Source organism: Arvicanthis niloticus, chromosome 2, assembly GCF_011762505.2.
Source record: "Arvicanthis niloticus isolate mArvNil1 chromosome 2, mArvNil1.pat.X, whole genome shotgun sequence".
Classification (NCBI taxonomy): Eukaryota; Metazoa; Chordata; class Mammalia; order Rodentia; family Muridae; genus Arvicanthis; species Arvicanthis niloticus.
The window spans coordinates 103,333,395-103,405,119 of record NC_047659.1 but is presented as its reverse complement, the minus strand read 5'-3'; the positions used below and the strand labels follow the sequence as shown (position 1 = coordinate 103,405,119).

Sequence of the window (71,725 nt, the reverse complement as noted above, 5' to 3'; positions counted from 1 at the left end):
TTTCCTCTAATTGGTGGCCTAAGGCAAAGGCATGGCCTGTAAAGAGATCGTCCCACTCCCTACAAGGATTGGGATATGAGGCCAGTCCCGAAGTCAGTTCTCGCTCATTGACTTGGCAGGCACCAGAGGGTCAAACAGGAAGTTTTATACCTTATGTACTTCCTCTCCCTGTCAATCTCTGGGGAAGGGACATTTTACAGGGCCTAGGGCTAGTTCTGACTAGTGAATACTCCCCACAAGCTGTAAACATTATGAAGAGCATGGGATTTAAAGAAGGGAAGGGTCTCGGCAGGAGCGAACAAAGAAGGTTAGATCCTGTCTCACAAGAATCAAACGCAGGAAGACAAGGCCTGGGTTTTTCCTAGTTGCCACTGAGGGTTCTATGCCCATACCCTGGCTCACAGAGGAGGCTGTGTGGGTTCCTCAGTGACCCCTATCCTCTGAAAAATTGGAAGCTGCTACAAAACTAATTAAAGAACAAGTGCAGCTCGGTCATTTAGAACCTTCTACCTCTTCCTGGAATACACCCATATTTGTTATTAAAAAGAAATCCGGAAAGTGGAGACTTTTACATGATTTAAGAGCCGTCAATGCACAGATGCGACTATTTGGCTCTGTGAAACGAGGCTTGCCTTTACTCTCTGCCTTGCCTAAGCAGTGGAGAATTATAATTATAGATATTAAAGATTGTTTTTTCTCTATTCCCTTATGTCCACAAGATAGACCAAGATTTACGTTTACACTACCTACTATTAATCGTTTTGAACCCGATAAGAGATATCAGTGGAAAGTTCTGCCTCAGGGCATGGCCAACAGCCCTACTATATGTCAGCTGTATGTACAAATGGCCCTCGAGCCAATTAAGAAACAATTTCCTTCACTGTTGCTGGCCCATTACACAGATGACATTATTATGTGTCATAAGGATTTAAGTATTTTACAGACCTCATACCCTTTATTATTAAAAACCTTGGAACAGTGGGGTCTACATGTTGCTACTGAGAAAGTTCAATTTTCAGAAATTGGTTCTTTTTTAGGGACAGTTATCTATCCAGAAAAGATAATTCCTCAGAAATTGGAGATTCGTAGAGACCATTTACATACTTTGAATGATTTTCAGAAATTATTAGGTGATATAAATTGGTTAAGACCATTTTTAAAAATTCCCTCGGCCGAGCTGAAACCTTTATTTGATATTTTAGAAGGGGATGCTCATATTTCCTCACCGAGGGCCTTAACACCAGCTGCGAGCTGTGCTCTGCAAGTAGTAGAAAACGCTTTACAAAATGCACAGTTGAAACGCATAGATGAAACCAAAACCTTTGACTTATGTGTTTTTAAAACTAGACACTTACCAATTGCTATATTATGGCAGGAGGGGCCCTTGTTATGGGTTCATCCCAATGCTTCTCCCTCAAAGATCATTGAAAGGTATCCAGATGCAGTTGCTCAACTTGCCCTTCATGAACTAAAAGCAGCCGTTACTCATTTTGGAAGAGAGCCTAAGGTTTTGATAGTGCCTTATACTGCCCATCAAGTCCAAATATTAACGGCGACCTCTGATGTTTGGGCAGTGCTGGTTACTTCCTTCAATGGTCAAATAGATAATCATTATCCTAAGCATCCCATCTTACAATTTGCCTTAACTCAAGCTATCATATTTCCACATATTGTGTCTCAGGAGCCGCTCCCAGATGGAATGGTAGTTTATACGGATGGGTCAAAAACAGGAGTGGGTGCCTATGTGGTTAATGATAAGGTTACATCCAAACAATATCATGAAACCTCACCTCAAATTGTGGAATGCTTAGTGGTGTCAGAGGTTCTGGAAATCTTTCCAGGTCCCTTAAATATTGTTTCAGATTCCTTCTATGTGGTTAATACAGTAAAAGCATTAGAAGTCTCGGGGTTAATTAAGACATCTAGCAAACTTGTAGAAGTTTTTCAAAAGATTCAGCTTACCCTGGCTAAGCGTAGATTCCCTGTCTTTATAACTCATATTAGGGCTCACTCAGGCTTACCGGGACCTATGTCCCGTGGAAATGACCTGGCAGATCGAGCCACAAGGTTGATTGCAATTGCCCTTTCACCAAAATTAGATTTGGCTAAAGCCTTTCACAAAAGGTTTCATGTGACAGCTGAGACACTAAGATGTCGATTTAACATCTCTAGAAGGGAGGCCAGAGATATCGTGACTCAATGCCAAAACTGCTGTCAATTCCTACCTGTTCCCCATACAGGAATTAACCCTTGGGGAATTAGGCCATTACAAATCTGGCAAATGGATGTTACTCACATCCCATCCTTTGGTAAATTACAATATTTGCATGTCTCTATTGATACCTGTTCTGGAGTTATATTTGCCTCTCCATTGACCGGAGAAGAGGCGGCCCATGTTATTCAACATTGCCTCGAGGCCTGGAGTGCCTGGGGAAAACCTAAAATCCTTAAAACTGACAATGGGCCAGCCTACACTTCTCAAAAATTTCAACAATTTTGTCGCCATATGGAGGTGACACACCTCACGGGTCTTCCTTATAACCCTCAGGGACAGGGCATCATTGAGCGTGCTCATCGTACCCTTAAAACTTATTTGATAAAACAAAAAGGAGGAGTTGAGGAAGCTCTGCCCATGGTGCCACGAGCTACTGTTTCTCTGGCACTTTTTACCCTCAACTTTCTGAATTTGGACAGTCAGGGCAATACAGCAGCTGATCGCCATTGCCTGGAACCAACTAGGCCAAAAGAAATGATAAAATGGAAAGATGTTTTGACTGGTCAATGGAAAGGCCCGGATCCTATTTTAATAAGATCCCGGGGAACGGTTTGTGTGTTTCCACAGGAAGAAGACAATCCATTTTGGCTGCCAGAGCGACTGACGTGGTGACTCGTGGTTCCTGAAAAAGACCCCCCGAAGGATTCATCTGCAGACGCTCTCAGCTCCCATTTGGACTCTCCTAAATCGGGTTCCTAGTATATATAGTGAATTTAGATGGCTATCCTATCTGCTTCTCCAAAACCTATGCCCTTGCCTTCTTAAAAGGTGTTGCTTCTGCTAACTTGTACCAATGTAACTTGCTTTATGTCCCAGTGCTGGTCTGCTTTTTCTATAAACAGGCCTAATAGCCAGTTTACCACTCTGATCCCCATCCCCGTTCAGACTTCTGGGACCTTGATTTTATTCCGACAGAAGAGAGATTTTGATGTAACTGCAGCCTTTTTGCTGCTATTACCATCTCTACAACTACAGCTGTGACAGCTGACTCAGACATGGTCAATAAAGTTACAGCAGCTACTGTTGTTAATCAAATTTCAGAAAAGACCTCTGAGGCTTTGACCCTCCCACAGAAAGTGGATGCGTTGCAGGCATCCTGTTGGTCAATCAGAGAGTTGATTCGCTCCAAGCCCATGTAAAACAGCTCACAGAGGTGGTTCAAATGAGCTGTGTGTCAGCGACCCCACATCCAGGTATTACACCTCTGAAATTTGTGAATGATACATTTACTCAAAGCCATAATCTTTCTGCTTATTTAAAAGGAAAGTGGAATGGGAAGTTGGACCAGGTACAACACCAATTACAGATCCGGATTTCGAGCCTTGTTGGAACACAAGTGGAACCTGTTACCCCTGGAGATTTTACTTCTTGAATTTCTTCTGCCTTTTCTTTCTTTCTTTCTAAAAGGGAAGGTAGGCCTGTTTTGATACAGCCCTATGATGTGGATTCGTGTTCATGGAGGGTTGGTCTGTAAGCTCAGAGCCCAACAAAAACGTGACAAGGTCGCTTTAAGCCCAAGCACTCACAGCCTTGGAGCAAGCTTCTCTCCCTGAAATTTGACTATCTAGGCTGAGAAAGTAGCTGATTGACTGAGACCCTCAGTCGATGCACCCCAAGGGTTCAGCCCATTGCATTGGGATGATGAGAGGTCTAAGTCCAGCCAGCCCTTGCCTAAATAACCGGTACCTGAACAGTTAGAGGTGTTTGCGAGTGGGTACTCGACAGGGAATGTTCCACAAGTGTGGATAGATTTCCTGAAAATATGCCTGATTGCACAAAGGTTTGATGCCAAGAAACCTCCCCTGGTGGCGCCCCAGGGTAGAGGCTCCCTTTCCCCGTCAAAAGGCATCGAGATTGGATATGGGAATTAAACCCATTACAATATCTCATTTTGCACAGGGGATCAGGCCTCTGCTTTCCCTCACTGAGTTGGTACTGCGCTTAATGGGCAAAAGGCTGTTTCATATTAATAATTTAAACAGGGAGAGATGTAGGAAGCTGCTGTTAACGGTGGTATAATCTGCCATCCCAGGATGGCGCTGGCCTCGTGTCTTCTCCAGAAGTAAACAATTATCTGCGCAGCTGCTAAGGCAGAAAGACCGCCAAGTCACTGGCCAATCCCGAGACGTAATATTGGGTGGTGAACGAACAGCCAATCAGAAGTGAATATGTCACTCTAGGGTGTATTTAAGCTAGGCCGCTTCCGGTTTCTTCCGTCTTTCCGCTTTACCGTGACAAGAAGTAAATCCTTGTTTGCAGTATACCCGATTATTGCCTCCTGTCCTTATTCGCGGGCGAAAAGGGATTTGGGGGGTGCGCGGAACAGTTATTCTATTAAAAAGAGGGGGAGGAATGGAGTGGTTGTGCACACTTCTTTAATCTTTGCACATGGGAGGCAGAGGCAGGTGAGTCTCTGAGTTAGAGGCCAACCTGGTCTACAGACTGAGTTCCCAGACAGCCAGAGTTACACAGAGAAACCCAGACATGAAAAACAAAAACAAAAAAGACATGGGTCAGTGGTTAAAAGCATTCACTGCTCTTGTAGTGGACCCAAGTTCAGTTCCCAGAAACCACATGGTGACTCATAACCATTTGAGCTTCAGTTCCAGGAGATTCAGATCCTCTTCTAACCTCTGTGCGCACTAGGCATGCACATGATACACATACACACATGCAAACAAACCACTCATATATGTACAATAAAATAATCTGAAAAATGGGTGTGGTGGCACATACCTATAATCTAACACAGGAGGTAGAGTCAGGTGGATCGAAGCTCAAGGTCATCCTCAGTTACATAGTGAGTTCAAAGTCAGCTTGAGACACACAAGTTGCTGATTCTATCCATAAGAAAGGGAAAAGAAGGGTATTTTTATTTTACAGATAAAGAAACAAAAAAAAGTAGATAAATAATTTTTTCCCACAAAGAGAACATGGCACAAATAGGAGTAGATTCTGATCGCTGGGACCTACTTACTGTGTCAGGAATATAGATGTTATGTGTGGATTTATGTTCAAATCAGACTGTTTCTACTAAAAGCAAAGCATATAAGTAATTAAAAAGTTAACCTTTATTTTTCTTTTATGTGTATCAGTGTTCTGCCTGCTTATTTGTCTGTGTACTTTGTACCTGCAGTAACAACAGATGCCTGATGGGGGCCTTGGGTCCTTTGGAACTGGACTTAGAAATGGTTGTGAGCCACCCTTTGAGAGCCAGGAATTGATCTGGGTCCTCTCCAAGAACAACTAATGTTCTTAACTTCTGAGCCATCCCTCCAGTCCCAAAAGTATGTAATCTACATCTCAATTTCCCCCTGATTTATTTCTTCAGGTGGAAATTTATACTATCCAAATTATTTATATATATATATATATATATATATATATATATATATATATATATATATATATATTTTTTTTTAAAGATTTATTTATTTTATTTATGTGAGTACACTGCAGCTGTCTTCAGACACACCAGAAGAGGGCATCAGATCCCATTACAGACGGTTATGAGCCACCATGTGGTTGCTGGGAATTGAACTCAGGGTCCTCTGAAGAACAGTCAGTGCTCTTAACCACTGAGCCATCTCTCCAGCCCTATCCAAATTTATATTATCCATATATGTTCTTCTGGAATTTGCAACTCTGACTTCAAGAGAGAGATTCTGGGGCTACAGAAATGGTTTAGCAGTTAAGAGTGTGTTCAGTTCTTTGAAAGGACCTGAGTTTGGTTCCTATCACCCACACTAGGCATTCACGGTCACCCATAACTCCAGCTGATATCTTCTGATGCCTCTGGCCTCTGAAGACATCTGTACTCACATGTGCGTGCATGCCCACCCCCCATATAAAAAACATTTTTTAAAAATAAAGATAAGTTCTGTGTTCCCTCTCCATGAAATAGTGGGCTTCTTATCACAGCTACGAAAAGAATACAGGGAAAGGATGCTCTGGGGTTTCCAAAGTTAGCTCATAAAAACCCACTACCTGGCATTCAGTCAGCTGGCTGGAGTCCTCTTGCTCTGCCCAGATAAGAATGAGGGGTAAGTGAAAGGAAACATTGCCAATGCTGATGGTCCTGGGCCCTTGAGAAGTTCAGGCAGACCGAGACATATAGCTCCAATCTAAAAGTTAGGGGACTAATGCTCCAGGCTTTAGAAACTTGGCCTCCCAGCACTCAGGTTGGAGGATTATTGTTGTTGGTTTTAACTACCAGTAGACCTGGCACCTGGCAACTCTTATAATCCTCAGCTTTCAAGAGCAGTGGGGTATGGCATCAGATAGCAGGAAGTAGAAACAGACACTATTATCTGTCTGTCAGTCTGTCTATTTTTCTTTCTTTCCTTCTCTTCTTCCTCTTTTTAAATACAGAGTCTCACTGTGTAACCTTGGCTGGCCTGGAACTTGTTATATAGACCAGGATGGCCCCAAACTCACAGAGATCTACATCCCTCTGTTTCCTGAGTGCTTGGATCAAAGGTGTGTGCCCCGACACCCAGGAAGGTAGCGGCTTCTAGTGTAGCTTTAGGTACTTGCTTCAGGTCTTGGGACTCTCAGCTTTCCAGTGACACATGTTTTAGGTCTAAAATGAGATTCTCATCCCTTAACAACAACAAGCCTTAGAGCTCTTGGGGCTGGCATATTTGAAAATTTGGACTTTAAGGCCTGGAAGTTCCCTGGAAGGCCCAAGGCAAACAGTTCTTTGTCTTTAAAGCATTTTACTCTGCTCCTCCTCCTTTCTGGGATGGCCTGTCAATCTCTCGTCACTATGACTACCGTTGCCACTGTTTGCTACTATATTGCTATTCTATGCGTGGGCTCTGGGCTGGCTACTCTCTCATCACTTTAAAAGGGGTGTATATAATAAAGGTTTACTGTTAACATTAACAGTTTCAGCCCTAAACTCCTGCCCCAGTCCCTGGCAAAAGGTGAGTCTCACTAATCAATTTCACATACTTTGGGGAACTGTACTGTGAAGGAGCCCAAGTTAACCTATTCAGAGAGAACACACTAAGAATCCCATGTGGAAGAAACCCAGTTCTGAAAGCTATGACACCCCAAATCAAGGCACTGGAAGATTTGGAGTCTAATGGGGGCCCTTTGGCTTATAGAGACCCATTATCGGGATCTTCTCCTGAGAGAAGACTTACACTAGCTCTCTGAGGCCTCTTTGATAAGGAGACTAATTGTACCCGTGAGGTCCTCCATCACCTCCCCAAAGCCTCCTTTAACAATGTCATCACATCAGTCAGGTTTCTACAGAGGAATTGGAGGGGAGGGGGCACAAATATATGCATAAGCCTAACTTTAGGTTCAAATTACTTAAAGCATTGTTACAGTCTAAGTTCTCTCAAAAGCAGACCCTGAAAGTTTTAGGTGTAGGTGCTCTGTGCAGGTGGTGATTTCTGGGTGCTTGGTCAGGGATAAGGCGAGTATGTCTGCAACTGTTTCTCTACACTCTTGGGAGACAGTTGAAAAGAGGAAAGATTTATTTTGGTTTTTGAGGTTTCCATCAGTAGTTGGGTGTTCCATTGTGGGCAGATAGTGAGGCACATCTGGGAGGAGGAACCTGTGGCAGAGGAGACTAATTGCCTATGTCAACCAGGAGATAGAAAGACCCAGGGGAGGACAGAGGACAAAGCATCCCTTTCCTGAGCAGCCTCCAGTTACTTACTTCCTTCAATAGGTCCTGCCCCCCACTCTCCCACTTCCTCCAATAAGTCCCGCCCCCTCCCTCTGAATAACGATACCTCATCACAAATCCATCAAGGGATTCATCCATTGGTGTGGTCAGAGCCTTCAGGATCCAATTGCTGCCCTGAGATCATCAGCTGTCAACAAAGCCTTTATCACTGGGCATTCAGGGGACACTGCAGATTCAAAACCGTAAGTCACAGCTAAAGGTAGCCTGGGTTCATTTCCTCTAGGGACCCTCTGAACAACTGGGTGGGACATGACTCAGAACCATCATACTGGAGAGAGGGGAAGATGGGATGTTCATACACTGTATGGATTGAATTCAATGCCTACAAAGTTTTAATCCTCAATGTAGCTATATTTGGAGTGGCTCTTAAAGGAAGTAATTAGGTCAAGTTAGGTCATAGGGTGGAGGGTAAGATTAGTGTTCTTTTGTTGAGCTCCTGGTGCTGCCTTCTAGGAATTTGGCAGGAATTTGACCTTGGACTAAGATAAGAAAGTAGGCGCAAGATGAATGCAGCTAAGGAATGCGTTCTTTCTATCGTGGTGGGTACAGTACTCATGGGATCTTTGTTTATGCTTTGTTTGTTCCTTGACTACTTTGTTTACACCTTAGGACTGACCATATTCTTTGTAGGTACTTAGAAGGACATAAAGGCAGACTGGAAAAAAATAAACCCGCTCAGAACTGGCTGGGGTCATGTTATAGTGTTGTCTAATTGTCTTTTCTTTTCAATCTTCCCCCCACCCTCCCTTGAGACCCTGTTGACTGACTGAGCTGGCTTGGTCATGTTCTTATAAGAGACAAGAGAGTTTATTCTCTTTCCCTGTTGGTCTCCTTCCACCTCCTTCCTTTTCCTCTTCTCTCTATCCCTCTCCTTCTTCTCTCCATGCACTGAAGAAAGGCCGTGTGTGGACATAGTCAGAAACAATCATCAAGCCAAGAGACAAAGTTCCATCACCAGACACCACGTTAGTCAAGATGCTGACCTTGGACTTCTACATTTCAGAAGTGTGAGAAAGTAAGTTTATTATCAAACACAGTCTATGTGGTGCTTTGTCAAAGCAGTCCAAGGATCCTAGCACAGGCATCCCTCTGGAACTCAGGGAAAAATTCTAAAATATTAGCAAAATACTAACATATCTTTAAGTCAGTGAGTTACCAGCAGACTAAAAACTTACTTCCCAAAATTACAGACTGAGACAGCAGTTAGTATTCTGTCTAAACTCTACCTCCACAGTTACCTGGCAACAGCCAGGTATGCTCCACCCCACAGTTACCTGGCAACAGCCAGGTAGGCCTGGCCTACTATAGAAGGGGCTGCTTGCTGCCTTCTCTCTCTCTTAATCTCTTACTCTCTTATCTCTTGCCTCTAGCTCCTCTCTTTTCCCCTCTCCCCCTTCTCTTCCCTTTCTCTCCACGTGGTCATGGCCGGCCTCTACTTCTCCCTCTTATTCCTCTCTTCTTCCATCTTCTTCCCCCCACCTTTGCCCTGTCTCCTGAATACCACCCCCCCAACTGTTTGGTCTGGAGTGGTCTGTTCTAAGCTGCGAGTGGACAGCTAACACAGTTTAACTGCAGCCCCTCCAGGTGAACATGGGCTTAGGGCTGTTTCCCCCTTGGAGCTGTCCTTAGTTGGGAAGTGACAGATGTAGAACTGAGCTGTGTTTTTTTTTTGTTGTTGTTGTTGGTTTTTTTTTTTTTTTTTTTTTTTATTATAGTCTCAAAGAGTAAGGTTTTTAATGTTATTTAAAAAAAAAAGAAAAGAGAAAGGAAGAAAGGAAGAAAAGAAAGAAAGAAAAAGAAAGAAAGAAAGAAAGAAAGAAAGAAAGAAAGAAAGAAGAAGGAAGGAAGGAAGGAAGGAAGGAAGGAAGGAAGGAAGGAAGGAAGGAAGGAAGAGAATGTCACTTATCAAAGCCTGACCCAGTGATGATTCTGATCTTCCTCCGTTTGGCTGGGACCAAGCTACCTTTTCAGAGTGAACAGAGAGTGAAGCCAAGTTCCTGAAGGATAAAAGCGGGGGTCCATATCACTGGAGTAATCTAAGGAAATGCTTTTTTTTTTTTTAATGTAACATTTATATAAAGTCTCATTGTGTTCCCCTAGTTATTTCTTACAATTCTGTTTCAGCACCACAAGAACTGGAATTACAGACATGTGTAGCCCACAGGCTAAAAAAGCTAGATTTAATTTGGACTAGAATTAAAGTGGTTTGTGTTGCCTTCAGATGACGAATAGAAGGGGACAGAAACCTGTGAGGAAAGATGCCCTCAACCGGATCTCAAATGATTCCCACATATCAATTCCATGTCAGCACACAAAGATAATGTCACACAGAGGAACTAAAGTGTATGAACAGGAACCCCCCTCCAACAGAAGCAGACCTACAAATATTTGAGATATACATTATCAATCATAAGAAATAAAACTATTTGTTTTCTATGTTTAAAGACACACACACACAGACAGACACACACACACACACGCCTTGAAATATCACTACAAAAGCCTAGCAAGGTGTCATGTACCTTTAATCCCGGCATTTAGGAAGCAGAGGCAGGAGGCTCTGTAGAAGGCTGAAGCCAGCCTGATCCATGCACAGAGTTCCACACCAGCCAGGGATACATAGTGAAATCCTATCTTAGGGTATTTATGATGACAAGAAACAGCAAGCAAAATTCAAAACCCTGATAGCACATGTGGGAAAGGACTAAATGAAGTCGTAAGTGGAGAATTACTATTCTGCTTGATCTGTCATAATAAAATACCACAGGTCATATGCCCTAAAGAATGCAGATTCAGGGCTGAGGATGTAGCATAGTTTGTAGAGCCCTTTGCTACAGTGTACACAGCCCTGGCTTGGTGTCTAGTACCATGGAAAACTGGCCCATGCTTGTGATCTGAATACTAAGGAGTTGAAAGAGAGAAAGCCTGAAGTTCAAGGTTATCTATCCTAAGTTATGTAAGCAGCTTGAGGCCAGCCTGGTGCACTGGTCAAGGGTTCTGTAGTGGAGCAGAATGAATATCTATCAAAAAGAGGTTTAATTACATTGGCTTAGACCATACAACCAGAGTACTCCAGCAATGGCTGTCTTATACCAGAGAGACCAAGAGTTCAGCAGTTGCCCATTCTACAGGCTGGATCTCCCAGCAGCTGTCATGGCATGGAAGGCCTTGCCCCTGTGGAGCCACAGGAACAGGAGAGACTCGACAAGCAGTTTCTCTCTTAGTCAATTCTAATCCAGTCAGGTTGACAGTCAAGACAAACTGTGTGTGCAGAGGAAGTAATCTAGTGGGGGTGGCCTTTGAGGGTTGATAGCTTTGTCCCACTTCCTGGTTCTTTCTGTCTGTTTCTTGTGTTTAGATGAAAATATGATCAGTCAGCTTCCCAATTCTCCCACCATACCTTACCTTCCTGGCCATTTTGGACTTTCCCCCTGGAACGGTAAGCCAAAATCAGTCTTCTATAAATTGCTTTTAGTCAAGGTAGTTTATCACAGCAATAGAGAAGCAACTAATACCACATATATACACAACCACATACACACACACTCACAACACACACACACACACACACACACACACACACACACACACACACCATATGTTAGTTGTTTTAAGAAATCCGACCAGAACAGACCACTCCAGACCACGCGATTCCAAGGGGGAGAAGGTTTATTCAGGGGATAGGGCAAAGGTGGGGAGAGGAAGGTGGAAGAGATAAGAGAGAAGAGAAGTAGAGGCCGGCCATGACCACGTGGAGAGAGAGGAAGGTGGGGGAGGGGACAGAGAGGCAAGAGGGTAAGAGAGAGAGTAAGAGTGTAAGAGTGTAAGAGAGTAAGAGAGCAAGGAGGGGGCAAGCAGCCCCTTTTATAGTGGATCAGGCCTACCTGGCGGTTGCCAGGTAACTGTGGGGAGGAGGTAACTGGGGAGGTGGAGTTTAGACAGAATACTAACATTCCCCCATTTTGGTTTAATTAAAAAGAAAAATTAGAAAAAGGTGACAGTGAAGCAGGAATAGAGACGTTGTGATATCTGGCTACTTCCTGCTGGCATTGGGGGCGTTGAGTCTCTAGGGGGAACCCAGAAGAATAGGTATGGGGAATGTCTGTCCAGTCTTAGGAAAGTTGGCTGTTTCCTGCTGTCCAGGGTCTGTGGAGCCATCTGAGGACAGGTCAGAAGGAACAGGTCCAGAAGAAGCAGCTGTGTGTGTGACAGGAGATGGAGCATCTGGAGGTTGCTTCTCTGGAGCTGTTTTGGATGTGCCTGGACTTGACAAGATGTAGGGAATAAGATTAAGTACATTTGGGGGAAAGAAAAATTTTCTAAGATGTACATTTGAAACCCAGAGGGATCCCACCCTTTGAGTGTAGACTCTAGCCGCCAAAGGCACTGGGCAGTGACTTCCAGCTGCTAATAGGAAGTCCCACCCTACCGCCACAGCGGACCCGACCTGCAACAACTATGCCCTCAGCTGTGGGCCCATAGCCCCAACCTGCCAGCCATTTGATCATATGCCACTATTGCCAGCTTTCTTATTCTGTTCCTAGCCAAATGTTTTCTTGCTAATACTAAAATGTGCTTTTCTCTACCTACAGAACCTGCCAAAGCTACTTAAGACTCTTTCCTATCCTGTCTTAATAGATTTTTACTACTGCTATTAAATTCTATTCAGTTACAACCAAACCTTATGGCTCTCAATCTTGTCAAAAGTCTGTTAATACTATATTTAAGTTTATGGCTGACAGAACTCCCAAAGCCTGTCACAGTTGACCCAAGATGGTTTCAGAAGACTTGGACACCTAGAAGATACAGCCTGGATTGTATGCGATGATATTGTCACTAATGTAGTGGACAAAACTGGATGCCCTGAGTCAAATGACTTGGCTAAACGTTAGTTGTTTTAAGAAGTCCGACTGCAGTTCAGAACAGACCACTCCAGACCACACGGTTCCAAGGGGGAAGAGGTTTATTCAGGAGATAGGGCAAAGGTGGGGAGAAAAAGGTGGAAAGGTAAGAGAGAAGTAGAGGCTGGCCATGACCACGTGGAGAGAGAGGAAGGTGGGGGAGGGGACAGAGAGGCAAGAGGGTAAGAGAAAGAGTAAGAGAGTAAGAGAGTAAGAGAATAAGAGTAAGAGAGTGAGGAGGGGGCAAGCAGCCCCTTTTATAGTGGATCAGGCCTACCTGGCGGTTGCCAGGTAACTGTGGGGAGGAGCATACCTGGCAGTTGCCAGGTAACTGGGGAGGTGGAGTTTAGACAGAATACTAACACCATACAAATTAGGTTCCATGATGAGATAAAATGTGGTATTTGTCTTGTCTTTCTGGTTCTAGCTCAGTTACTATCATCTCCAGGACTACCCATTTTTCCTGGAAATGACATAACTCTTTATTTATTTATTTATTTATTTATTTATTTATTTATTTATTTTTTGTGGCCAAATAAAACTCCACTGTGCTCCCAGGTGTGGTATACGGAATATTAGCTTTTGTTGTTGTTTTGTTTTTTAACGTGTGAGGGTGTGACTCTTCTGACTGCATGTGTGTATGTCTCTGTGCCACTGGTGCCTGAGGGGGTCAGAAGGGGTCAGACCTTCTGGAACTGTAGTTATAGACAGCTGCGAGCTGCCATTTGGGTGCTGGGAATTGAATCCAGGTCTTAACTGCTTAGCCACTCTCCAGACCAGGAACTTTTTAGTATTCTGAGGAATTTCCACACTAGTTTTCATGATGGCTGTAGCTGTCTACATGCCTCTCAGGACTGTGAGATCCATCTCCCAACAGCACATCTTTTTCAGCATTTGCTATGAATCGTTTGTTTGTTTGGTTAGGTTTTTGTGAGACAAGGTCTCACTCTGTGGCCTAGGCTGGTCTTGAACTCTCAGACGTCTTTTGGACTCAGTATAATACACATTATATTGATAAATTTTCATGTGCTGTTTGAGCTTGAGAGCAGACTCTGGGAACAAGAGGTGTACCACCTCTCGGATTTAAACGAGTTCTTGAAAGTCCTCCAAATCTCTCTGTCCCTGGGGCAGGCTAGCCTCTTAGCTCTGGGGCAGGGAGAGAGGACAACAGTCAGAGGCTATGGATATTGAAACTATTGCAACCTTGCAAGTGGCTGGAAGGTAAACTGTTTCCTGTTTCCTGTGGAAGTTGCTGTTGTTACCACCTGCTTAAGAACTCCAGCAGGCAGAGACAGGCGGATTTCTGAGTTCGAGGCTAGCCTGGTCTACAGAGTGAGTTCCAGGACAGCCAGGGCTACACAGAGAAACCCTATCTCGAAAAACAAACAAACAAACAAACAAACAAACAAAAACAAAGACAAAAAAACCCTCCAGCAGTGGAAACAGGATAGTAGACGTTCATCCACAGAGAAACTTCTCTGCTTTGCCAGGACTTTTCTAGTCATTTCTGCTAGATGTTGTAAGGGCCAGGTGATCTTCCTTTTGCTTGATCTAGCCAGCTTACTGCAGTTGCTCCTGCTGGATGTTGTAAGTTTCCAATTTATTGTGCTATTATAGTCTGTCTGCTGCCACCACCTATCTCCGATGTATTCTTTTGCTTGCTACACTACCCTGACTCATCTGAAACCCCAAGCATAACTACTGTCAATCTCCATACGGAACCCAGGTGTGAGTCACTACACTCAGCTTGTTCTTGTGCGTGTGTGTAAAATGTATGAGTTACGTGTGAGCACTTGTGAGAATAAATTGTAAAAATGAAATTTTAGGTCTCAACATGAAAGATTCTTAGGTTCAGAGTTTCAATTTACACTCAAGTGTTAGCTGCCCCTGGGGTGCATTCCAAGGGCTTGAATAAACATTTCAAAAGCACAAAAGACCCAAGATAGAGACAATAAAACACCAGGGTAAAAGGAAGTCACCTAAAAGGAATTCTCCCAGGAGCAAGATACAGATGTAAATTAGGATAGAGCCTGGTTGTAAATTGGGGTGGAGGCTGGATGGAAACCAGGTTTTGGAACGGATGTTTGAAATCTCTTTTATTGTCTAAGAAGCAATTGACTGTCTTTGTGAACTTTGTATATATACCATCCTTTTTGGTCACTCGGGGTGCCTCTTTCTCACTTGAGAGAGGAGGACCCCTGTGCACCGGCTACTGTTATTCTACCTATTCATCTAATAAACCTCATGCGATTGCAGCGATTTTCTTCCGTGGATGTTTCTGAGAGAGCGCTTCCCATGGGTTTGGATCCTTAGATTCCAACACACTCACCTGCCACAGTACACATGTGAAGGGCAGAGCTCAACCATTGGGTGTCTGTTCTCTAAGTACTGGATTATAAGCAACTCTTGTTACAGACAAGCAAACAAAAACTGACAGCAATAATAACAACAGAGAAAGATTTTTTTTTAACAAAGTAGAAGTATTCCTGTAGCTGTAAGGTTTATTATGTCTGAAAATTAAGATGCAAATTCAATGTTTGATTACACACAAATACACACACCACAGAGACCAGGTCTCACTATGTAGCTCTGGCTGGTCTCAAACTCACAGAGATCCTCTTGCTTCTGCCCCCTGAGTTCTGGGATTAAAGTTGTGTGCCACTGTGCCTCTACCTTCTTTTGTTCTGCGTGGGAGTGTACACGTGAGTGTGGTGCCCAGGGAAGCCAGAAGAGGGTGTCAGATCCCCTGTTGCTGTAGTTACAGATGGCTGTAAGCTCTCTGACATGGGTGCTGGGAACTGAACCTGGATCCTCTGGAAGAGCAAACTTCCTTCACCAACAGCCACGGCTCTAGTCTCAGGTTTCTTCTTTTTCAGAAATGAGGATAGTGTCTTTATAACAGAGATTTATTAGCTGGACATGGTAATGCACACCTTTAATCCCAGTACTCAGGAGGCAGAGGCAGATGAATATCTGTGAGTTTGAGGTCCTCAGTGAGACCTTTTCTCAAAAAATGAAAACAAAATAGAAAAAGAAAAGAAATACACACACACACACACACTTTCCAATTTTAACACCCAGTGTTAATAAAATAGATAAAACATATGTAAGACATTTGAGAAAAAGCCAAGATCAGAGTAAGTTACACCTCTGAACACCAATGACAAACAAAACATCAAAACAACAACTTTAAGGGTTGGAGAGACGGTTCAGCAGTTAAGAAAGGTTGCTGCGCCACCTTTAATCCCAGCACTTGGGAGGCAGAGGCAGGTGGATTTCTGAGTTCGAGGCCAGCCTGGTCTACAGAGTGAGTTCCAGGACAGCCAGGATCACACAGAGAAACCCTGTCTCGAAAAACCAAAAAAAAAAAAAAAAAAAAGTTGCTGCTTGCTGCTCCTCCAGAGGACCTGGGTTCAATTCCCAGAACCCCACACATTGGTTCACAACCATCTGTAACTCCAGTTCCAGGGGATCTGATGCCTTCTTCTGACCTTCATGGGCACCAGGAGGTATATGATGCACATACATACATGTAGGCAAAACACTCATCCAGTACAATAAAATAAACAAATATTTAAAAAACAAACAAGTAAGTAAGCAGCCCTCACAGGGATGTTATCACCCATCGAAGGCTCATTACATTTTCTTCTGTCTAGATTTCAATTTTTAAAAATTTAAATGATTTTTATTTTTATGGATATGAGACTTTTGTTTATGACATGTATGTGCACACTTGGGTGTGCCTAGCACCCAAGGAAGCCAGAAGAGGGCATGGGATCCTTTGGAACTTGAGTTACAGGTGATTTTGAGCCATCATGTGGGTTCTGAGGACTGAACCTAGGTCCTCTGAGGGAACTGAACCTAGGTTCTCTGAAGAAGAGCCAATACCCTTAACTGCTTAGCCATTTTACCAGCTCCTAGATTCCAATTCTTCATTAAGTTCATATTCTATAGATTAAAATCTATGTCCTTGGGCTGGAGACATGGCTCGGTGGTTAAGAGGATTGACTGCTCTGCCAGAGGTCCTGAGTTCAATTCCCAGCAACTACATGCTGGCTTACAACCATCTGTAATGGGATCTGATGCCGTCTTCTAGTATGTGTCTGAAGGCAACTACAGTGTACTCATATAAATAAAAAAATAAATAAGTCTTTTAAAAATCTATCTCCTCTAGCTAATTAAATTACATACTAAATTTCTAGTCAGAAATGTATGCTGTATAAGGGTTAGGTTTTGGTGACACAAGAAAGTCATGCAGAAGCAGGCAATTGAAGAGAGCTGACACATTAGATACAGCACTACCTGCTCATTCCTGGAAGGTTCCACAGGGTACAGGGCCAACAGTATCGCTTTCTGTCTGTTCCCTCTCAGAGATGGAGTTCTTGTTCTGTGCTGATCATATTACTGGGTGTTCTATTTTAGACTAACCTTAAACAACTTGGTAGATTGAAAAGAAAACTTGACTTTCAGAACAGGGTCATGTGCAGCTCAGGCTGGGTCACACTCACTATGTGGTCTGAGCTGGCCTTGTACCTCTGAACTTCCTGTGTTCTGGGATGACACTTGGGTATCACTACATCTAGCTGTTTGTATTTGCTTTGTTTTTACAGTGCCAGTGTGTGAACCCAAGGCCTCGAGCTAGGTAAATGCCTTTCTGCTGAACTGTGCCCTTGGTCCAGCTTGGATCTATTTGCTAATTAAGTGGCTGGTTTGCTTTTTGCAAGCCTACACACAACTTACCTGCTCCACCAAGGGAACGGACTGTCAAAAGGACTCTGCATAAGATGGGAGAGCCATGAGGCCGTCTGTTCCCTGGGTAAGGGGTAATGTCATAGCCTGTACACAGTGAGTCTCTGTGCCCCTCACAACCGTGCAGTTAAAAACACTCCATATTTTCTTTTTCCCCATTTGACAGTGGGTAACTGCATAAAGGAATAGAAGTCTCCAAGTTCAACCCTCCTGAGCTGCCCAGAGCAAAGCTTCTTAAACTTTTCCCATGAGCCCTTTTTAGCCTGAGAAGTTTTTACAGGACCCCAGGCATATAGCATATAAAATAAATATACAAGTAAAACATGTATTGATAAAAATCATGAAAAACTATTTTAAAACAATTCTTTGGGAATTGAATGGTCTGTTATCTCAGCACATGGAAGTCCGGGGCATATAATTGTTACCATTTATTAAAGAATAAAGCAGATGTGCACAGGAATGAACTGGATGCGCTCATTTTACATAAAGAGTTAAATCCTGGCAAATATAAAATTCTACAAGACACAGCATCTTCAATGCTCTTCAAAGTTGATCAATTCTTTGCTTTTATAATTATCAACAGAGAGCGCGTCAAATAAATACATAGAGCAAAATGGCAGAAGTATGTTTAGAACCATTTCAGAGATTATTGGAAATTCTTTTTTTTTTTTGTTTTTTTTTTTGTTTTTTTTTTTTGTTTTTTTTTGTTTGTTTGTTTGTTTGTTTGTTTGTTTGTTTTTTCGAGACAGGGTTTCTCTGTGTAGCCCTGGCTGTCCTGGAACTCACTCTGTAGACCAGGCTGGCCTCGAATTCAGAAATCCACCTGCCTCTGCCTCCCAAGTGCTGGGATTAAAGGCATGCGTCACCACCGCCTGGCTGGAAATTCTTTTTAAATTTTCAGCTATTTTTATGGGGCCTGGGAGATGGCTCAGGAGTTGAGAGCACTTGCTCTGATTCCAGAGGACTTGAATTCGGTTCCCAACACCCATGTCAGGCAACTGCCAACTGCCCGTAATTCCAGCTCTAAGAGGCTGACACAGAGTTCTGGACTCCTGTGGTACCCACATTCAGTGACACATGTTCACACACACATACACACACACACACACACACACACGGAGACAGACACAGAGAGAGATCTTTAAAACAAAGCTTTTTAAAAATTATTTAAAATTTTATCATTAGTGTGTGCTTCTGTGTGTGTGTGTGTGTGTGTGTGTGTGTGTGTGTGTGTGTAGGCACACATGTGCATAGCATGTTTGTGGAGGTCAGAGGACAGCTGCTGAGAGTGTATCCTCTCCTTCTGCCACATGGGGTTTTGAGGATTGAGTTTAGGCCCCAAGGTTTGTGCACCAAGTGCTTTCATTGACAGCCATCTCACCAGCCTACCTGGAAATTTTGTCCTAAAACCAAACTAAAATTCTTTTAGTGATTCTTTTTTCCAGTTTTTTGGAGACAGAGTCTCACGAGATAGCTTTAACTCATAAAGATCATCCTGCCTCTGTCTACCAAGTGCTGAAATTAGCCACATGCCACCACATCAGGCTTTACTTTGTGATTATTTTTTAATGACCCTGGAGTCAGTAAGTCAAACAGCAATTTTTAAAATCAAGCACTTGACACACTATAATCCAAGCACATACTAATTTAACGTTAAGAAATATCAGTAGGAAAATATTAAGTGTCTTTGTTTTCTGTAATTAAACCGCTATGTCTCTATAATAGTAAAAACCCAAAGCACCTCAGTCCGCAACACACAATGGCCTGGAGTCTGAGCTGACGTGTTTTGGGCCTTGGCCTTGCTTTGCGGGGCAGCAGAGCTCACACACTGTGTTCAGAACCAAGGCTGGGATTAAAAACTGCTTGGTGCTGTGTGGCCATTGGGAGCATTGGCAGAAACATCTTAGATTTATGATGCATTTGATTTTGAATTAATTTTTAATTCTAGGGATTCGGTAACCGTTTACTGCTTCCAGATTTTCTGTGCCCCTCTCTCACATTCAGTAGATATGGGGCACCAATCCACAGTTTAAGAAGCCGAGTTCTAGACAGCCCTAGGATAGTTGCCCCTCCCCCATTCATCCACTCACTGCCTACAGTCTCCAAACGTCTACTGCCACCTGCATTTCTTTTACAAATCCTAACACTGATTTAGGAGCCCCAGAGAAACTACAGCCTGCAAGGAGGCCAGAAGGCCTTTTGTTCACCAAAAAGTCCCATGTCAGCCTCTTGTCTCTCTACCCTCTCTCTCTTCCTCTCTTTTGTAATACTCAAAACATTCTACCACTGAGCAAGATTTTGGTTCTCTTTCCTATATAAATTCTTTAAATGTTTTTTTATACTGAAAAAAAAATCTAATGTAAACTTTTTGGTCAAGGTTAAGTCAATTCTTTTTCAGTTAACTTACAGAGACACACCAACCTCTGCCTCCTGAGTGCTGGAATTAAAGTCCCCTACCACTACACCAAATGCAAAACAATTTTTTAAGTTTGAAAAAAAATTTTTTTTAGTTACAATAAATTTATCATTTTTTTAAACACCAAGGAGGTTAGAAGGTTGTCAAATATTTCTAAGCCATTAGATATGGCAGTAGTAGTTCTTAGGTTTTTTAAAACTTTTTATTTATTCTTTCATATATTACATCCTGACAGCAGTTTTTCCTCCTTCCTCTCCTGCCAGTCCCCCTCATCCCCCTCATCCCCCTCATCCCATCCTCCATTTCCCTTCAGAAAAAGGGTAGTGGGGAGGGGATCCCATAGCTGTCAACTAAACTGGCATGCCAAGTCGCAATAAGACTAGGCACTTCCCCTCATATTAAGGCTCAATGAGGCAACCCAGTAGGAGAAAAGGGGTCCCCAAAACAGGCAAAAAGGTCAGAGTCAGCCCCTGTTTCTACTGTTAGGAGTCTCTCAAGAAGACCAAGCTAGCCGGGCAGTGGTGGATGCTACACTGAGGTTGAAAACTCAATAAACGATGGGCAGTGGTGGCACACGCCTTTAATCCCAGCACTTGGGAGACAGGGGCAGGTGGATTTCTGAGTTCGAGGCCAGCCTGGTCTACAGAGTGAGTTCCAGGACAGCCAGGGCTACACAGAAAAGCCCTGTCTCAAAAAACCAAAACAAAACAAAAAAGAAGAAGAAGACCAAGCTACACAACCAGAACAAATATGCAGAGAGCCTAAATCATACCCACACAGGCTCCCTGGCTGTCTCTGTGAGCCCCTATGAACTCAGGTTTGTTGATTCTGTCAGTTTCCCTGTACTGTCCTTGACACTTCTGTCTCCTACAATTTCTTGTCCTGCAGGATTCACCCAGCTCCCCCTAATGTTTGGCTGTGGGTCTCTGCATCTGTTTCCAACAGTTGCTCTCTGATGACAATTATGTTAGGCTCCTATCTATGAATATAGCAGAATATTATTAGGTATCATTTCTGTCTTCCTCCCTCCCTCTCTCTCCCTTCCTCTTTCTTTCTTCTTTCCTTTCTTCCTTCCTTTCTTTCTCTCCTTCTTTCCAGAGTGTTTGGTTTCACCCTAGGTCTCTGGGCCATCCAGCCTCTGGTTCCTGGCCCTCCAGCCTCCAGGCGGTGTCAGGGTTGGGCTCCCTCTCCTGGCATGGGTCTCAGGCTAGACCAGTCATTTGTTGGCTGCTCCCACAATTTCTCTTCTACCTTTATCCCATCACATCTTGCAGGCAGGATAAATTGTAGGGCAAAGGTTTTGTGGCTGTGTTATGTCATAATCCCTTCACTGGAAGTCTTGCCTAGTTATAGATGGCCTGTTCAGACTTGTATTCCTCCCCTTCTTAGGAGTAACCACATCAAGCTCAAAAAATTTTTTTAAGTTAGAAAAAAAAAAAAGCTTTAAAACTTAGTTTAGGAGAAAATTAGATTTGTTTTTTTCTGGTTTTCTTTCTTTCTTTCTTTTTTGAGAACAAATGTATTGATTTAATTACATCATACAAAGTGCCTTGGGATTAAAAAAGTAAAGAGTTGGTTTGGCTATACCATTGATTTTTTGTTTGTTTGTTTGTTTGTTTGAAATTTATATTTTTTACTATTTGTAATTATGTGGAGATGTGTCTATCTGCATGTGAGTGTGTGTACGTGAGTGCAGGTACCTTCAGAGGCCTCAGGTTCCCAGAGCTGGAGTTATAGATGGTTGTGTGCCACTTGACGTATGTGTTGAGGCATGCTTAACCAGCTCTGCTTGGTTTTGAGACAGGGTCTCATATAGCCCTGGTTGGCCTAAACTTACAATGTATTGAAGACTGGCCTGGACTCCTGATCCTTCTGCCTTCACCTCCCCTTATTGCTTTTTGAAAAAATCTCTGTTGCTACTGATTAGGTCTGGAATAACCAACTCATCATGACAACACGTCAATTCAATTGTCTGAATAAAAATTTCCAAGTCAGAATTCTGTAAACACACCTGTACAAGCATATGCGGTTTTGGTTCTTCAAAAAGTTATTGAACTAGCTAGTACATCATTTAATTCAGACACTGTGGCAGATTGGGAGCCCACAAACCATAAAAGCCTAATTTGGGAATGACAAGAAACCAGGTGATGAAGTGCCAGGGTATAGTAGGCAAGCTGGACCTCAAAGTCTTGGGTATCTAGGCAAGCCCAGCTTTTACAAGTTCCAGCTTCATGATATGCTTCACTTCTGGAAGTAGGTCAATCCACTGAGAAGTCCCCAGCATGGGACAGCTTTCTAGCAGAGATGCAGCCAACACTGTACTTTCATCTGTTTTAAGATAAGGTAACTGATAGAGAAGGTGAAAAATTATAAAAATCATTTTTATAGAATATATACATATATAGATACCCTTTAAGTTCTTTTAGGGACATGGAAAATTTTCTCTGAAACAAGCCAGGCCAGTTCCAGGAACTGGCTGTAAGGAGTGAAAGTCATTCAGGTGGTAAAAACACAATGACAGGGCTGTGGCTTTACAGCTGGAGCTAGTGAGAATACAAGGTAGGGCAGTGACTTGGTGAAACCACATTTTTGAGAAAAAATGAGTGTGCAGTGATTTTCACATTACTCTAGATCATCTGGGCTAGATTCTCTGGAATGTTCCACTGTTCTTGGTTACCCCTCCCTTGGTCTTCCCAGTGCTATGTTCAAAATTTGTAAAACAACCAATCATGTGTAACCGCGCGAAAATGCAACCATTCATGTGTAAGCGCGCGAAAATGCCTTCCTCCCCCCACCCCATGCTATAAAAGACCCTTTAACCCACCACTCTAGGCCAAAACCCTGCTCTTGGAGCTAAAGAGCTTGTCGTTTTGACTGCCGGCTCCTCCCCTAATAAACCTCTGCTGATTGCATCCAGGTATGGTTTCTTGTGATTTTTGGGTGGCCGCAATGTCCTAAGACAAGAGGAAGGGTCTCCGGAGTTTGGAGCTCTTCAAAGGGAAACAAGATCAGCCAAGGCTTCACACCAGGATCACTCAAGGCTTCACACCAGGATCACCCAAGGCTTCACACCAGCATCACCCAAGGCTTCACACCAGGATCGCCCAAGGCTTCACACCATGGTCAAAACCATGGATTTTCATATCAAAACCAGGATTTGTAGCAAGTGGCACCCAGTGCTCAGAGGGAAGTGCCAGGTGTGCCTTCTGTGATTGGCAGCCCTGCTCCTGCCTGGACATGACTTTGCTCTTCTCATTTCTGAATGCTAATGCTAACGGAGCTCTTTATTTTCCATGAGCTTCTTCTCCTGAGACTGAAGGGTTTTTTGTTGTTGTTGTTGTTGTTGTTTTGTTTTTATGTACACTGGTGTTTTGCCCGAATGTGAGACTGTGTGTGGGTATCAAATCCCCAGGAACTGGAGCTACAGGCAGCTATAAGCTGCCATGTAGGTGTTGAAAATTGAACCTAGGCCCTCTGGAAGAAAAACCAGTGCTCTTAACCACCGAGCAATCTCTCCATTTCCAAGACTGAAGGGTTTTAATTCAGAATTAAACACATAAATTCCACAAGGCAAGGGCTTTTCTGAAGAAGGTAGAAAGGCCAGAGAAGCCAGCTGTCTCTCCTATGAGGTTTTGTCTTGGGGAAATTGATATAAACTTATGTTCCTATCATTCCTGAATAGTAAAAAGGGTTATAAACAAACAAACAAACTGAAAAACCTATTTTGGGATAGTTCAACTATTTTTTTTTTCCAATGATGCAGACAATTCATGGTTGAAAACTCACCTTGTAGAAGAACTGCATGCTGATAAAATTATATTCTAGAGAAGCTGTTTTTTATAACCTAGATTTTGGGCCTATGTCTTACTTGTAGTACCCCATACATATAAGCACATATATGTATTAAGAAAGGCAGTGTATAGAGATGTCTTAGTCAGTGTTCTATTGTTGTGAAAAGACATCACGACCAAGGCAACTCTTATAAAAGAAAGCACTTAATTGGGGCCTGCTTCCAGTTTCAGAGGTTTGGTCCATTGTCTTTGCTGGGATCATCGTGGCAGTCATGATGCTGGAGAAATAGCTGACACTACATCCTGATCTGCCAACCAAAAGAGGGTGATTCTGGGCCTGGTTTGGGCTTTTGAAACCTCAAAGGTGACCTCCAGTGATATACTTCCTCCAACAGGGCCACACTTCCTAATCTTTCTAATCCTTTCAAATAGTGCTACTCTCTGGTGACTAAGCATTCAAATATATGAGTCTATAGGGGCAATTCTTATTCAAACCACCACAATAGACACACTTTTAACCAGTTTTTTTTTTTTTTTTTTTTTTTTTTTTTTTTTTTTTTTTTTTTTTTTTTTTTTTTTTACCTTGCCCTGATGCTGAATTTGAAGTCAATAAGATAATGACACAGATCCTCTAGTCATGGTGTCACATGTCTGCAATTACTTTACTCAATTGACCGGACACATGCAGACACTGGTGTGTACACCAGACTTGGGCAGGCAGGCAGGCAGGCAGGCAGGCAGGCAGGCAGGCACGCACACACACACATACACACACACACACACACACACACCACTCCCACTGACAAATAAATCTGTGTATGGTACCACACAATGCCTAAGAAGCTCCCACAGACTGCTGCAACCTGAGCATCACAGCATCCCTGTCACATCAGGCTCTCAGATGATTGAACTGCAGTCTCCTTTCACCCTCTGGGACCCCTCTCATCTTTCAAGTCAGGTACTCAGAGAGAAGTACCTTCTGGCTTAATTACATCCTGAGTCAATGGTATCCTTCAGGGACAATAAGTAATAAGCCAGCCAAGAGAACCAACTGGGGGTGGTTGGAGAGACACAATTTGCAGCAGACCTTTCACTCACCAGCCATGTAGTCCTGGGCAACTGAGTTGACTGCTCCAACATTCTACTTTGAATTCCCCTGGAAGCAGATTCTTGGAAGACATACGTGCAAGCAATTTACCTGGCGGATGATCCAAAAAAAAAAAAAAAAAAAATTAAGGGAGTTGAGAGATGTAAGACCAGAAGGAGAAGACAGATAAAAGAGAAGATATTTTCCAAGCAGGGCACACTTTAAACAACTGAAGCTTAATTCCATTGGGAATTCTGGAAAGCTGTATATTATGGGCAATTAAAGTGTTCTCAGCCACAGGCCAAGGGAGTTGGGTCTATTGGTCATTGACAAGGGGAACTTGGGAACACAAATTCTTTTGTACTTCTGGCTTCAGAATAGGCTCTGGCAGGAAGAGAAAATCCTTAGACAGATAACTGTACAAGTGGCAGTTGGAAGCGTGGTCGTGCGTCCCGGAAATAGTTAAAGTGTGACACCACCCAGAATGCACCTGGAACATTCTGCTGCTTCTGTGTCAGCACGCAGGAGCTGCTCAGTCTGCTCTGGCTGCTACCTTTACAGCTACAGCAGAGCAGGAACATCAGGAGAGGGTACCGTGAGTGAAGAGGCCCCTTCAGACGACTGTGCCCCACTCTGTACAAGGACCAAACTGCTTTGTTGATGTGATTAACATAAGGCTTTGAGATAGAACGGCATTTTCTAGGTTGTCCAAGTGGCTTCAAAGTCATTATAAGGGTCCTCAGACAGGGAAACAAGAGGGTCAGATTCAGAAGAAAGGATGGGATAGTGGAGGCAGGTCTCAGTGATGGGATGGGGGTATAGGTGAGGTGGTAGGGGGGTGCATGAGCTAAGGGATACAGATTGCTTCAGACACTAGAACCTCCAGACAGAACACAATCCTGATGACTCACTTTAAACTTCTGAACCCCAGAATTGTCGGGCAATAATTAAGTCGTTTGGGGCCACCAAGCCTATGGCCAATTGTCACTGGAGTCACAGGAAACTAATTGGAGGGCACAGTAAAGGAAGGAACAGCTAACATGACAGTAAGTGTAAGTGTCCCTTCTAGGAGCCTTGCTTTATCAGCCCGTATCCCAGCTGCTGCTGTATTGGCTGCGTGCCCTTTACTTCATTTTGCCAGATGTGTAAAAGGATGGCCTTTAATTGGCCTATTAATTTTATCATTATAGCCTTTCTGTGCAGACAGACTTCTGGAAAATAATGTTTGATAGTCAAAGCTTCTACTCCCTGCCAATGAAAGACCGAAGGCTGGTGCAACTCACTTCAAGCAGGTTGCATGAAAATTAGCCTTGTCCCCTTTAAGTCTCGCTGCATACAAATAGATTTCTTTTTAATCCTGTCTGTTCCATTTAATTATTCCAAGGAAGGGTTTGTGGGATTTCCATTGTAGAAATTGTAGCTGAAATTTTACATCCATGTATTCTAGAGGTGGCATTTTCAGAGACAGTGTTAGAAATGCCAGTGGCGTGACATTCTGGAATCTTCTCCAGCTCTTCGGGGGTGGTGGGGGTAGAACTGGGGTTTGGGTTGTTAAAGCATGGAGTTCTCTCTGCAGCCACATCGGCAGAAAGCAAGACTCTAGGCCAGGAACAATATTAGAATGAACATAAATACCATGAACACAGAAAAGGTCTTTGTGTTCTGGGAAAATTCTTGAAATTTTGACCAAGAATCTGATCTTGTAGGTCAGTGTGGTATTATACCAGCCCTGTCTGTCTGTCTGTCTGTCTGTCTGTCTGTCTGTCTCTCTCTCTCTCTCTCTCTCTGTGTGTGTGTGTGTGTGTGTGTCTGTGTGTGTGTGTGTGTGTGTATATGTATGTCTGTGTGTGTTAGTTTGGATTTTATTGCTGTGAGAAAGCACTGTGACCAAGGCAATACTTACAAAGGCAAACATTTAATTGAGGCTGGCTTACAGTTTCAGAGGTTTAGCCAATCATCATCATGGTGGGAACCATGGCAGTGTCCAGGTTGACGTGGTGCTGGAAAAGAAGCTGAGAGTTCTCCATCGTGATCCAAAGGCAGCAGTCTATGAACCATTCTGGATGTAGCTTGAGCATATGTAAGACCTCAAAGCCAGCTTCCTCAGTAACACACTTCCTCCAGTAAGGCCACTCCCTATAGGCCAAGCCTTCAAACATGATTCTATCAGGGCTGTACCAATTCAAACCACCACACACTGTGTGTGTGTGTGTGTGTGTGTGTGTGTGTGTGTGTACCTTCCTTTTCTTCCCTCTCACCCCCTTCCTCCCTCCATCCCTTTTTTCCTCTTCTACTTGCATACTAAATGTATGGAGAAAAGACAACTGCCTTCTCACATCATTCAAGAAAGAAAGTATAATAACTTTATCTTAAACAGAAAAAAAAAGGCGGGGCCAGGGCTAAGCCAGACATGAAGACATGATTATGCATGCTTTCAATCCTACTACTCAGAAGCCAAATGCAGATGGATTTCTGAGTTTGAGGCCAGCCTGGTCTACATAGTGAGTCCTCTGCCACTTAACTAGAGTCACAACCTAGAGTGTTTTACCTGACCTGAGAGCACTGACCCATGAATACAAGAGTCCCCTGAGGAACTCTAGCACATATAGTGAGGCCAGCTGATTTTTGAGTGGAGCTATCCTGTAAGTGAGCCTCTGTGTGCCATCTCTGTGCTGGCTAGTTTTATGTCAACTTGACATAAGCTAAAGGTATCTGAAAGGAGGGAACTGCAATTGAGAAAATGTCCCCATAAGATCCGGCTGTAACACATTTTCTTAATTTGTGGTTGATGGGGATGGCCCAGCCCACTGTGGGGCTGGTGGTTTTGGAGTCTATAAGAAAGCACCCTAAGGAAACCATGATGAGCAAGCCAGTGATTTCTCTCTGCCCTCTGTATCAGCTCCTGCCCTGGCTTTCTCCACTGATAGATTACCATGTGGAAGTGTAAGCTCAATGAACCCTTTGTTCCCAAACTTGCTTTTTGTCACAGCAATAGAAACCCTAACTAAGATAATCTCAATCACTATGTGTTTAAGAATACGTGACTGTCACAGAAGTAATTGAATACATGACATGAGGATAACAATGCAAGAGCACTGTCTGTGCTTTGGAAAAATCAAAAGCAAATAAGGGTGGGGTTTGCCTTAGAGACTGACAGTACACAAAGAAAGACAAAGTAAGAGGCAGGAAGTGGATGTAATAATTGAAAAGTATCAACAGGCTGAATGAGGGGCCTGGAGAGATGGGTCATCAGTTAACAGCACTGCCTGCTCTTCTGGAGGTTCAACACCCAGCATCTACATGGCAGCTCACAAGTGTTTATAGCAAAATATCACTAAACTTATAGTTTCAAGGGTTGTACTATATATCCCTGGTTGGCCTGGAACTCACTGTGCAGACCAGGCAGGTCTTATGCTCGTGCTTGTTTATATTTATGTATGTGTATGTATACTTGTCTGTATGAGTTGTGATGACCAGTCAGGAGCAGGTATGATAACCCAACACTCAAGTAATGCATCTTCAGTTAATAGAATTATACAGATTGGTGGTACACTCATGGCTAGAGGAAGCAGCAGTTTTAAAAGGAGCTTTCTGCCACAGTTTCAAGCTAGCTTATTGAGATCTCCTGTAAACTTCACGTGACCACCAGTGAAGATCTCTGAATGCTTGAGACATCTAGCCGCCTGTTATATTTTGGTTTTGGTTTTGGTTTTGGGTTTGGTTTGGTTTGGTTTTGTCTTTTTTTTCTTTTCTTAAAGTTTAACATCATTTCTTTCCCCAACGTTGAGATGTTTAAATAGTTCTATAGAAACTTAGCACGGGTCTGTTTTTTGTTCAGTTTTTTTTTTTTTTTTTTTTTTTTTTTTTTTTTTCTACATTTCGACCCAAAGGATTGGAATCAAGGCCATTTTGCTTAGTGCTGTGGGGGACATGAGGGTAGTTTGCAGCCATGTGGTAATGGTTTCATTTGCAATGTGGCTCTGTGGCTTTACTAAGCCCTAGATGCTGACATTTGTTTTTATTTTTTTTTCTGAGATTATAATTTCATTACACCATTTCTCCCTTCCCTTTCCACCCTCCAAACCCTCCCATTTACCCCTCACTCCCCCTCAGATTCATTGCATTATTTTTTACTGTTATTGCATGTCTATGTCTATGCCTATGCCTATGTATATACACATATGTAAATATAAATAAATAATGTAGCTGTTCAGTCTGTATAATGTTATAATGCTGTTTGTTTGGCAGTGGACAACCAGTTGGTGTGCTCTTCTCTGGGAAAGGGCCCTTCTCCTGCTCTTAGCTTTCCTCAGTCCCCACAGTTCTTTGTGTAGGGTTGAGACCTTGTGGGCTTTTCTCTGCCAGGTTGGCACTTTCCTTGGGTGTCAACCTTGCTCAGCTCACATCTGAGTGGTCATGTTGGTGAGACTTTATGAGTGATTGCTGCGTCCACTTTGAAGGCTGCTTGAGCTTCAGACACCTACTGTCAAAGTTTTAGAGACTAATGTTGTTCCTTGCATTTCTGTGCATCCTGTTTTTTAAAACTGTAATCTTTTAAAACTAAACCTCCATTCTCTGAAAGAAAAAAAAAATGGTCCAGGAAGCAGAGGACTGAATCATGTAGGGAATACCCAACAAGCAGATGCTCAGCCTTTGGTGGGTGCTGCAAGCTGGGTGCTGCAGGCTGGGTACTGTAGGTTGAGTGATGCAGGCTGGATGCTGCAGACTGGGTGTTTCAGGACAGCCATCCCTGCCCTTCCTTGCTGTCAGAGTGAGAGGTGGCTGGCCTTTCTTTTCCTTCTTAAAAGGTTTGGTGTTTTCTCTAGTTGCTGTTTTGTGGTACTAGGGGTCAAACTAACTGAGACTTTTCAATGTTAGTATTAAATGTTAACGCTCCACTTGTGAGTAAGTTGGACAGATAACTCAGGAGCTAAAAGCACTGGCTGCTCTCCCTGAGAGCCTAGGTTTGATTCACCACCTGCTATAACTCTAGTTCCAGGGGAGCTAAGGCCCTCTTCTGACCTCCTCAGGAACTGGGTACATACATGGTCTACAGACATATGCAGACAAAATACTCATACATATAGAACAAAATAAAACAAAACTAAACGAAAAACCTCTCAGGTTCTGAGGATGAAGAAGGACCACGTGACCAAATGTGTCTTGAAGACTAAAATAAGTACTCTGCTTTTGGAACAGAATTGTTGATTGAAATACAAATTAGGTTTTATTTTTCATGTGCTATATTGCACATGTAGCTGGTCTTCAGCAGTGGTAAGATGGCTTTCCCATTGCCAGGGGAGGCTGAAGGTCATCAAAGGTGAGTGTAGGACACAGCCTCCCTGGGAGACCAGCACAGACCTCCCTGCTGTAATAGAGAGAGGCTACAATGGGAGCAGGGTGCCTTGCTCTGGGTCTTAGGACCCAGACACTCAACTCCAGCTCCTAGGAAGTTCAAACCTTAAGGCTTTCTTCAGCAAGGGAGCTGTGTGCCCTTCCTGGAGCAGCCATATCTAAGGACTTGTCACCTCACTTTAGGACAGCTCTGAGGGACTGTCCTGATCTCCTGATAGTATTGGAGGCTGTATTGTGAAGTCACCATAGCCCAGCTTCCTGCATTGCCAGTTCTTCTTCAAGATCTTGTTCTCATTTCTTCATCTCAAGGCAGCTTCATCAACACCTGGAAAGGGGCCTCCCAGGATGCTCAGAGGTCTGGGTTTCATTCCAGCTCTCTTCAGCTCCAGTACAGGAGAAGACTTCATAAGAAAATGGGCATGTTGTTACCCCTGCAAGAGAAGCTCTGTGCTGGCTCATCTTATGTCAACCTGACATACAAACTGGAGTTATCTGAAAGGAGGGAATCTCAACTGAGAAGATGCCTCCGTAAGACCCAACTGTAAGGAATTTTCCTTATTAGTGATTGGTTGGTGGGGGAAGGCACATCCCATTGTGGGTAGTGCCATCTTTGGGCTGGTGGTTCTGGGTTCTATCAAAAAGTAGGCTGAGCAAGTCAGGGGAAAGCAAACTAGTAAGCAGCACCCCTCTGTGGTCTTTGCATCAGCTCCTGCCACCCAGTTTCCTGCCCTGTTTGAGTCCCTGTTCTGACTTCTGTGAATGATGAACAGTGATATGGAAGTGTAAACAGAATATACCCTTTCCTCCCCAACACTGCTTTTTTGGTCATGGTGTTTCATTGTAGTAATAGAAACCCTAACTAGGACAAGCTCTGTACCCACCCTAGGGAGATTTTAAAATTCTTCCCAAGCCCTACACCATCGCTATTGTCTCTCTTTAGAACACAGATAAAATGATATCCCTATTAGCTGATAAAAACAGGTAACCTCTCCCCCAAAGCCATCAGGCATTTGCTGGGTCCACAGGAGAGTCCCAGTATCTTTCTCTGAGTGTGTGCCTGCTGTCTGCTGGGGTTTGCAGCAAAGTGTTTTTAGAGTACACGGTCCTCATGTTTCCCTTGGCACCTAAATAAATTCCCAGGGTTATTTCCAGAACTTAAATAAACAACCAGGACCTCAGCCTGAACTAAAAGAAAGATAACCTCAGACAACCTTTCCTGCCCTTAGGTACATAGATCTTGTAGCTCGGGCCTCAGAAGGGTGGTTCTTAAGGTATTTATACTCCTTAAACAAATCTGATGTAGAGCCTCATAATCAGTGAAGAACAAAGCACAGAAGCAGCCTTTCTTGTAACTGTCTCAGAAGACATGATTAATTGGAGGCAGTTTTTGTGGCAGGTTACCAACCAATTGGGACCCTCGCTGGTCAGAAGAGATGTGCACAAATGAGCTGTTCTGGTTTGTTGTCGAGGTTCCACCTCGCATGCTGGGACTGCTAGCTCTACAAGATGTGGGCAGTAAGCACAACAGGACTTCATTTCCCTCTAAGGCTACCCCAAGGGAAGGCTATGGATGCAGGTAGATTATTGGATATGTAATCCCAGGAAGTTGAAATAATAGGCAGGGAGAAGAAAGCAGAGAGAGGAGAAAAGCTAAGACAAGGCGTGGTGGTTTGAATAGGAATACACCCATAGACTCCTGTGCTTGGCCCATAGGGAGTGGCACTATTAAGAGGCGTGGCCTTGTTGGAAGAAGTGTATCCCTTGGGGATAGGCTTTAAGATCTCACATACTCAAGCTGTGCCCCTTTGTCACAATCTCCTCCTTCTGTCTTCAGATGAAGATGTAGAACTCTTAGTTCCTTCTCCAGCACCATGTCTGCCTGCATGCTGCCATGCTCCCGACCTCCCCACCATGATGATAATGGACTGAAGTCTGAAACTGTAAGCCAGCCCCAGTGGAATGTTTTCCTGTGTAAGACTTGCTGTGGTCATGGTGTCTCTTCACAGCAGTAAGACACAGGTATATTCATAAACCAGTTACCACTGAGGACAACTGAGAGTTAGTGCTGCTAGGACCTCATACAGAACCATCAGAAGCTCCACTACAGGCTGGAGCCTGCCACACCTAACCATGGGTCTCACTCTGTGAGATGAGCATCACTCCCGGGCCTGTTAACTCCCATGTACTTTCATGTTGTACCTGAATCTGGCTTAGTGGCCTTTTACTGTCTTAGAGAAAGCAGAGGTGTTTTCATGTTAGCTTGAAAACAGAGACTGGCAAGGTTTGTGGAACTGTCTAGCCAAAGTGCCCTGAAGCAGGTGGATGACACTATGTACCAAAACACCCCACAGACATCTGCTACAAATACATAATAAAAATATAAGTGAACACTAGGTATGCTGCACATTTATAATCCTCGAACTCAGGAAGCAGAGTGGGAGGATTACTGAGAGAGGAAGCCCGTGGGGTCTATATAGGAAGCTCCAGGCCAACCAAGCGATATGGGGATACTCTGTCCAAAACTCTCAAACAAAACAGAAATATAAATAAAGTTCATCAAGATAAGGGCATGCAGGTTACAGAGGGAGGCATTGGCCTTTCCTATGCCAACTTTCCTTTGGCAAACACTGCTTTTTCTCTCTGTTTTTCGAGACCACTAACAATAGCCCCTCAGAGATATCCCTGTCACAATCCCTGGACCCTGGCTGGATGTAAGATTACATGGCAGAGGGGAATTAGGTTGCTAATCAGCTAGCTTGGAGGTTGGGGATTATCCTAGATTACTCAGCATGCCTAAAGAAAGCACGAGGCAAAAGGGAGACTGAGGTAATGCACCAGCAAACACAGTCCTGAGGCTGGGGAACGTAGCCTGCCAACTTCCCTTTGCCCCTACAGGAGCAGGAAGAGGTTCCACGAACAAGGAAACAGACCATGCCACATGAATTTGGCCACAAAGCCCTTCCCTTTGTGAGACTTGTAATTTTACAACCATGCCAGCAGACTTTCTGTAGACCCAATCATTTCTTTCAAACAGATCTGCTTTCCAAAAAGAGCCCACCATGACCACATTCCTCAGAACTGTTAGACCTAGACCATTTTTGGAGGGTGGCAACAGCACATTCCAAGCCCCAGAGACAACTTGAGTTCGGCATCACACCTGTAATCTTCAGACTAGAGGTGAAGGTGGGATCAGGAGTTCAAGACCAGCCATAGTTATATAGAGAGTGTATGTTACATGAAACCCTGTCACAAACAAATAAGCAAGAATTTAAAACAAACACACCAGAGGCCAGTGAGATGATTCAGGGGTTAAAGGCATTTGCTGCCAAGGCTGACCACCTGAGTTCAATCTTCAGAACCTCCCTAGTGGAAGGAGAGATGACTGTCACTAATTGTCCTCTGACCTCCATGTGTGGACTTTAAGGTACTCTCTCTCTCTCTCTCTCTCTCTCTCTCTCTCTCTCTCTCTCTGTCTCTCTCTTTCTCTGTCTGTCTGTCTCTGTGTCTGTCTCGGTCTCTCTGTCTGTCTTTATTTGTCTCTGTCTTTCTCTCTCTCTCATAAACACACACACACACACACAAATAAATGTTTAAAAGGGAGACACAGAGAGAAACTGATGGCCTGCCTAAGGGACTTTTTCCATTCATAAATATTCCCTCACAAACAAAAAAAAATGTCCCCAGGGAAGCCCTGGCTTGTGCATATTAGACCAGGACCAGTTTGAACTACAGCTGTTGACAGGGACATCGTGGAGGAAGGACTGAGGACCGACCACTAGTGTACTTTACCCCAGCATGAAAATCTGGCCATGTGACTGTTCTCAGAGCTCATGTGGTTGGGATTTATTATTAGATAAATGGGTGTATACTGCTGGTCGGGTCATGAGCTCTAGAATTAGCCACATCAGCAAAGCCAGAGAACATGAGGTTGTACTAGTATCGTTGTTCTTCCTCAGGGAGATTTCTGCACTTTCTTAAAAAAATAGAAAACAGTGTGTTTTTAAAGCATAAGCCAAAACACCTAGAAATTCAAAGAGAGACATTTATATTGAAGTGCATTTAAAATATGTTTGAAAATAAATGTCCAATATAGCTGTAAATAAGCTTTTTTATTAATGCATTAAATACAAAATCTGGGGGACTTGGAGAAATGGCTCAGATGTTAAGAAAACTGGCTCTTCCTGCAGAGGACCTGGGTGTGGTTCCCAGCACTCACAACTCTAGTTCCAGAGAATCAGATCCCCTCTTCTGACCTCTGAGGACACCATGCTTCACACACACACATGCAGGCAAAACACCCACACATAAAATAAAATGAATAAGTACAATTTAAAAATTTAAATCTAAATGTAAATGCCATGATTTTTAATTATATATATGGCTGGCTAGTTGGCTCAGTGGCTAAAGAAAGGCTCTTGCCTGATGGCATGAGTTTCAATCCCTGGGACCCACAAGGTGGAAAGAGAGACGTGACATGTGCAGATTTTCCTGAGCGTTCACATGTGTGTTCTGGCATGTCTGACATATGCATGTATACACAGAATCACACACAGACAGACAGACAGACAGACAGACAGACGGACGGACAGACAGACAGAGAGGTGGAGGACACAATTGTTTTTGAAAGATGTTTAATTTGGAAGTATCGTGGGCATTGTTGGTTTGTTTACTTTTTCACCAGTGACAAAGCTACAGTTTTTGCCACTGACTCTGTGGCTTCTTACATTCATCACTGAAGGAAAAGTCCACTTTATCAGAAGGTGAAGTTAAGAGTGGTTCTTCTAGCCAAGCTTCTAGACCACCTGACCTCTACTTGCAGAACTATTGATATCTACCAACCCTCAAGGTCAGAAGTCCTGGATTCCAGTGCCTCATTTCCTAAAAGAAAGCCAGAAATTAATTTCAAAACTTCAAATTAAACTTTGAAAAATTCCATGCTGCTGATTGAACATGTTAAGAATCTTGATTTTACACGCTAAGCATGTGTTCTTCCACTGAAGATATACCCCTACCCCAAACCCACATTATAAAATACATTATGTATATAATTGTATGTATGGCTAATATAACCCTCCCCAGACCACTTCTGACTCTGCCTATGTGTGTAGTTAGCTAATAATCACAAACCCACATGGGACATAACCTCGCCAGTTATTCATCTTTTTGTTTACTGAGAGTTGACACTGCCAAATTCAGATTCTTTAAAACCTTTACCTAATCTAATCCAAGGAGGCTGCAATTATCTGTCATTTGAATCATAGATAATATGATAAGAGATAGTTTTGAGAGCAATAAAGTAATTTGCCCCAAGGCACCAAGTGAGGGGTGTTGGAGGAAGTCTTTCCGATTTGGGTTAATCCCTGAGCATTCAACAGTCCTTTGGATGTTTTAGTTCCTCTGTGAGCGTGCCAACGGAAGCTCTCTCCCGGAAGCACATTTATCATCCCCTTATAACAAGTGCTATAATGTCTCGCCCATGTCTTCTGGCCTCATCAGTTGGGTGCATAATGCCATACTTCCAACAGACAGCACCTGCTACTCTTTCCCACCCTATGCCTCTGCCTGGAGAGCAGTCCCAAATGGTTGGTGTCTGTTCTTCAAACAAGCACATCGGCATGGAGTGCCATGAGGTTAATGGCCCCAAGAGAGCCTTTAACCCATGTTGATGGCAGCTGATGCATAAATCTCCCATGACCATATCCCTTGGGTAAGGTGACATGGCGGCACAGCCTGCACTGTTTCCTAGCATCACTGAGAAGGCTTGCACTTTGGGTGCCTGCGATGTCTTGCTTTGTAATTCACATTCTTGGGGTTCTGTCATTTCCCTGTCTCGCTCTCCCACCTTCTACTGGAGTTTCCTGGGATCATCAAGACAACTACCTTCACTGGCACTTACCTCAGGGATTGCTTATGTGCTGGGTGGGGAGATGGGATGGATCTGACATGCCTCCTACAGGGCACCAGAGCAGGATTGCCTTTTTCTTGGTGACATCAGATCTTCTCTTCTTGGCTTCGGGCACACCCCTTGAAGGAAGGCTGCTCAAATTGCCTTTCAGTGGTTGGCTTTCAGTTGCTGCTGTAATAAATAACTTCAAGCAGGGCAGTGGTGGCACACGCCAGCACTTGGGAGGCAGAGGCAGGCAGATTTCTGGGTTCGAGGCCAGCGTGGTCTACAGAGTGAGTTCCAGGACAGCCAGGACTACACAGAGAAACCCTGTCTCAAACAAACAAACAAAAAAACCAAAAAACAAAAAACCTCCAAACATACTGGCTTAAAGCAGCAACCATCTTCTGCCCACCAGTTTCATGGGTTGAAATTCAACAAAGAGGCATGGCTGGGTTGTCTGTGTTGGTTCCAGAAAGGGCCATTGAAGTATTGGCAGGATTTGGTACCTTCAGGGAGTTCTGGAGGTGCATTTTCTTCTAAGTTCCTGAGAATGGTAGAAAAGTTTAAATCTTCCATTCCAGTCTCCTTGCTTATTCTGAACCAAGGCCCATCTTGGCTGTCAGAGGCTTTCTTTAGGCCTCTTAACACTTTCCACATGGCCTCTGACAAAGCAGGTCACACCTTTGTCACAGTTTCAAATCTCTGCCTTTGGCTTCTGTCAGCTGGAGAATTTTTTCGGCTTATAAGGGATCATACGACCTAATTGGAACAATCCAGGTAATGCATAGTGCTTACTCATGACTATCACATCCGGTGGCGGGGATCATGCCTATAATCCTAGCATTCGAGAGGTGGAACCAGATGGGTGAAAACTTTAAGTTCTGGCTACATAGCAGCCAGGGTGACATTGACAAAGCCCAAGGGCTGTAAGTGTAGCCCAGTGGTAGAGCACCTGCCTAGCATCCTCAAGGCTCTGGGTTTGCTCTCTAGCCCTGCAAAAACAAGCCTACTTTCTTCCCTTTTATCATGTAACATATTTATAAACCAAGGTTTGCATGGGGTGTGATGGAGCAGAGTGGGGTGGGGTGGGGTGGTCATAGACAGTTTGGGAGTTGCACTTGTTTCTACAGTCATCATCCTCATGTATCAATTATGTCATCAATTATCTATTTCAATTATGTATCAATTATAATCAATTATCTATTTCTTGTAAAGAAACTATGGGAAACTCCATGAGCTAGACTAGCAATCATTTTGTGCCTTTACAATCCTGTGGTGAAAGGCTAGGCACAGTTGGGTGGGTTTTCCATGGTCCTTGCTGGGCTTGCCCATGGGGCTGCAGTCACTGACAGGCTTGGACTCTCCCCCTAGTCACTCTCTCTTTTCTCTTTTAAAAAGAGATTTTATTTTTAATTTTAATTATGTATATACACTTGTAGTCACGTGCACATCAATGTAGGTATGTATGGAGAGCAGAGTGTCAGATCTTCTGGGAGCTGTGTAATGTGTGTGTGTGTGTGGGGTGCTGGGAATTGAACTCAGGTCCACAATAAGTACAGATGGTACTCTGAACTGTTGAGTCATCTCTCCTTTCTTGATAGTCTAAGCCAGTGTTTTGGTTTTTGTTCTTGTTGGTTTTGTTTGGTTGTTTTTTTTCAAGACAGGGTTTCTTTGTGTAACATGGCTTTCCTGCAACTCACTCTGTAAACTAGTCTGCCCTCAAACTCATAAAGATCCACCTGTCTCTACCTCCCAAGGGCTAAGATTAAAGGTATGCACCACCAGTGCTAGTCTGTGTTTTTTCTTTCTTTTTTTATGTATATGAGTACACTGTAACTGTCTTCAGACACACCAGAAGAAGGCATTGGATCCCATTACTGATGGTTGTGAGCCACCATGTGGTTGCTGGGAATTGAACTCAGGACCTTTGGAGGAGCTGTCAGTGCTCTTAACTGCTAAGCCATCTCTCCAGCGCCTAGTCAGTGGTTCTCAACCTTCCCCATGCTACCATCCTTTAATACAGTTCCTCATGTTCTGATGACCCCCAAACCATAAAATTATTACATTGCTACTTCATAACTATAATTTTGCTACTGTTATGAACTGTAATATCTGTTACAATCTGCTACTGTTATAAACTGTAAATATATGATATGCCACCCACAGGTTGAGGACCTCTGGTCTAAGCCCAGTGTCCATGTGTGGTAGCATGAGAGAGATGGTAGAAGCACAGGCTTCAGAAACATCATAGTATTACTTATTTCTGCCCATTGTTGATCAGAGCATGTGCCAAAGTTCGCCTGAGTGGGCTACACCGGTGAACATCCCAAAAGCAGAGCCTGAATTTCTGGTGATTCTATTATCTTCACTGTGGTAGGGACTCAACATTTTTGGAATGAATACATTTAGAAATATCCTATAAGCTGTAACCGTTTTATCATTTGTTGTGTTATGTTGTACTATTATTATATTGTATTGTTGTTGTACTGTATTAATGTCTGTTTGAGCTTCCAGAAATCTCTCTGGATACCTGTGTGAAGAGTAGAAATATTGATGTCCAGAAAACATTGGCTCAGTCGGGCAGGGGTGGCGCACACCTTTAATCCCAGCACTTGGGAGGCAGAGGCAGGCAGATTTCTGAGTTCGGGGCCAGCCTGGTCTACAGAGTGAGCTCCAGGACAGCCAGGGCTACACAGATAAACCCTGTCTCGAAAAACGAAGAAGAAGAAGAAGAAGAAGAAGAAGAAGAAGAAGAAGAAGAAGAAGAGGAGGAGGAGGAGGAGGAGGAGGAGGAGGAGGAGGAGGAGGAGGAGGAGGAGGAGGAGGAGGAGGAGGAGGAGGAGGAGGAGGAGGAGAAAAGAAAATGTTGGCTCAAGTGCCCAGATGTTATAGGTAAATGCTTCAGGCCAACAAAATCTGATGGGATTCTGAGATGTGTCCCATCTGGCTTCTGAAAAGGCCCATGTGAATCCTAAGTGAAAGTTTCTCTCTCTGCTGTCCCCCATTTCCATAACCCCACTTCATTGTCCTTGCATCAACTCATAAGCAAAGTCTTTATCTTACAGCTGGGGCCTTCATAGACTTGTCTCTCTCCCTGTGATCTTCATAACCCCCTAGAGCTGCTTTAAGGGATTTCTACCCAGTCTCAAACTGCCTGTGTGGATTCTGTCTCTGCACGGTGTTTTACGAAGTGCTAGGATCCAGTCTGCTTCACTTGATAGAACACACCCCAGGTGGCTCTTGTGGTCTGAAACCAGTCTTTCTGACTAAGTGGGTCTTGTGCCAGCTTTTTGCCTCCTCACTGTCTGAGGAAAAACAGTTCAGCCATCCAAATAAACTTCATGCTGCGGCCAGAGATCTTCATTTCCTAATTCTGAGACATCCTGTCTACACCTTCCCCGCAGACAGTGGTTCTATACGTGAAAGCAAATGGAAACCAGTTTCAAACTTGTCTTAGTGAATAAGTAAAACTGTGGACTTACCCTGTTTTAAAGAAGTGGAGTTGGTTCTAAGTATCATTAATATTACTGAATTGATACATAATTGGCCATATAGTTTAAGATGCAGGGCCCCACCAGTATTTCAATTGGAATGAGAATTAAAGGGCCAGCCAGTGCTGATAGCAAAATAGTTAGCCAGGGAGTCCAAGAGAACAGAGATTAGTACCAATTATCTGATTCATGTTTTTGTCTTTCTCTCTTTTTGAGTTGTTGTTGTTGGGTTTTTTCCAGCCATGGCAAGGTCTTTTTAATTACTCTTTGTGGTGGTTGGTATATGCTGCTTAGTTTAGAGAGAGGCACTATTATGAGGTGTGGCCTGTTGAAGTAGGTGTGGCCTTGGAGGAAGTGTGTCACTGTGGGGGTGGGCTTTGAGACCCTTCTCCTAGTTACCTGGAAGTCAGTCTTCTCCTGTTTGCCTTCAGAACATGATACAGATCTCTCAGCTCCTCCAACGTCATGCCTGCCTGGATGCTGCCTCACTTCCCACTATGATAATAATGGACCGAACCTCTGAACCCTTAAGCCAGCCCCAATGAAACATTGTCTTTTATAAGAGTTGCCTTGGTCTGCCGGGGCGGTGGTGGCACATGCCTTTAATCCCAGCACTTGGGAGGCAGAGGCAGATGGATTTCTGAGTTCGAGGCCAGCCTGGTCTACAGAGTGAGTTCCAGGACAGCCAGGGCTACACAGAGAAACCCTGTCTCGAAAAACCAAAAAAAAAAAAAAAAAAAAAAAAAAAAAAAAAAGACTTGCCTTGGTCATGGTGTTTCCTCACAGCAACGGAAACCCTAAGACACTAGATCGATTAGCATAGAAATAACAAGTTTCTTGTAAAGCCATACATTGTATACTTTTCCTTATGAGATACCTAAACTCTAAACTGTTCCAATCTTGTAAGACCATTTCCACAAGGGGTTCTACTGAAAGATAGAAAAATCATAAGTTGATCCCCTGAACCCTACTCTTAAAAGCAAAGACATAAAAACCTGTATGTCAAACACTGTGTCACCTCAGTCCCAGGAAATTAACTGACCATTTGAATAGATGGCCCTAACTAAACAAACCATAAGATGTATGGTGTCAGGATGCTATGGACCCAAGATTAGGCTTGCCGCGCTTTGAACTAACAACCCTGAGACAGTTGGTGCCAGGATGCTAAAAGTTCTAGATTAGCCTGACCCCCTTGAACTGGAGCTCATGATATATAGTGTGAAACTACTTCGAAATAGCCAATTATAAAGTGACATACCATTCATCTTAGGAATTTGAGATCAAATGTATCGATGACCTAGTGACCTGTTCTCCCTCCTTCCCCCTTCCCTAACTCTACTCTCAGCCTTCCCCCTTTCCTAACTCTACTCTCAGCCTTCCCCCTTCCCTAATTCCACCCCCACCTGGTTTGTAGATTCCCCCTTAAAAGCTGTAAAATTCTTTTGTTCCGGGCTGAATTCCTCTGCCCCTGCGTGGGCTTTTGGGAAGAGAGCCCTGGCTAGCCAGTAAACCTCATGCGATTGCATTAAGTTGTGTTTCTCGTGAGTGATTTGGGTGTTATTTTAACTCAGAAATGGAAAATTTAATGCCTCTAGGTCCTAACCAACCTGTCTACTTAGTCTGGAAAGCATTAGAAGAGGCACATTATTCAAACTACTTGGGCCTAATAATATTGCTGTCGTCCAGATGAATTAACCCATAAGGCAGAATGGAAAACATCAGAATAAGGGGAAATGCCTAGGTTGAAGGTTTTGGATATTAGACAAATTTCAACCCCTTAATTAGCTGTCCATCGTTGATTTGAGCTGCCCCCAGTCATGATTAGTTTTGTCAGTTAATGGGCTGAATGAAGGTCTTATTAGTTCCTGACCTGTAGTACAGGGGCTCAGTGTCTCAGCATAACCAGTAATCCTGGTCACTTTCTGGCTGTGGGTGATTTGCTCTATCCCCAGGGTCCTTTCCTGTGGCATAGAATCTGATTCCCCAGGTTTTTCCTGTTTCCCCAAAGCCAGAATATTTTTAAAGGAATTTCCAGATTTTTAATTCTATGGCCCATGGATAGTTCATAGTGCATTCTTGGGAGGGGCCTTTCCTTCTATACACATATTCATCCATGTATTTTCAGAAAGCCTCTGTTTTACAACTACAATTTTTGCAATGGAAACTCCATTGTTCCTGGTAACTAGGGGGCCAAGCCACAGGGCATGTATAGAATTATAAACTGTGTATTCCTATCTCAAAAGATAAGTGTCCATATTATTCTGTTCTCCAATACACCAGACAAGCATTAGTAAGCAATGGTCAAGATGGAATATGGGTTGCTGGTTTGTAGCCATGTTAGCTATCACCTCCCCTGTATGTGTCCTTCCCAGTTCCCAGATCCAGGCCTGAGGGTGATGTGTTTGGATCATGACTATTAAGCTCATAGTCAGAAGACAAACATAAGACTTGGGAGGGGGTAGATGGGCCAGGAGTGAAAGGGCCTGGGAACTGGTGAAACCTTTTTTTTTTTTTTTTAAATTCTCTCATATATTACATCCTGAGAGAAGTTGCCCCTCCCTCCTCTCCCCTCAGCCTTCACTCTCCCACAGATCTAACTCCCACTTCTTCCTCCCCTCAGAAAAGAGCAGGCCTCCCGGGGGAGTTGTTATGCCATCAACCAAACATGGTATAACAAGCTACAATAAGACCTGATACCTATCATCACATCAAGACTGGAAAAGGCAACCCACAAGGAAAAGGGTCTCATGAGTAGGCAAAAGAATCAGGGACAACTGTGGCTTCCCAAGGTTTGCAGAAGATCCTTGTGCTACTCAGCCACGACATATATGCCGAGGACCTAGGTCAGACTCCTACAGGCTTCTTGGTCTCCGCAAGTTCCCATGAGTCCTAGTCAGTTGATTTTATAGATCTTGCTTTATGGTGCCCATGACCCCTCTGGTTCCTCCAATCCTTCCTCCCCCTCCTTCTCAGGCCTCCCTGAGCTCCACCTAATGTTTGGCTGTGGGACTCTGTGTCTGCTCCCATTATGTGCTGAATGAAGTCTCTCTTGTCTCTTTGATGACTATTCTGCTAGGTTCTGGTCCCAGCATACTCTACAGGTGGGACTGTGATGGTTTGCATATGCTTGGCCCAGAGAGTGACACTCTTAAGAGGTTTGGCCCTGCTGGGCAGTGGTGGCACATGCCTTTAATCCCAGCACTTGGGAGGCAGAGGCAGGTGAATTTCTGAGTTCAAGGCCAGCCTGGTCTACAGAGTGAGTTCCAGGACAGTCAAGGCTATACAGAGAAACCCTGTCTCGAAAAACCAAAAAAAAAAAAAAAAAAAGAAGAAAAGAAAAGAAAAGAAAAAGAAAGAGGTGTGGCCCTGTTGTAGTAGCAGTGGCCTTCTGGAGAAAGTGTGTCACTGTGGAAGTGGGCTTTGAGACCTTCCTTCTAGCTGCTTGGAAGACAGTCTTCTCCTAGCAGCCTTCAGCTCCTCCTGCACCATGCCTGCCTAAACACTTCCATGCTTCTGCCTTGATGATAATGGACTGACCTCTGAACCTGTAAGCCAGCCCCAGTTGAATGTTGTCCTTATAAGAGTTGCCTTGGTTATGGTGTCTGTTCACAGCAGTAAAACCCTAACTAAGACTGGGACAAACTGTAGGATGAAGAACAACTTAATTTTAATGAGACAATAGCCTGGGAAACAGTCTATTTGGCAGTGACATGTATGGGTTTGCCTTTCTTGACCTGGGTGGTGGTGGATCCATGCCAGTTACCTTCACAGCTGTAGGAATGAAGTCAGTCACTGTGTAGGATCCTTTCCAAGTTGGTTCCAGAACTCATTTGGTTACCTGCTTGACTCAGATAGTATCACTGGACTCAGACAAGAGGAAACTGGTGGTTGACTCAGAAGTCGGCTGGGCCTCTCTGTTAGTCCAATGATAGTCTGATGGAGGCCTGGAAGGCCTGTAGTGATTTGAAAAAGGAATGGTTAGAGAGTTTTGCCAACTACTGGTCTCTGCAAGTAGGAAGCAGTTGGGGGTGTCTTTCAAACACAGTCTCATAGGAAGGTAAATCACTGCCTATGTGGAGTGCAGGAGGCACCCTGAAGCAAAAGCATAGAAAGGGGGCCTAATCCATCCTTTGTTAGATTCTAATGAGACTTTTGTTAAAGGTTCTTTTAATGTTGCATTTACTCTTTTTACCTGGCCAGAACTCTGAAGTCTACATGAACAGTAAAGTTTTTAATCAACATCTAACACTAGCTATTAATTGAGAGGTTTTGGCTATGAAAACAAGGCCATTGTTAGACCCCATTGCTAGAGAGAGGCCAGATCAGGGGACCGTCCTGGAGGAGCTTTTCAATCAGTATGTGATCAGTTTCAGTCCAGGTGGGAAACACTTTTACCCCCCTGGAAATATGTATCTATAAAAACTAACAAGTACTTGTATTCTCCCCCGGCAAGCTGGATCTTGATGAAGTCAGTTTTCCCAGAATTCTCTGGGGTGTTGGACCCCTTATGGGATAAGGTCTCTCTGTCTTGGATTTACCTGAGCACAAACCTAGCATCTGCCTGAGACGTCCACACTAGGCTGTCCAGTCTAGGTATAAGATACCTTGGCCTGAGCAACTTAGAAGGTTTTGTGGATCCCAGCTGAGTAGCCTGGTGAAGGTCAGTTACCAGAGTCCTGTCAGTTGTTTCTAGGAGAATAATCTTTCCCTCTGGTGTCCTCCATCAACCTGTGGGCTTGAGCTGTTCATTTCTTCACCATGGAGTCTCAAGAAGCTCCAGGCAGGGGTATGTCATCAGAATATCAATAGGTCCCACTGGTTTTAGGGTTTCTCAGTCAGTGGTCTGGCTCTGGAGAACAACAAAACATAGAGGAAGCCAAATATTTCTAGGAGGGCCAAGATTTTTTCTTTGTTTTTAATGTTCTTTTTTTCCCAGTTGTAATGGCTATTCCTGGTTGTCAACTTGACTATATCTGGAATGAACTACAATCCAGAATTGGAAGGCTCACCTGTGATCCAGATCTTGAGGCTGGAAGACACAAGTTTCTGACCTGGATTTTGGCATGGAGATCTTGAGGCATAGTGACCATGAAAAGCTTAGGCTCAGGCAAGATAGTACATGCCTTTAATTCCAGGAGACTGAGGCAAGGAGATCTCTGAGTTCAAGGTCAGCCTGGGACAAGCAAGTCCCAGATTCAGGCATGGTGGTACACACCTTTAATCTGGGCCACACCTTCTGCTGGAGGCCTACATAGGAACATTGGAAGAAGGAAGACTTGCTCTTCTTCACCTCCTTGCATTTACTTGCCATTCTGTGACTCTAGGGAACCAGTGACCAGAAGCACCTCCCCATTCCACGTTTTTAAATTGATCATACTATGGATATGCCCAGTAATAAAAGTACAGCAACTGTCTATGTATTTGGTGGTGAACTTTACTTTTCCCCTCTGAGAGCCTGGGTCAGATCAATCAGTCCTACTCTCCGGGTACCAAACAGGCTTGTGCTCAAAAACAGTTCCAGTTGAAGTAACTACTGCAGCTCTCACATACCTGATTTCATCTATCATCTCATGACAGTCATGGATGAGCACTGGCACATTGTCACCAGGCAAGAGAGCAGCAGGACTGATGGCAGTGGCTTTCTCAAAGTGGACTGGAGGGTGGTCCAGGAGTAGGGCCTGCTACTGGGTCAGTCACATAGTCATTCATTAGCCAGAGTTCTGGTGTTCCTGGGAGGAGAGCCTCAACCACATTGTGGGTTGCTATGTGTATAAGCTCTTGATCCAGAGTTAGCTTGCTTGTTTGTTTGCTTGCTTGCTTGTTTGTCTGATTGTTTGTTTGCTTGTTTTTATTAGACCAGCAGTAGCCACCACAGCTCTTAGACATGTGGGTTGTCCTGTGGCTACAGAGTCCAATCATTTGGACAGGGCATTTTCATGGCCCCAAACTTTGGGTAAAACTCCTTTTGTCTTTGTTGTATGGACAAACAGATGAGAAGGTTTTGAAACAGGTAAGGTTGGAGCCAAAATTGGAGTTGTTTTTAGTCTCAGTCTAGACTAGGACCTTAGTGCCCCACCCACCCACCTCTGTGCTAGTATATAGAGGCCTTGCTAGCTCCACAAACTCTGGTATTCAGAGGCAACAATATCTAGCCATAACTTGGTGGAACTCTTAGTCTTTGGAATTTGGAAGGATGATGGCAGCAATCCTACTCTGAAACAGGCTCCTTTTGCCTCCCCTCACCTGGTTACCAAGATAGGTATTCTCTGAAGTACAGTTAGGCTTCCTTAGCTGACATTCTGTAGGCCAAGGTCTGTAACTATTGTGGCCCTTTTATAATCTGTTTTTCTAGAAAACCTGATGGAAGGGCAAGTCAGCATTTAGTGTCTCATCAAACAGGATCAGAGAATGTTTAAATCCTTGGGGCAACCTGGTCCCTGTAAGTTGCCTGCTGTATCCTCCCTCTGAGTCTGTACATTTAAAAAAAACAAAGATGGGTTGGCTCACTTCTACTAGTGTGAGGCTAGAAATCCATCTTTCAGATCCAAGACAGGGTATATCTTTTTCTCTGGAAGAACCAGAGTCATGAGAGTTAGAGACCTCAGGTTTCCTCACAGGTAGGGGAGGAGTAGTCCAGAGTAACTGGCAGAACACCAGGATGCCTGTTTCTCTAAGCCAGGCAACATAGAGGACTACAATTTTCCCTCTTGTTCCCAGGGTCATTGGATCTTATTTAATCTGAATGGGAGTAGCTGAACTGGCTAGTTGAACAATTACAGGAGGAAGCTTTGGGTTGGGCCAGTCCTGGGAGCTTGGTTTCTCTCCCATACCCTTGGGAAACCTTTATGTCAGTCTGAGAGAAAGCCTAACTGTATCTTTTGATTGAAGGCAGAACTTCCAGCTAGAAGATATTTTTCTGACAGAGGGTAAGACATCAATATTTCATTGGGTATCTCTAAGTCTAACTGTGTTTCATCATCATAGAAAGTGACAGTGACTTTCTGTTTATGCAAAAGGTCTTGTCACAATCAGCTCTCTGTTGTTAAACACCTTTTGAGCTGAGCTAGTGAAATTGTTTAAAGTCTCTTTGGTCACTGTTGGACAGAGAAGAAAATTTGTTCTGTCCAGAGTGCATTGTCTAGCAGTGATCTCCCTGCCTAGCCTAGGGGTAGTTCTCCTCTCCTCTCCTCTCCTCTCCTCTCCTCTCCTCTCCTCTCCTCTCCTCTCCTCTCCTCTCCTCTCGCTCCTCTCCTCTCCTCTCCTTTCCTCTGTTCTTTTCTTCTCTGTTCTTCTTTTCTTTTTTCAAAGATTGTTGTGAATGGTGGGCTTTGAGTTTTCCAATTGTAAGCATCAGTGATTGAAAAGAAGACATAACTCATGAAAGAGAAAGGAGTGACATTCTCTTATCTTTCAGGCTCAGCCCATGGGAATTTCCCCCTTTCCTGGAGCTGCTTTGGGCAGTCACTAAGCACAGGAATTGCTTGCCTGCTTAGATGGTAGGGAACCCTAGGCGAGAAGCCCAGCCCCTCCCATCTCCACAAAGGGACTGACCCCAGCCATAAGCAGGAGTCTAGCAACAAGACAAGCAAGGATTCCCACTCCAGGAGTAGGATTGACTAGTAGAGGTATTTTGTTTTGGGGCTATAGTTCTCTGGGCAACCTGACAGGGGCAAAAGGATTCAGGACCCCAACAGAAGAAGGCACAGGGCTTAAGCCAGGGAGATCTCACACAAGAGAAAGCCACAGGTCAATACAGAGAAACAAATGATAGAAACACATGAAAAAAAAAAACACATAAAAACCTGACAAAACCACATAAAACTGACAGCTCACACGCTCACACGCACACATACAGTAAAGACAACCAGAAGTGGCCACCACACATTCATCACACCTGAACAAAATCCAGTGATAAGTGGAATCCAGTGATGTCTCACATAATTCTGGTTCTGGACCCTGGATCAGAAGCCATTACTCACATCTCCTACGTGTCCAAACAGAAGGCACTCAACAAGACTTACCTCCAAAGGTAACAGACAGGCAACTTTCTAATTTATTTCCATATCTAGTAGAGGTGTCAGACTCCCCTGAAACATTAAGCAGCAATTGATGAAAGGAAGCCATGGGGACCTAGAATTTCTCAGGTTGTGCACCCCCTAGGAGTTCCATGCCTACCACACCCTTCCTTACTCCAAGGGACTCTGTGACTCCCAGTGTCTCGAGGTCTGGTCTCTGGAATCTTGGTGGACCCTCCAGAGATGTTGTGGGTATTCACTAAAGAAGACTGCTCAGACATGGGATTAAGCTAATAAAAACGTCTTTATTAGTCATCTAGCAACTATACTAGGTACTCAGGATCCTGAGCCTTTCTCAAGGTGGGCTTTTAAGCACAAAAACTGAATTAACATACTTCAGTTAACAAGAATGGTTAGCTAGAAGCGGGGACTACAGAAGCCAAAAAGTAAGGATAGCACATTTGGAGACTTTTGCAGAACTATGGACTGTGATGCATTAGGTCTATATTTCAGTTCTAGCAGGTGGTGCTGTCCACCTGCTGAGTTTTACAGTCTGAATGCTAGTTACTGAGTCAGTCATGTTAGGTCTGGGGGCCTACTAAGGTCAGATGCCCTGTTACAATAAGGCTAACTTTTGTTTACAGTAAAGACATACTAACTTCCTTTGCAACTCGTGCCCTAGGGTTTTACTTTACGGACTGTAATGCCTGCCATCCAATGCACGCCCGTTCCTCTACAACTTGGTGAGATGTAACTTCAGAAGCCACCGCCGACTGTATATTCACTCCCTGAGTGCCTCCATCTCTGTGCTTAAATCTATGCTTAAAAAAATCCTTTAATTAATGAACTTCTACTCTGCTTCATACTGGCTCGTGCTGGAATTCTTCTCTTTAGAGAAGTCAAGTACTACATGGGGGACCTCTGTTTATATAGCCCACATCCTGCCAATGCCAACAATAGGATTACGATCCCTCTAAACAGCCAGAACTTATATATACAATGTTAGAGTATAAAAGTCATAATGTGGCAGGGCAGTGGTGGCGCATGTCTTTAATCTCAGCACTTGGGAGGCAGAGGCAGGCGGATTTCTGAGTTTGAGGCTAGCCTGGTCTACAGAGTGAGTTCCAGGACAGCCAGGACTACACAGAGAAACCCTGTCTCGAAAAAAAAAAAAAAAAAAGTCATAATGTATTCTTTGCTTGCAAAAAATATGCCTGAGTTGTGGAATTTTGAGTAATTTTATTTTTTTCTATTTGTTTTTCTATAATAGCCATATTTTACTTTATTCTTACTGTCTTAGTTGGAGTTTCTATTGCTGTGAAGAGACACCATGACCATGACAACTCTAATAAAGGAAAACCTTTCACTGGGGTTGGCTTGCAGGTTCAGAAGTTTAATCTATTATTATGGTGGGAAATATGGCTGTGCACAGGCAGACATGGTGCTGGAGACACAGCTGAGAGTTCTACATCTAGATTGGCAGGCAGCAGAAGAGAGAGTGACACTGGGCCTCGCTTGAGCTTCTGAAACCTCAAAGCCCACCCTAGTGACATACTTCCTCCAACAAGGCCACAACTCAAATAATGTCACTCCTTGTGACTCTGTGGGAGCCATTTTATTCAAGCCACCACACTTACAGAAAAAAGAAAAAGAAAAAAAAAAAAAAAGAAGAAAAAAGAGGATGTCTTTTCCCTTATGCTCTCTTTTCATTCTTTTTCTAGGGTTTGATTTTCAAGACAGGGTCTTACCCACGATGGGATTGTGATTGCATTCCCAGTAATGTCTGAGTTAGCCCTTGATTGTGTGTGTGTGTGTGTGTGTGTGTGTGTGTAATGTGTGTATATGTGTGTGTATATATACACATAAACATATATATGGGAGGCTGAAATAGGAGGTTCTCAAATTTGAGGCAGGTTTAGGCTGCATAAATTAGAAACAAAGAATAGGACTGGAGAGTTGGCTCATTGGTTAAAAGCACTGGCTGCTCTTCCAGAGACAGGAAGTTTACTTGGCTTTGTGTGATCCAGGTAGTTATTATGCATCCCCACCCTTACAGCCTCACCATGTCTGGGGTCTGACCTCTCCATCTTTCTTGACTGATTAAATTTAAAAGAATCTAAGAAGGGAGAGAGGTGACAAAGAGGTGCTGCTCCAGATGACCAAGTTCTGGGAATGCCCGGGGGCCTTTATGTGAACAAAAGTTTGACCAGGTTGGAGAGATTAATAGATTTGCATAAAAGTTTTATAATGTTGGAGAGATTAAAGGTGAGAGAGATTTATAGAATCTTGACCCTTGGTGGGGGAATTGCCCCAAGGAACTACTTTTAAACAGGTCCACAACCCTCTTTTCCCATTAACCTTCTTTCTCCCCTACCTCTGGTCAGTGGGCTAGAAGGGAGGCTGAAGCATTTAAGAACCCTAAGTAATGTAGGTTTTGAAAAATCTAAGCCTACACTCATTAGTCATGATGAGCTGTTCTCTCAAATGTACAAGATCCCAGAAATCTTAGTCTGGCTATGATTCAAGAAGGAAGGCAAGAGGGTCATCAGGACCAAGGAAAGCATCACCTACTGACCCTTTCATAGACATGCTTCTGCTGAAGGCTCCAAGGCTGCAGGTACCAAAAACACAATCATGGGTTGGTATCGCCATGATTGGCCTAAGGTATTTTGTGTCTTGTTTGTTGGTAGAACTTTGTTTTAATTTGTTTTGTGACAGGGTCTCACTATACAGCCCATCCCCTAAAGGTTTTACATATGTGCTTGTTTGTTTTGAAACAAAGTCTAATGTGCCCCAAGCTAGCCTAAAGTCGTAATGTAGCTGAGGATGACTTTGAACTTCTGGTTCTTCTGCCTCCACCTTTCCAGTGCTTGTTTTATAATTATGTGCCACTACACCCAGTTCTTGTTGTTGTAGGGTTCGAACCCAGAGCCTACAATTATCTAGGTAAGTACTCTATCAATGAACTACATTCCCAGTTCCCTCTTAAGTTTTCTTCAAATAGCTGTCTGTCCTTCTTTTCCAGAGTATCAGCTAGCCTTCATCCACTATGGATTCTCTAACCAAAAGAGTAGTAGGAATTATTTGTAGTAAAAAATCTTAGATGGGTAGGGTGGCACACACCTTTAATCACAACAAAGGCAGGCAGATCTCTGAGTTTGTGTCCATTCTGGTGTACACAGTGAGTTCCAGAACAGCCAGGATTACATAGACAGATCTTGTTTCAAAAAACAAAACAAAATCAAAATTAAATTAAAAAAAAATTCAGCCATGCTAAATGACACATGCCTGTATCCCAGCTCTCAGAAGGCTGAGACAGGAGGATAGCTGAGAGTTCTAGGCTACTAGGAGGAACAGAGTGCAATCGTGTTGCAAAATTAAGTGAATAAATACATAGGAATGGTTTGATGAAAAAAAAAGAGAGAGAAAGAAATGTCAATGCTTTACTAATTTTAAAATGTTAATTAATTATTAATTTTATGTGTTATAGGTGTGGGGTCACCCAGAGACTCATTAGTCTGGATAAATTTTGCATACTTCCTGCCTATGAACTTCCCACCTTATATGTGATCAAACATGCATCCTGTTACAGTTTGGGTAACCAAGCTTGTTTACAGAAGTGAAAATACACAGTTTGGTATCTTACGTTAACAACAGTGCCCAGAATTCCAGGAAATTATCAGCCTTTGGGCAAGTAGGTGTTGCAGGAATTTTCCTGCCACATTGTATTTGCAGTGGAGCTCCGTGATTGGGCAGTAGAAGAGGTAGGCGGAACCAGGAGTCTGGAGGAGGAGAGAGGAGAGAAAGGAGGAAGGGGGAGAAGCAAGGTGTCTCTAGCAGTCTCGGTAGCTATTCATATCAAAAGGTTAGATATTGGGTCTATAATTCCGATTGTGTATAATTCCAATCTTGTGTATTGAGTATTTGCTAATATATAAATCCATTGGATAATATTTAAGTATTAAGAGTCTTCATTCGGCTGGCAGTGGTGGTGCACGCCTAATCCCAGCACTTGGGAGGCAGAGGCAGGTGGATTTCTGAGTTCGAGGCCAGCCTGGTCTACAGAGTGAGGTCCAGGACAGCTAGGGCTACATAGAGAAACCCTATCTCAAAAAACCAAAAAAAAAAAAAAAAAAAAGAGTCTTCATTCTACTGGGTACCATGAGCATGGCGGATATTGTTTGGGTATTAACCGAGCATTATGAGGGTGGCAGAGTTGAACCATAGGCTATGCTTGCAGTCATGGAGTTCACAGAGTTGGCTGGAAAAGGCAGAGGCCACGACAGGTTTGCATGGGTCCCAGGCCAGAGCTCATGGCTAGCTGGTGCTATGTTGGAGAGGGAACATAGAGCACCAACAGGGCTGTGGCTCAGGAATGAGCCGAGCTGCTCGCTGTTTTTTTTTAAAGATCTCCCACTACAAGTAGGACTTACAGGTTAGAGACATTTATGTTTTATAGATTTCTTACGCACAGTAATTTAAACTTAAAACATAACTTTAGGAATCACATATTTATATGGGTATTTTGTTTACGCACATGTTTGTGCACGATGTATGTCTGGAGTTACAGGTGGTTGTGAGTTGCCATGTGGAGGCTAGGAATGGAACCTGTGTCCTCTAGAAGAGCAGCCAGTGATAACTGCTGAGCCATCTATCTCTCCAGCTCCATTGTCCTGGCATTTTTTATTTCATTAGTTTACAGAGGTGATTTTCCTGTTGTATGGCTGGATATTTGTTAAAAATTTAACATTTCAACCAGGTGGTGGCAGTGGCTGGGGACAGGATGCCTTTAATCCCAGCACTCAAGAAGGCAGACACAGGCAGATCTCTGAGTTTAAAGCCAACAGGTCTACATAGTTCCAGGACAACTAGAGCTACAGAGAGAAACCCTGTCAAAAAAAAAAAGTTGTTCTGATTCAGAAGCCACCAAATCTTTTACCCTTTGAGCTTGGACTTTTGAGCTTTGAGAACTGTAAGAAATGTACTTCTATTGTCTATAAGCCAGCCTGTTAATCTATTCTATTACACCAACCTAAACTCACTGAGGGAATATTCAATCATCCTCAAATGGCAAGTTGAAACAATGTTCTAGGATGACAAAACCATGTAAATTGAGTTTTGATCAGATCGTGTCCTCTGTTTGATGATGACAAAATGAAGAATAACATCAATTATGTAGGACAATAAGTCTGTATCCCACCCATGACACCTCAGACCTGGGATTCTCATGACCTCCCCAGAGATGGCCAGTCTTTATTATCTCAATCATTTCCATAATTATTCCCCCTCCCCACACAGAGGCTTTTATACCTTTTAATACTTCAAACACAAACTTTCTAACACCCATTGTTCCAATTGTTGTTTTTCTCACATGGAAAAAAAAACTATAGAGCGAATTCCAAAAGTGCCTGTGCTTCCTCAGGATTCCTCAAATGTGACAAGAAATCATGAGAGACTGAGCCTGTTTTGAGTTTCTTCTTGTGAAATGGATTGGCATGAAACACCCAGTGTGGTTTCTGGCATTCAGGGGATATGAGTTGGAGGTCAGAGAAACCAAGTAAAGGGGCCAGCAGCTTTCCCAAGTGCTTCCTGGTCAGCCTTTGGCGAGTTTTCACAGTCATTGTTGGAGCTTGCGAGGCAGGGGGATGTCAAGAGCACACTTGAGCAGGGAAACCAAATAAAAAGGATATACAGTTTCAAAACCTTCGGATTGGCAAGGTTTGCAAGTCGGATAATAGCAATGGTGGTGCAAGAGGAGAATCAGGAATGAGAACTTTTACACCCAACTAGGGAAGTGAAAGTTGGAAATATTACAATAGAAAGCAATTTTACAGAGAGGAAAGGTGAAGGAAACACACGCATGCATATATGTAAACATGCACAAACAGGTTTATCTGTGTGCTTCTGTATATGCATAAGTGCATGTGTGCACATGTGCACTCAAATGAGATTCTCATACATATGAACTGGACCATGTGCACATAAGCCTGTTTAGGAGAGTGAAATGATGCCGTACGAGGGCAGAGATAAATGGACATGTCAATTAGTCCTGAGGTTTTCAGCATGGATAAATGTCAAAAATGAAGTGGTGCTGGGGATGTGGTACGGGCTGCAATCCCACCTATTTGGCAGGCATACACAAAACATTTAAAATATCAAAGCCAGCCTGGGGTGCAGAGTAAGTTCAAGGCTATCCTGCACAATTTTGTGAGATCTGGTCTCAAAGTAAAGAGTAGAATGAAAGTAGCTCAGTGGTGGAGCCCTTGCCTCTACCACTGCATGAGGTCCTAGGTTAATCCTCAGCCCTGCAAACACCACACACACACACACACACACACAACCTGGAATGAAGAAAGTAAACTGAAAAAGCCAAGAGTAAAAGTGATACACATCAATCTGTAAAATATGAAAACAATGCTGTGTGTTGTGAACACAATTTCCCCATTATCTCCACCTATCTGTGTTGAGGCCTGACCCCTAGCATAGCTGTAGCCATCTTGTTCCATGCCTCCCAGTCATTGACTCAGAGCAGAGTCATGCTGACCAGGTACCTTGTTATGTTCAGTATGTTAATCTTACGAAATTCCACAACCATAAGTGCTACCTAGGACCAATCAGAATAATGGTCAGTTAGAACTGTTTATCTGCAGCCAGTTCTATACAGAGAAACTTTGTCTCAAAAAAACCAAAAAAAAAAAAAAAAAAAAAAAAAAAAAAAAAAACCTGTTTATCTGGCCAGGCAGTGGTGGTGCACGCCTTTAATCCCAGCACTTGGGAGGCAGAGGCAGGCGGATTTCTGAGTTCAAGGCCAACCTGGTCTACAGAGTGAGTTCCAGGACAGCCAGGGCTACTCAGAGAAACCCTGTCTTGAAAACAAAACAAAACAAAAAACAAAGAACTGTTTAGCTAGCCAGAATAGCTTGAGTCAGGTCAACCACCCTGCCATGCTATGTATGAGCTCATTGTGTGTTTTTCCTTTATACGCTGGCCCTGAGAATTGTTCAAGGTCTAGCCTTAGCTCCTGAGTCTAGACTGTGACTCTGATGGATCAGTCTTGGGGTGTATGCTCAATACACTATCTCTTTCTGACTGAGACCGCTGTTTGTGTGCTTTGTGAGGCGATTCCTGAACCCCCAACACTCTGGCCTTGGGAGCCCTATGGAAACCATCAACACCTCCCTTCCTTCTACCTTTACTTTTTTTTTTTTTTAAATTAATTTTAATTGATTGCTATTTTTGAGATAAGACTTATAGGCCAAGCTGACCTCAAACTTGTGATCCTCCAGCCTCCCCTTCTTCAGTGCTAAGATTATAAGCTTTCCTGCCTGGCTTTATTTACTTGTTTGATTTTTTTTTTGTTTCATTTTTTATTTTATTTTTTTTTATGTATTCACCATTGCTCTCTTCAGACACACCAGAAGAGAGGGCATCAGACTCCACTGCAAAAGGTTGTGAGCCACCATGTGGTTGCTGGAAACTGAACTCAGGACCTCTGGAAGAGCAGTCAGTGCTCTTAACCACTGAGCCATCTCTCCAGCCCACTTATTTACTTTTTTTGTTTGACTTTTGAAATGAGACCATAGTACATTGTTCAGGATGCTCTTGTGTTCCTAGTTTCTTTCAATCCCCCTGCCTCTGCTTCCTGGGAAGCTAGGTTTACAGGTGTGTGTCACCTTGCCTGGATTCTGCCTCTTCTTTTAGTCTGTTTTATCCAACAGAGCACACAGGTAGGAGGGAATCTAGAGGGAGGGAAAGAGGGAGACCCGTGGCCTCTGGCCTCTTCCTCCTGTAACAGTGCCTGGCTTTGAGGGCAGAAGCAGTGCTAATTCCGTGAAAAACACAGCTGCCGTCAGGTGACCCTCTGTACAGTGGCAGGCCTCTCTGGGTTCTGCATTTTTGTTTGTTGCTTCCCTAAAGATTTCATACTTATTGTGTGTTCTCTTGTTGCAGCCTCCGTGTTTTCAGGAAGCCTTTATTAAACAGTCTTCTCTTTCTATTGTCTGTGTCCTGCCAGGACCTGAATGAAGCCTATATAAATGTGGGCAGATCTAGGACCATACTGTGCTCAGGAGGCTAAAATGTCTACGAAAAGAAGTCGAAGAGAAAATCTGGCAGGGGAGAGACAGCATTGTTAGCTGTATTTGCAGTTTTATTTATTTCTTAAATTAAAGAAATAAATCAGAAGCTATTGTGTTAAGGCTGTTTAAATCTAAAGCAAGTGTAGCATCTGAGACCCAAGGTTAGTTGCACAGGATGGACAGTTCTTGCACTTCACCAGATCATTTACAAAGACACAAATTCTACAGGAGCAGCCTCCGTGGGTCTGTCCTCTGTGCCTGGAGGCAGTGGGAAGTATGCAATACAGTGAGAAGGATCCTGAGGAGAGAAACCTGGGCGTGGCTCAGGCTAGAAGGTGAGTGTGAAGCAGGACATTGCCTTTATCACTGTTATTGCAGGTGCTGGAGAGCACAGGCAGAGCCTTGTGCATGCTGGCATGTGCTCTATCTCTAAGCTGTACTCCAGCTCTGAGGTTTTTTAGACAGGGTCTCAGTATGTAGCCCAGGCTTCCCTGGAACTCAAGACCTACCTGCCTACCTCCCCACCCCCTCAGAACTGAGAGTATGCTTGTATACAACCAAGACCTGTGTGTACACATCATCCTTGTGACTAAGCCCTAAACACAATTGTTTCCATATTCCTGAGGAAGTTGCCTATGTAGGCAACAAATAGGTACAAGACATCTGCATGTTTGCCATTCTCTGTCTTAGAACCTAGAACCAACCTTGTATTACCTTGTCCAAGGCCCAGCTGTGAAGGTATGCAGATGTGGGTGTGAGCATATGCAGGTGGACAGACATGTGTATGCTTATTATGTGGAGGTTTTAAAATATTTTCGTTGCAGCCAGATATGGCGCTATTCATCTGTAACCCTATCATTTGGCATGTTAAAGCAGGAAGATTTCCGTAAGTTCCAAACTGCACAGTGAGTCCAAGGCCAATGACAGAGGGAGAACTTGTCTCAAAGTGGGGATGTATATTGCTTTTCATTGTGTTTATGAAAGTTACATTTGTTGCTCTACAAAAGTGAAAAAAAAAAAAAACACAGCTGTAGAATCTACTGTCCTCCTGTCATAATCCCCACCCCACCCCCTTCCTCTGAAATGAACACTGCTGGAACTACACAATATAATCTTACCATTTGGGTAACCGAGGCAGAAGGATTATCATTTGAGGTCACCTGGCTGGCCTGGGGTACATAGTAAAGCCTCATATTTAAAAAATAACAAATGAATTTAAAAAACACTTTATATTTATATTGTATATGAGTATATGAATATATACATATGATGTGTGTGTATCTATTTGGGTGTTTGAGTTCAGGCATGTGTGTGCCATGGTGCAATTCTGCAGATCAGAGAACAATCTTAGGTGGTGGTCCTCACCTTCCACCATGTTCGAGACGGGGTCTCTTGTTGTTCCCGGCTGTGTGTGTCAGACTGGCTGGCCCAGAAGCTTCCAAGGATTCTTGTGCCTCCACTTCCCATCTTGTCACAGGGACACTGATAACAGACAAAATCCAACTTACTGTAAGTTCTGAGGATTCTAACTCGAGTGCTGTCTCTTGTATGGGAAGTGCTTTACCCACTATGTCATCTCCCCAACCCCACATGCATTATTTTTAATGTTAAGGCCTTGAATCTGTGCTTGTTATGCAAAAGTTTGTTTTTCTTTTTCTTTGAAACAGGATATCCTATGGGCCATGTTGATCTATAATTCCTAATATAGCCAAGGATGGCTTTGAACATCCTGGCCCTCCTATTTCCCACTGACAAAATTGGGTTTTTTTTAGTGATCTGTGTTTATTTATTGTTGAGGCAGGGTCTCACTATGTAGTCCAAGTCACAGGCACCTGCCTGCTTCTGTATTCTAAGTGCTGGGACTAACAGTGTGCACCGCCATGGATTCTTACACATCCTTACCATTAAAGGTGTGCACCACCATAGATTCTTACACATTCTTATCATTTTCACCAGGACCTAATAACCAGGACATTCTGAACATGATTTCAGCATTGGCAGTCCTTGTTGATTACCTCTGTGTCATGTTCCATCTTGTTGCTGCCTCTGGGTCTGCTCAAATCTTCTTTGTAGGTGTTAAATGTTGTCAGTAAAATGGGTGGGTCATAGCTCACATAGGCAACTCTCCCAGGCAAGGCGTGGTGCTGCCTGCGGCCTGTGACTCACACCCCGTCTAGTACTTGGTCCTCTGTTTATACGAGTAACTATATCTTTGGACTACATCATGAAACTTGAAAGTGCTGTGTCATGTCCTTAAAGTACTGACATATACCACCAAACTCCTTTGTCACAGGCTCTGCCAGATTTCAGCTCTACTAACAGTGCATATCCTTATAGGTATTGGACACTATCGTCCCTAAAATAATGATATTAATAACAATAAATCTCTATCTTTAAGTCTACTTTTAAAAAACTCCTTTAAAATTTTTTTTTATTTGTTTATTTTTTTGAGACAGAGTCTCTCACTGTGTAGCCCGGGTAGCCTGAAAGTATGTAGACAAAGTTGGCTTCAAACTCAGATATACCCCCAGCTCTGCCTCTGTAGTACTGAGATTAAAGGTGTGCACCACCATTTCCAACTGACGCCTTGTCTTGCCTTTTACATGCATTTTTTGCCTGTCTTTTGATTCAGATCATGTTTGTAGCGGGGAAATTTTCCCATTATGTTTGTAATACAGCTCGGTGATTGGGCTGTATGAGAGGTAGGCGGAGTGAGGAGTCGGGAGGAGAAAGGAGGCTAGCAGCCACCGACAACTGCAGATGTTTTGAGAGCAGTCCTGGGTAACAACTTATCAAAAGGTTAGATTCTGGGTAACAGTTTTAATTGTGCGGGCATCTTGTTATTTGAGCATTTCCAAATATATAACCCAAATGGATAACCCATAAGTTTTAAGAGTCTTCATTCTACCAGGTACCACGAGGATGGTGGGTATTGTCAGCCAAGCTTTGTGGATACAGGGTGATGGATTGGCAGAGCCATCCCCAATGCTGGCATCTCGTGGGTGCCCGGGCCTGCACATCTAGCTAGCTGGAGCCCCGGTCAGAGCCGAGGAGCAGCAGGAAATGGTGGCTGCCCTGGAACAAGCCAGACCAGGCACAGTTTTATAAATATTACCTATTACACATGTTTAATTTTTACAACACCAAAATAGTCAGTTATCTCTCTGGCTTCTGAATGAAGCTTTGTTTCTACTTTTAAGGAAAATGTATTCTTTTCTGGTTAAAAAATTCTATAACTCTGCTATAGAAAAGTTGTCAGTAGTGACAAACACAAATGAGATGTAGGGCTGAAGTTGTAGTCCAGTTGGGAGAGCGCTTGCTTAGCATTCATGAATCCCTAGGTTTAAGTCCCAGCACTGAGTAAATGGGAAGTGCTGGTAGATGCCCGTGCAAGTTGGAGGGTCAAAAGTTCATCCTTAGTGACATTGAATCTAAAACCAACACAAAGTGAGGAGGAGGAAGAAACACTGTCTAACCTGGTTATGGTGTCACCTTAGCAGAGAGAGGATTCTCACAAGTTTGAGGTCAGCCTAATCTATATAGATAATTCAAGGTCGGTCACATAACTAATATGTTACCTGCTTTGTTGTTTGTTCTTGTTTTTAATTTGCACTGAGGAGATAACTCAGTGGTTAAGGCATTTGCATATAAGCAAGAAAACCAGAGTTCGAATCTCTATAACTCATGTAAATGCCAGGTGGGTGTGACATCTTGCATGTAATCCCAACCTTGGAAGACAGACCCAGGGACCTTGGAGCAAGCTGGTTATCAAGATTAGCCTGGGGAGCTAATCTTGATAATGGGGAGCTCTGGGTTGGATTGAAAGATCATGCTTCAAAAGACTCAGGTGAAAGCACAATTGAGGAGGATTCTTTCTTCCTTTCTTCCTTTCTTTCTTTTCTGAAACAGGGTTTCTCTGTATAGCCCTGGAACTCACTCTGTAGACCAGGCTAGCCTGCCTCAAACTCAGAAATCTGCCTGCCTCTGCCTCTCAAGTGCTGGGATTAAAGGCATGGGCCACCACTGCCTGGTTGAGGAGGATTCTTAACATTAGCTTTGGGGTTTCATGTGTACCTGCACACAGCTGTGTACTCATGCACATGTAAGCACATACAAATTGCATACACATACCACACATGCATGAAAAGAAGGAAAAAAAAAGAACACCCAAATTGCTGATGTTTTTGTTATTTCTATCAATAATTTACATAAGTACTGTATATAAGAATAGATATGGTTCACATATAAATAGGTATAATTTGTAATACATATATATGTGTGGTATATATGTATTATATACTGGAGATTGAATGGCCCTTATATATACATGCATGTTAGGCAAGACCTACCCCAGTCTCTTATATATAACTATCTCTTTTTTTATCAAAAATAATGTTTTTAGACATAGTCTCATTATTTAGCCCCAGCTGGCTCCTGCTTCAACCTTCTGAGTGCTGAGAATATATAAATAGCTCTTACAGATATACACTACTATGACAATGTTTTTTTCTTTTGGTTTCAGAGATTGAACCGAGGCCCTTTTACATGGTAAACAAATGTTCTACTACTGAGCTGTGGTCACATTCCCTGATCAGATTATCCCTGAAGACCCATCGAACTGTTCAAGACACTCAGGAGCATGAGGTCATTGTCGTGTATCAAGGAAGTGTGGGTTCCATCTCAGGCTGTCTGGAGAAATGCAGAGGTTGGTAGCATCAGCCTCTTTGACATGAAGGTGACAACTGGATGATTCTCTGAAGAGCACAAGGTGTCCCCTTTGCAGTGAGAAGGCTCTGCTCCCACTAGGATCCTCCACCCTAGATGGCTCTGGCTATCCCTTGTGATGGAAACAGATGATTATGCCCCTGGGATTCAAGACTTTGGTTGCATAGGCCTCACCTTGGCTTATGGAGTTTTGCCAGAGGCCCTGATTCTCATGGGTCTCGTTTGCTGTCTTGCCACAGGCACTTAAGAACTGAGTTACAAACTTTCCTGTGTTTTCAAAGAGGATGTCACAATAACAGAGCTCCTGAGTTTGTTAGAAAACTGTGTGGTTTGTCCCACTAAGGTTAAGATGGAGGCATTTACAGTGGGAAAAGGACACACCATTGAAGCAGAGTTTCACTCTCAAGTCAGATGACTGTACAGTCATTATCATAAGAGCGCAAAAAAGTGAAATGCCCCATCACTACCTGCTTCCACATTAGTGTGTGTGTATGTGACACAGGGTCTCAGCTACAGCCCAGGCAGGGGTAGACCTCACTGTGTTGCCTGACTGCCTCCTAAGAGCTGGGATTATAGATGTTCCCCCACCCACACAAGGTACTCTTCCTTCCTTCTGGAAGGCTGCATTGTGATGTGGCAAAGGTATGAGTAAAGAGGGGTAGAGAGACTCAGGACCTTTGCTGGGTGGTTTAGGACTGTTGATCACCCAGGAAGCAGAGGTAGGAGGATCTCTGCAAGTTTGGGGATAACCTAGTTTAAAAAGCAATTGTGGTCCAGCAAGGGCTATGTATTGAGATCCCCCCACCCCCAAGGAGAATTAGGATCCAATATAAACAAATTCTCATACCCTTGTCCCCTGGAAATGTCACTGATATATCAATACACTGCTTAAAAGGGGTAACCCAGACCCAGGAAGACAAACATCACATGTTCTCACTCATAATTAGATCTTAGCATTGAATCTTTAGATTTGAACACTTAGATGGAGTGTCTGTAGAATCCAGGAAACTAGAAAGGAACCACTGGTGGGGAGGGAAGAGAACAATCCTAAGGGATGGGGTCAGTAGAAAACAGATTATGTAGAGGGGGAAGGGGAATAATGTCGAAGGAGGGGAGGGATGGGAGGATAGGGCAGAGGATAGGTGTGGGGGAGGAATGACTAACTCTGAGGATGTTTGAAAAGGCCATATGGGAATCTGCTATTTTAGAAACTTCATATATATTCATATATATGTATGTCAATATAAAAGAGTTACTACGCAGGGGACTTATCCCAGAAGTCATAGGCTGACAAATAAACAGTCCAGTGACAAGTATGGGATACTTCCTTTCACAGTTGTGGTCAAGGGTACCCCAGAGACTTCCCCCCCCCCCAAAAAAAACAATACAGATTATTGCCATTGCTCTTGGCGTGAGCTAGATTGTAAGACCATATTGTTGAAGACACCACACACATTGGTTACAGGACATACAGAAGTCAAGTTGGTATCAGCCAAGAAGCTTACTCCTTGCTGGCTAATTCTCATAGTACTTGAAGGTACTATGCAGGCCCTTGCGGGGCGGGGCATCAAAAGTCATCCACAATCTTACCCAACTGTGAGTGGTATGAACCATAGTAATAACCAGCATGGCAAATATGCCCATAGATGCAATAGTGGCATGAATGTTTTGGGGGTAACCAACTACTTTTTGGTTACTTTTTTGGTAACTTTTAAGTCCTACTCCATAGGAAAAAAACACATGCCTGGTATAGCAAGCTTAACCATGGTTGGAAAGTTAATTGGCCTCAGGGGAGAAGGACTGGATACACACACACAGCATACATTGGAATATTATACAGGTTTATAAAGGAAAGAAATTCTATAAAAGTATTTATTTATTGTCTAGAAAGTCAGTGACTTATAATTTGAATGTTCCATTCTGAAGGCTTGACCCCAGCTCTTGTGACACCATTTTGAAAACTGTGAAGTTGTAGCAGGTGGGCCTGGCTGATGGAAGCATATCACTAATGGTGGGCATTCAAGTGTCGTCTCCATTTCTGATTTCTGCCTGTGTTCTCAGTTTACTGGTTGAACACGTGATGTGGGAGCTGCTGTCCTAAGGTCTCACTCACTATGCTTTCCTCCACCATGATGGGCTGGGGTCTCTTGAACCTGTGAGCCTAGATGAGTGTTTTATGCCTTGGTTGTTTGGTCAGATATTTTAGTCAGAGAGACCCATAGGAAACTAATACAGGTCAGGAGAGATGGCTCACGGGACAAAGACACATGCTGTCAAGCCTGACAACCTGCATTTGGTCCGTGGAATCCACATGATAAAAGCAGAGCGCCAACTCTTCTGAGCTATTTTGTGACCTCAGACCTGAGGTCAAATCCCAGGACCCATGTGATGGTTGAGATCTGACTCCTCCATGCTGTTCTCTGAGGTTCGCTATGCACACTGTGGCACACGGGTACACATGAATACACACACATGCAGGGAGTGAATAAATAAGTAAACAAATAAATAAATGCTAAGTGTAATAAAAATTTAATACAGTCTGTTAGGATAATCATAACAAAATATCATGAGGTAACGAACAAAGGATTCTAGAAGCTAAAAGTCTGACATCAGGGTGCTACATGACCTGGCTTTATAGATGGTCACATTCCTGCTGTGTGCTTTTCCTTAGGGTCTTCATACAACTAGAGAGAGCCCTAGTTCACTCCTTAAGGCCCGCAGTGCTGCCAGATGAAGAATCATCGTTTGGGACCTTATAAGTTTACTGCCTATATCTCTAAATATCTCTGGTAATAGGACTTCAGCCTTGGAGTTCGAGCCCTCTTCAGTCCACAGCAGTGAGCAGTTTCTCTCTGGCCTCAGCATGGAGCTCCCTAGTTACCCAGATAGAAGCTGTCACTCCTGAGGGAATGGCAGCTGGGCAGAAGATGGGATTTGTAGCAGAGGAAGAGAAGAGCAGAGCTCTCACTGAGGACTGTCTCGGAGTCTTGAGGATTGAATGTCATCTTTCTACACTGCAACTCCAGTTGTGTGACTTCCTTGATCACCAACTTCCTGTTGCTCTTGGGGGAAAGCCCAGACGCTGTTTCTGCCTGTCCACTACGAGGCCTTTCACCTTGCTGCCTGCTGATGTAATCTTGCTGAGTTTATTCTTTCAGGCCAGGGATTCCCCTTCACCTGTAGGCCTGTGCCCCATAACGTCCCAGAACACTTATCCAGCCAATGGATCTCACCCCCTCTCCCGAAGCTTGTGCTGGATAGTGCTTTTTCTCATCTTTGAGGTCTCAGCCTAGAGGGAGAGGAGTCTGAAATCTGTGTGGCATATTTGTGCACGTGCAAACTGTATCCCTAAGAGACACTCTGAACTGAGAACTGAATCTAAGTTTAGGTGGATTTTGAGTTCTTTCCTCTCCCAAGTCCCTCTAAAAATAGCCTGGTACTTAGGGAATTTGTCTCAGATCCGAATCCAACAGAAAAAGGCATGACTGCCTGGGAGAAAAACCCATGGGCGGATAAGGAACTGTCTGAAATGGCTTTCTTTCTATTTAGAGTACTTACAATGTGTCTCCTCCCACACTCCTGAGCTCTGCACCAAAAACAAGGAGCTGACAAGATCCCTGTGAAGTCTGGTGATCACCAAGGAGAAAAATACAGAGTGTTGCATCCTTTGTACCTAATGTTCCAAAAGGAGATGCCGATGAACCAAGAACAGAACACAATTTCTATTTCACATGAGCAGCTGATCTTACTCAGTTTTGTTCACCAAAGCTGTGTATGTGGCTGTTGCTATAGAAACCAGATGTGATTAAATAGTTTACTGGTTTCAACTTCCATTTGACTTAGGGTGTTTCAAAGCTGGGAGGAGGATTGCTTCTTTTAAATTTTTTATTCATTTAGTCTGTCTCTCTCTTTCTCTGTCTCTCTGTCTCTTTGTTTCTGACATTCTTTCTCTCTGTCTCACTATCTCTCTGTCTCTCTGTCTTTGTCTCTGTCTCTGTGTCTCTCTGTCTTTCTCTCTCTCTCTGTGTGTGTGTGTGTGTGTGTGCGTGTGTAAGTCCAAAGACAGCCTGTGGGAGTCATGTCTCATCTTCTACCTACCCTGTAGGTCCCAGGGATCAAATCCCAGGAGCCTGGCTAGTGCCATTACCATCTTGCCAGCATTTAGGTATTTTTCTTCTGCTGCTTGTGTTTATTTTTATTTAAAATTCTTTTGTTTGTTCCTTTGAGACAGCCTCACATAACCCAGGTTGGCCTTGAACTCACTATATAAATGAGAATTGAACTTCGGATCCTCCTGAGTGCTGGGATTGTAGGTAGATTTGCCTTATTCAACCTAGGGTCTCATGCATAACCTAAGCAAGCATTTCATCAAGTATGTTTCTGTCCTCAACTCTGATGCTTCTGTTCCCGTGAAGAAAAAAAAAATGAGTTTGATATTTGTAGGACTTTATTCATTTTGTCACTAGTATTGGCATCCTGGCTGGAAGGAGGCAATGACCATCAATGGGTCATACGAGCCCTCTGGATTCTGCATCATATTAGAAAAGGAGATCTTGAGAGCTGCAGCCAACACTGTGCCTGCACCTTCTCCTTCTCCTGCTCTTCCTCCTCCTCCTCCTCCTCCTCCTCTCCCTCCTCCTCTTCCTCTTCTCATCCACAGGGTCTCACTTTGGCTTAGCAGGATCTTGCTGTCTTAAACCAAGGTGGTCTCAAACTAACAGAGTTCCTCTCTGCTTCTGAAATGCTGGGATTAAAGATGAGCACCACCACACGCGGCCTCATAACCTTCTTGCTCACAGCCTGTTCTTCTTGCTGTCTGTGCTGTTTACAAAAACATTCATCATGGAAGTGAGTTCTCTATAATCTTTCCAAGTTCTTCACATTCTCATTTGTTCAGAGTGGACAGTTTCCTGGTGAGACTCTAAGGAGACATGTTGTCTCCTTAGCTGCCCAATGAGGTGTATCATTGCTTCCTCTCTGCATTCAGCCCTCTGAGTTACTCATAGGACACACATGGATGGGCAAATGTCACTTAGAGATTGTTTGTTTTTCTTTCCAGAAATGCCTTCCAGGAGCAAGTATATGGAAATAGCAACAAGGTAGACGATAGAGCAATGGTCTCTAAAAGAGCTGAGCTCAGATTTGGGCCTTGTTTGGTCTGCTTGCTATTGCTAGAGGCTCGGTAAATTATGACGAAAGGAGAGTTGATTTTGCCCATGGATCTATGATGACTTTCTTACTAGAAGAGGTCATAGGTAACACAGGGTGTCATGTGTCAAGGGAGGGTGTGCTGTGACCTGGAGGAGAGCTACTCCCTAGAAAACCTAGTGAGCCCAGCACATACACATACAGGCTGGCAGAAGGACTGGGAATTCAAAGTTCTCTCTCTCTCTCTCTCTCTCTCTCTCTCTCTCTCTCTCTCCTTTCCTTTCTTTCCCCATTTTTTGAGAATGGTCTTATGTAACCAATACTGTGCTCAGGCTCACTGCTTAGCCTGATATCTGCTTGCCTCTCAGGTACTGGGATCACAGGTGTGCCTCCGCCACCATACTCAGCTTGAGGGCAGCTACTTGGCCACTCCTTAAGGTCCCACCTGGTCTCACTTCTCAGCATCATGCAGATGGAGTTTCAAGAAGAATATTGGAGGGAACAAACCTGGGTGACTTCTCTTTTTCCATAGCTGCTTTCTGGTTATTAACATACTGCCAAGATTCCGCTTCAGGCTGGGAGCACTGTTTCTCCTAGTTACTGGAAATGTTATCAGTGGACAGTGGAATGCCTTATGCAAAAAACAGTCATCCCTTGGGGCTATCCATCCTTCCTAACTTCCTTCCTCCTTTCTTTCTGAGTATCACACAGACTACACCTGGACCATCAGGGCATGGGGAATAGAGACCTAGCCCCTGATCCCTCTCTTACTCCCTGATACTCTACTCACATCAAGACCCCTCTGAAAGGTCACCACGGTGGCTGGAGCCCTTGGTGAGACTGCCATATAGTTCAGCTTCTACTCAGCCCCTGTTCTTCCCTTTCTTCTCCCAGACAGTGGTCACTCTCCCTAATGGGTCTATACTTCAAAGACTATCTCAAAATCAGCTTCCCGGGATGGACATCTGCATTCCCAGAGGGATTCATTTTTAGGACAAATTATTTCACATTTAATCTTCTGCTTAAGATACTAGGAAAAGCCTACCTCCTTCTCCTCCTCTTCTTCCTCCTCTTCTTCCTCCTCCTCCAGTACTGACCATACTGGTTCTGAGTTAGGGCCAGGAAACAATGAGAGAATCTTTCCTACACTCCTGAAAGGATAAGCAGAAGCCATTTTCTGTCTCTGGATATAAACTAAGAGCATGCTGTGGCTTCTGAGTTACTCATACATTGTGAGAAAATCATGGGAAAAGCTTATGGGAAAGGGGAGGCAAGATACAGTCATGAGACTTGACCTACTGGCTCTAATTATACTTGTCCAGCTCGCTCTGAAGCCAGCCTGTCTCTGCACTTCTCAATTTGTAAACCAATGATTTCATTTCAGTTTCTCAGGCAAATTCAAATGTCCTAGTTAAATACACTGTGCTTCAAAGGGATGGAAAATGCTGCTCAAAGCTGCCTGTGATAGCACATAGATGCAAGCTTAGCACTCTAGAGCTAATGTCAAGGGGATTCTGAGTTCAAGACCAGCCTGAGCTACAAAACAAGAACTGTTCTCAATAGTCAGGCTTGGTGGTACATGTCTGTTATTCCAGCATGGAGGAAGTAGAGGCAGGAGGATCATGAATTTAAGTCCAGCTTGGGCTTCATGAAGAATTTGAGACTAGCCTGGGCTACATGAGACCCTAACTCAAGTAAAGAAAACGTGTGTGTGAATGTTGTTTATTATAATGTTTCTCATGTTTTTGTGGCTAATTTACACATATGAAGACTCTATTTTCTTTAAATTGCCTCCTTAAAGGAACAAGAGTTCTACATGAACCATAACTAGTCCTTTGATGTTTGGTCTAGAGCTGAAAACATCAAATAATTTTTACGCTGCAGTAGTTTTAGTTTTATTTGCATTTATTTATTGTGGGATGTGTGTGCAGATGTGTTGGTTCTCTGGCCAACATGTATAGAGATCTGAGGATAGCTTGTAGGAGTCAGTTCTCTCCTACCATGTGGGTCTTAGGACTGAATTCAGGTCTTCAGGGTTTGTGACAAGCACCTTTACCCTCTGGACTATCTCACTGGCCCTAGAGTATTTTTTTTTTTTTAATGAAACATATAATCCATTGAACTAGTTAGCTTGCAGTGTCACTTTGACACAACCTAGAGTCACCTGAATTGCTCAGATCAGACTGGGCTGTGAGCATGCGTATGGAGTATTTGTCTTGATTGTTGTAGGTCAGACCACTGTGAGCAGTATCATTCCCTGGGCAAGAGTTCCTGGCCTGTATTAGAAAGACAATTAAGTACGATCCTGTAAGTAAGTCAGCAATATTCCTCTGTGGTTTCTGCTTCAAGTTCCTCCTCAAGTTCCTGTCCTAGTTTCCCCCATTAGTGAACTATGACCTGGAAGCAAAAGCCAAACAAATCCTTTCCCTCCAGACCCCCATGCCCTAAGATGCCTTTAAGGAAAACACACGCAGACAGGTATATACATAAGAATAATCAAAACTTCCTGTGTGCTAGGTACCATGGTAATGTTTTCCTTATAGGTTATATGTGTGCTTTGTGTCAAGTATGAATTCACTGGAGATTCCTAACAAGCCTGTGCAGTAAACACCATTATTATTGCCATTGTATTACTGGAGAATCTGTCTGATGAATTTCAAGAGTGCTGAGTAGCTTATGCAGAATGTGATAGCTCATCGTTTACTCTGAATTTAGACACTTTGAATCCAGCTTTAAACACAAGATTTTTGTTTCCAAAAAGTAGGAAACAGAATGTACACAGGATATGTAGCCTTCACACATACACACACACACACACACACACACACACACATGTGTTTTTGGCTTATTTTGGTCATTTAGAGCAGTCTGTATCGTGCCACTCAGAGAGCAGCTTCAGCTGACTCTCTTCCCCGTGCTGCTGAGAACAGTTGTAGAAATAGGGCAGTTTTGATTACAGACCTCTTTCATGTTCCTGAGGTTTAAGAAATACAAGCTGATCCAGGAAGAGAGAGGCAGATCAAGGAAAGGAAAGAATACTCCTTATGTAAAAGGTGAAATTCTATATTCTTTGAAAAGAGACAACTTTGCAAATTACAGGGTGTGTTTGGAAAACATTTTACTTCCTCCTTTTATATTTAGATTCAGGCTGTGCTAAAAGTTGCCAAGTGCTTTTGTGTAGATGGAGGGAAAGGGATTTAAGACAGTCTCTGGACCAGACCCTTCTATCATTTCCCCAGTGCTGATCAAGGGCATGTACAACCAGACCCAGCATCTGTATCCATTTCTTTACAGTTTTAAGGTTTTTGATTAGCATACAAGGGCTGCTCTGGCTTTTCACACCTAGTTTGTTTTGGTTGAAGCTTCTCTAGGTGCTCTCCAGCCCCTCCCCCTCAGTGGCCTTCCACACCTAGACTTCCATTGATCAGCTCCTTTCAGTCATGTAGGGCAACACCCCTACCAGCCCCTCCACAGGTAGAGGGCATGACTACAGGCGGCAGAGCCTCAAGAGATCTCAATATTAATGAGATACTTAAAGGCCAGAGGGTGTAGCCAATTAAGCATTTCTTCCCAGACCCGCCTCCTTACAAAAGGTATTTAACCTCAGGCCCACCCTGAGAACATGGGGTACAGCTTCATCCACTTTCCACCATGACAATAAACCTTTTAAAACCGTGGACTTCCTCGTGTCTTTGGGGCCCACTGTGGAGAACCTTAGAGGGGGCCTCTAACCAATGAGCTGCCAGCTAATCTCCTGCCAGAGGACCTCTCAACCACAAAGAGGCTACAGAGAGGCTGTCAACTCAAGCAAGCTAGTCAAGCCAGCCATGGCCCAGCAAAGTGAGTTGCTTTGACCAAGAGTCTCTCATCTACCCCTCAGGGTGCCACCGGAGCTTTCGCCCTCCTCCCTTTTGGCTGCAGGCAGGTCCAGCCCATATGCCCCCACCGGACCTCGGACTGAGATATCCCCATGCCAGATGCCTGAGGGACAGACATTCGGGATTCACAACTCAGCCCAACAGAACCCACGCCCACATACAAGCCACAGCCCCACAGATCTGGTACAACTGGACTCCTACCTGCAGAAAACACTAGTTAGTCTCCTGTCAGAAACACAGCCCTCAGAGATTGTCTTCCCACTCTGTTTGCAAGTTTCATTACCTCCTCTGGTGGTTTCCTTTGTTGTATAGCATTTCTTTAACTTCATGTATCCTGTCAATCCCTGGGGTTATTTCCCCTGAGTCATGTCTTTCACCTTGCATAAAAGTAAATTCAATTGGCTGAAGAGGTGTTCAGTGGTCAAAAACACTCGCAGCTCTTGCATAGGGAACACCCATTTCTGTCTCAACAAAAACACATGTACACGCACACACACATAATTAATTAACTAATCAATTTACTTTAAGGAGAAAGAAAAAATGTGTAGCAAAGACTTTAAAATCTTAGCTGCTGAAAGTACTAAGAAAAATGGGGGAAATGCTTCAAGATGTAGACATGGAAAGGACTGGAAATCGGGGTTCCAGTTCAGACAGCATCTTCACAGGATGTGCTGCTCAGGGAGAAATGGACCAGACCTCAAGTCCAAGCTCTTTGGACAAGGGCTGGAGTTCAATCTATGATTTTAAAAAGGATTTTTAATATTGTTAATTATACCTGTGTCTGTGGCTATGTGCTTGTGAGTGTCTGGAAGCCAAAGGTTCCAGGTCCCCCTGGAACCGGTGTTACAGGCAATTGTGTTCCATCTTGACATGGGTTTTGGGTATGGAATTTGGCTGCTCTGCAAGAACACTTAGGCTCTTAACTGCTGAGACATCTCTCCAGCCCCCGGCAGGGGTTTTAAATGTACTCAAGAACAAGCTCTGATGGAGAGGATTGAATTGATAGGGTCTGAGTACAGGACCACCAAGGTGGAAAACAAACCAACAAGACCAGGAAAAACATTGTAAATTTTAAAAAAAAAAAAAAAAAAAAAAAAAAAAGAGTCTGTCTATGCAGCCTAGGCTAGCCTTAAACCTGCTACTTAGCTGAGGCTCAAACTCATGATCTTCTGCCTTAGCTCCCATGTGCTGGAATTACAGATGTATATCAACCACTCTCACATCATAGTGGGGAGAGGGTTACAAGGTCTCATGTAGCCCAGACCAGCTTGCTGTATATCAAAAGATCACCTTCAGCTTCTGATCCTCTTGGGTCTACCTCTTAAGTGCTAGTATCACAGACATTCCCCATCATGCCCATCCCCCATGCCCATCTTCCAGCCCATCCCCCATGCCCATTTCCTCATGCTCATCTCCAAGCCCATCTCCATGCCCCTCTCCTCCATGCTCATCCTCATCATGCCCCTCCCCTCCACTCCCTTCCCTTCCACGTCCCTCCCCTCTATGCCCCTCCCCTCCATGCCTATCCCTTCCTTTGTTTTTGTTTTTGTTAGAGCTAATGAGCCAAGTGATGCAAGAAGGGAGAGTTTTGACAATGTGGCCTTGTCATGAGAATAGGGAAGTAGAAGCTGTACAAATGTCACCACAGAAAAAGTTGAGACAGACTAAATGTCCTACTAATAAACAGTTGCTACAGACGGCATCCTCATGGTTTTTTTCCTGGCTTGGGATGATGTAATTGTCAGGTCTGCTGTAGAAGGAAAGTTCTTTTCTTTTAGACCTCCTACTTAAAACACATATGTGGAAGTCTAGAGATGTGGCTCAATTGGTAGGGTACTTGCCTAGAAAATAAAATATTTATGTGGTAATTGTTTTCTAATTAGGTCATTTTACAATGTAGGAAAACTTTTAAGGTAAAATACTTTTTAAAAAATTATCTTATTTTATATGTATGAGTGTTTTACCTGTATGTATGTCTATGCACCACATATGTGCCTAGTCCCCTGGTGAACAGAAGAGGGTATCAGATCCTCTAGCACTAAAGTTACAGACAGCTGTGAGTTGCCATGTAGATGCTGGGAATCAAATTCCAGTCCTCTGAAAGAGCAGCCAGTGCTCTTAACCACTAAGCCATCTCTCCAGCCCCCAACGTAGGAAACTTCTAATCTACTTATCATCTCCAGAATTAAAGACTAGTCAGTGATGTGATTTTTTTAAAATGTATT

The 71,725-nt window shown here is 43.5% G+C and overlaps 1 protein-coding gene and 1 long non-coding RNA gene across 5 annotated transcripts; both read left to right on the top strand.

Moving 5' to 3' along the window:
• Nucleotides 1-7,994: 7,994 nt before the first annotated feature.
• Nucleotides 7,995-15,093, top strand: LOC143441436 (uncharacterized). Its single transcript, XR_013108825.1, has 3 exons — nucleotides 7,995-8,994; nucleotides 11,338-11,418; nucleotides 12,123-15,093. It is a non-coding gene; the product is annotated as an uncharacterized LOC143441436 (long non-coding RNA).
• A 31,349-nt stretch (nucleotides 15,094-46,442) lies between these two features.
• On the top strand, nucleotides 46,443-71,113 carry LOC143441435 (uncharacterized). 4 transcript variants are annotated; one of them, XM_076929799.1, is made up of 7 exons: nucleotides 46,443-46,582; nucleotides 47,071-47,685; nucleotides 48,354-48,414; nucleotides 50,588-50,617; nucleotides 55,978-56,084; nucleotides 60,272-60,454; nucleotides 63,146-71,113. In XM_076929799.1, exons 3-7 carry the CDS (start codon nucleotides 48,389-48,391, stop codon nucleotides 63,160-63,162), a joined length of 363 nt encoding a protein of 120 aa, XP_076785914.1. In that variant the 5' UTR covers nucleotides 46,443-46,582; nucleotides 47,071-47,685; nucleotides 48,354-48,388; the 3' UTR covers nucleotides 63,163-71,113. The 4 variants fall into 4 exon arrangements, 3 of the variants coding, with proteins under 3 accessions (XP_076785914.1, XP_076785913.1, XP_076785915.1); XM_076929798.1 differs by lacking the exon at nucleotides 47,071-47,685; XM_076929800.1 differs by lacking the exons at nucleotides 47,071-47,685; nucleotides 63,146-71,113 and having other exon boundaries at nucleotides 60,272-60,937.
• Nucleotides 71,114-71,725: the final 612 nt, after the last annotated feature.

What these genes read in the sequence shown, in the direction of transcription:
- LOC143441435 (XM_076929798.1), top strand. Translation starts at nt 48,389, where the DNA reads ATGCACGCCCGTTCCTCTACAACTTG. An exon ending in GCCCGTTCCTCTACAACTTG is followed by an intron (nt 48,415 to 50,587) that starts GTGAGATGTAAC and finishes TTGTTGTTGTAG; the next exon opens with GGTTCGAACCCAGAGCCTAC. An exon ending in GGCGTGGCTCAGGCTAGAAG is followed by an intron (nt 56,085 to 60,271) that starts GTGAGTGTGAAG and finishes TTTTGGTTTCAG; the next exon opens with AGATTGAACCGAGGCCCTTT.